This window comes from Seriola aureovittata, chromosome 17, assembly GCF_021018895.1.
Source record: "Seriola aureovittata isolate HTS-2021-v1 ecotype China chromosome 17, ASM2101889v1, whole genome shotgun sequence".
NCBI lineage: Eukaryota > Metazoa > Chordata > Actinopteri > Carangiformes > Carangidae > Seriola > Seriola aureovittata.
The window spans coordinates 14,526,436-14,592,188 of record NC_079380.1 but is presented as its reverse complement, the minus strand read 5'-3'; the positions used below and the strand labels follow the sequence as shown (position 1 = coordinate 14,592,188).

At 44.0% G+C, this 65,753-nt stretch overlaps 2 protein-coding genes and 2 long non-coding RNA genes across 9 annotated transcripts in view; all 4 read right to left on the bottom strand.

Annotated features, from left to right (window-relative positions):
- Window positions 1-5,287: 5,287 nt before the first annotated feature.
- LOC130185462 (uncharacterized) lies at window positions 5,288-7,202 on the bottom strand. 4 transcript variants are annotated; one of them, XR_008830159.1, is made up of 3 exons: window positions 6,441-7,202; window positions 5,838-5,927; window positions 5,288-5,533 (listed from the first exon to the last, which is right to left on the bottom strand). It is a non-coding gene; the product is annotated as an uncharacterized LOC130185462 (long non-coding RNA). The 4 variants fall into 4 exon arrangements; XR_008830157.1 differs by having other exon boundaries at window positions 5,288-6,035; XR_008830158.1 differs by having other exon boundaries at window positions 5,288-5,930.
- A 1,845-nt stretch (window positions 7,203-9,047) lies between these two features.
- LOC130185461 (uncharacterized) lies at window positions 9,048-27,204 on the bottom strand. The gene is made up of 3 exons (XR_008830155.1): window positions 26,857-27,204; window positions 9,369-9,406; window positions 9,048-9,184 (listed from the first exon to the last, which is right to left on the bottom strand). It is a non-coding gene; the product is annotated as an uncharacterized LOC130185461 (long non-coding RNA).
- Window positions 27,205-27,934: 730 nt separating this feature from the next.
- axin2 (axin 2 (conductin, axil)) lies at window positions 27,935-44,670 on the bottom strand. The gene is made up of 11 exons (XM_056402547.1): window positions 44,210-44,670; window positions 41,832-42,758; window positions 39,721-39,852; window positions 37,117-37,219; window positions 35,064-35,204; window positions 34,423-34,955; window positions 34,160-34,336; window positions 33,824-34,039; window positions 33,506-33,664; window positions 32,587-32,754; window positions 27,935-29,613 (listed from the first exon to the last, which is right to left on the bottom strand). The coding sequence occupies exons 2-11, from the start codon at window positions 42,638-42,640 to the stop codon at window positions 29,487-29,489; spliced, it is 2,565 nt and encodes an 854-aa protein (XP_056258522.1). The 5' UTR covers window positions 42,641-42,758; window positions 44,210-44,670; the 3' UTR covers window positions 27,935-29,486.
- An 8,974-nt stretch (window positions 44,671-53,644) lies between these two features.
- The window catches only part of cep112 (centrosomal protein 112), a 99,774-nt gene continuing 87,665 nt past the window's right edge, over window positions 53,645-65,753 (bottom strand). For 2 of the 3 annotated variants that reach the window (XM_056402433.1, XM_056402434.1), the window contains 5 exons: window positions 63,458-63,547; window positions 56,453-56,554; window positions 54,640-54,704; window positions 54,353-54,424; window positions 53,645-54,020 (listed from right to left, as the gene is read on the bottom strand). In XM_056402433.1, the coding sequence (XP_056258408.1) occupies window positions 54,406-54,424; window positions 54,640-54,704; window positions 56,453-56,554; window positions 63,458-63,547 (276 nt within the window). In that variant the 3' untranslated portion in view covers window positions 53,645-54,020; window positions 54,353-54,405. The remainder of the gene's footprint in view (window positions 54,021-54,352; window positions 54,425-54,639; window positions 54,705-56,452; window positions 56,555-63,457; window positions 63,548-65,753) is intronic. The other variant, XM_056402435.1, reaches the window with a different exon arrangement.

Sequence of the window (65,753 nt, the reverse complement as noted above, 5' to 3'; positions counted from 1 at the left end):
TGAACTCATCTGGATGCATTTGCATACATCCTTCAAAACTCTCAGTGTATCCGATCATACATAGTCAGCCCTTGCCACTGATGCAGTCAATCAATAAAACTTTATTTGTATAGATATATATACAGATCAGATTATTGTAATCGAAGGTAGTTTAATAAGTCAGTACAAATCCAATTAAGTATACTGTGCTGTGTCTTCTGTGGAGGCACAGATCTCTGCCCTCTAGTGTTGAGCGTGTGCTACTGCAGGATGTGGCATCAACAGGACAACACAACACCACCAGTGGGTTTCTTTTAAAACCAGCATCTCAGTTTTCACAGCCAGTTAGTATTTCAAACATTTTGAGATGTGATGTGCAATTGAATATAGAGAAAAAAAAAGATTAAATAACGGGTAAAATCTAACATTACTGACTACAGTTTGCTAATAAAATAGTTTGAAGATCAAAACGTGCTTGATGATGATCTCATACACTGAAATACATAAACAGCTTCAGTGAGAAATGAAACTGTCATGAAATTAGGATGAAGAGTCTAAACCTGACTTAATGCGATTATTTTCTGTAAGACATGCTCTGGTTCAGGCTGTGTGTGTGTGTGTGTGTGTGTGTGTGTGTGTGTGTGTGTCTGAACACACACACAACTCATTAAGGAGCCCTTCACAACTACAACTTCTCTTCCAGATTAAAGCAGTAACTTCTGAATCAGCACCATCGCTCTCCAGATGTCTCCCAGCCCGTACCCTCCTCTCCCCTCCTGCCCTTCAATCTCTCCTGTCACCTATGGGCCACCCCCCATCGCCCCCCCCCAACCCAACCCCCCAGCCCCCAGCACCCCATCAGTCTCTGTCTGCAGACCAAACAGCCTCACTCCCCTTCTACTCTCCCCCAACCCCCTCCAGCCATAGCCCTTTGAGCTGTGCCGTCGCAATGCATAAATACATAAATCTGGTGTCAGCGTATGCATGTGTGTGTCAGTGTGTGTGAATGTGTGTGTGTGTGTTTGGATGGGTGGGGGATGTCGACATATAGACGATGGCCCGGCAACCCCACGGGCAGACCCCCTTTCATGTGTCACCAGATCACAGACGCTCAGTGTTTACACACCAGACCCATCCAGACACACAACCAGCCCCCAAGCCCCCCCAATCCCCACCCACCCCCACCCCCCAAGAATCTGCCCCAGTTGTGTCCCCCAGAACCTGTCACCCGGGCAAGGGAAGCTCAGGGACAAAGGCTGGGAGTCAACCTGGAGGTGGTGGTGCCAGACTGACTCTCTGATCTGACCGCCTGCCGCAAACCTGATGGGAGATACAGCCAGAGGTCGGAGGTCAAGGAGGCCATAAAAAAAATAAAAAAAATAAAAAAAGACAGCTGACCCCTTCTAGTTTGGCTAGATCTTAGCCGCCCCACTCCTACATACACTTGATTTAAGGTAGTGTGATTACAGAGATTTGGATGTCAAGTCACTGAGCTCATCATTACATGGTTACTGAGGAGTCACGCCACTGAAAAGCTCCGTTATTCCAGAGCCAGCGTGTGATTTCACGGTTGAGAGAGTCATCTTCCACAAAGTTCATCATATCACGATCGTCAACAAATTTGCAAACTTCTCAAAGCGTCACATAAGAAACTTTTGGTAATGGATGGTTAACGGAGGAATGCGAGCACAATGATGATTTGTGCAATGAGTTAGAGTTTCAAAACGCAGTCAACTTTGACTTTTATCTCTCCATCAGTGCATTCAAAAGTGATGACTGTGAAAAAAAAGAGGTAAAGATCAAAAAAACTCAACTCACAACAGCAATGTATGAAGATAGGATCTCCACAGATTCACTTTTGCTTTCAATAAAACAGTTGAATTCAACTTAAAGTTCTGCGGTAACAACCATGAATTCTTTTCTTCCCTCCTGAAACAGAAAAAAAAAAGGTAAGAGAAAATGAGACTAAAGCAAAAGAGGAGAAAACAACAAAGCTAAAGGAAGCATTTTATCCTGCTGTGTTAAATTGGGTGTGACTATGAACGATTCTGAGGCCCTGAAAAGGATGAGAAAACACACCCACGTGCGTGCATGCACACACGCACATATTGCACACAACAAAAACAAATTAACATCTAAAATGCTCCGGCTTGTTTCAACCGTTCACTTCAAACCATCATCAGGCCTCTAATGGGGGCCAAGTTCAAAGCTCCACTAGACTCCCGCTGCTTTGCTGACATGGAGGAACAACACTTTTGTCTCCCTCTCCCTCCCTGTGTTTATCCTTTGCTTTGCTCTCTTTCAACTCTTTATCTTCTTCGATCTCTCTTTCACTGCTTCCCTCCTTTATATTTCATCCCCCCTTTTCTCCGAGAAGACCCCTCATTTTATTTAACCTCGACCCCTTCTCCTCGGCTTCTTTTTTTTTTTGTTGCCTTTTTCGCCTGCTCTTGCCCTGTCTCCTTCTCTTATTTCTTTTTCAATATTTGATTCCACGGTACATTCGGTTCTCTGCATCCCTCTTGTTCTTGCGTTCTCCCTTTTTGTATCTCAATCCGGCTTTCATCATGTATGCCAGTCTTTCAAATCTGACAGACATTGATCAGTCCGCAGCAGCGGGGATGCTGTCCTGGTGCAAGTATGTTCAGAGAGCTCCATCTAACCCTGGATCCAAACAGAGCCTTGAACAGCGAGCTCTCAAAAGACAACCGCTGGTCCGAGATAGACAGTTGCTCAGCGTTGCCCTGCAGATATTTGCCAGGATCAAAAACCCTTCCCGTCTCCCCCTCTTTCTCTCCTCTCGCCTCTTCTCCTCTTTCTCTCCCTCACCGCCCTTTACTCTTTCGAAGATGGCACTTCCACAAATGTTTAACTCCAGCTATCTGCTCATTAAGAGGTCTTCAAAGCCTTCCATTGATGTAAAAGCATCCATTTGAATTTGTAATCACCCTTTGCTGTACGGCTGCTGCGCTCAGCGTAATTTCCCCCGGATTTTCTGATAGCCGGCTCAAAGAGCTAACAGCCCGTTTTCTACTCTCCGAGTGGTGGGAGAAAGAAAGAAAAGGACTTTATCGAACTTTTGGAGGAAGGGAGGTGCGTATTTGTGAAGGCCTTGGGTTTGTTTATATATGCTGACAAAGAAAGAAAGAATATATAGAAATTCACTCTGCTGACAACTCTCATAAGAAGATAAGAGCGGTGAGAAAAACCCTCTGGAGCTGGATAAGGTTTGTTTGAAGATTAAAGTTCTGTCGTCATCATAGGACAGGCTATTTTCTTGAAAGGCACTTAAATAGCCCAGAAATTGGTTTGTCTATAGGGAGTGCCTTTAACTGATATAGCCTTTAATGGTAGGTATTTTTTAATATTCCACCACACAAACTTAAAGGTGTCTGAGGCTGTGAGAAAACACACTTTGCACACATGATAAATTTTAAAAGAATGCCAAGCAACACATTCGGTAGCGACCTGTATGCATATTTAGCTCAAACATCCTCCGTGAGTTGAGATGATGGAGAGCCAAACTCTGTCACTCCATCACGACACCAAGAAGAAGATGATACTGGGGGGAAAAAAAAGGCAGAAAAAGAAGAAGAAATCTGTCAGATCCTGGAGGCAGAAGAACATACCTTTACATCTGGATTTCCTCACAGGACGGAAGTGTTTGAAATCTAATACATAAACATTATTCCCCCGGCTCGCCAGTTTTCCCTTCACCTGTGCAAAAGCAGGCTCTTCTTCTGAGCCACTTTGGGGAACTTTCACAACACAGTCCTCCTTCAGTAGGTTCAATAAAAGGGCTGACTGGGATTTGGCTCCTGCCATGTTTCATCAAACACGCTTGTCTTCAGCCATCGCAGGTCTGTCTGTCTAACAGCTCCTCATAAATAGCACTTTCCTCAGGTTTCCACTGCTGTCTACTGAAATGTGGATATTAAATGAGCTCTGTACAAGTTAAAAGATTTTAAGTTGAATTCTCAGGTCTCAGAGTTAAAGACATCTGGGAAATATGCTTTACAGCCTGCTAATGCTAATCAGAAAAACTATATTGATCCCCATGGGGAGATTGTGTTACAATTGCTCAACATGCAGTCAGGAAAGAGGTGGTAAATAAGTAAAAAAGCAAAAACTACTATACAATAGCAATGCGCAGAAAAGCAATAAATAAAATGTAGAAATGCAAATATGCAAAAAGCAAAAAATAATGTGCAGTATGAAAAAAAAGTGAAAAATGTTAACATACAAAGTACATTAACAGTAATTTAACAGTAACTGAACTATAATGTGCAACGGTAAACTGAATGAAAAGTGTAATGTGGGCCTTCTGAAGTCTGTTAGTGTGGCCTGCCCCAGCAGACCACAGCATAGAAATTGTTGCTGGCCACCACAGACTCTTAAAACATACCATGGTGCCACAGATGTTGAAGGACCGGAGTCTCCACAGGAAAAAGAGCAGACTCTGGTCTTTCCTATAGAGAGCTGCAGAGTTCCTGGTCCAGTCCAGTTTTGCTGTCCAAGTGGACACCCAGGTGTTTGTACTCCTGCACCATATCTACCTCTCCCCTAACGGAAAGAAAGAGAAGCAGGAGTCCTGGATCGCCTGAAGTCCACTACCAGCTCCTTTGTTTTGCTGATGTTGAGCTGCAGGTGTTTTCGGCTCACACCAGCCAAAACTGTCCCCCACCCTCTGTTACTCTGACACATCCTCCCCCCTGATGCATCTAACAAAGTCAGTGGAGAATTTCTGTAGGTGGCAGCTCTCTGTGTTGCACCTGAAGTCTACCACAACACAGGGACCTCCTCCAGATGTAATCTGATAGCATAATCTGTCTGTACTAAACATCCATCACAATTTATAGGTGACTCTCAACAGATTGTTACGATCTACACGCCAAGGCAAGGGTCACGAGACAAATGAAGGTAGCCGAGCTAGCATTACCGCTGCCGAGCTAATTTGCTGGCATGAATAACGACCAAGAGCTGACTGTGAGGTTGACAACATTGTTTTAGGAGTTGTTGTTTTTAATGTGACAATGAATACATTTCAGTAGGAATTGAAAATGATATTTTGCTTCCATCACAGAAAGTTTATCACAGTAGTTCTAACACACATTTCTGCTCACACATACTAATGCTAATGGTAGAAACAATTAGGATTCTAGGCTCCATGTTAATTTTGATACTAGAACACCAGTACTGTAATGCTTCAAATACAAATACAAACAACTAAGCCAATGCTTTTGCTAACACGAGCATAAATACTGATGTTATTTTGGTTAATCTGTAAGAGAGTGATGAAAAAATACAATTTGTGTATTTTTTTTTGTGTGTATGTGTGTGTGTGTGTGTGTGTGAGTGTGAGTGTAGTGAAGTGAACTGGTGGCAGACATGTCACAAGGACCATTGACTCCAGCCTAATCCCTTCCTGATGGCCTTTTCTTCAGACGCAGATGGAGACTAGGGGCTCTTGACCTTTGACCTGCACCACTAAATCACATCAGTCATTTGCTGTGAGGGCTGCAGGGCCCCAGGACTCCGCCAGGCAGATGGACAGCTGCGCACACACACATGCACACACAAACACAATCAGGGACGCGCGGAAACAAAGGTGCTTTCGTGCACGTATCTGTATACAGCCATGTGTTGACATATATGACAAACAAGGTCTATACACCTTTCTTACACTATCTCACTTTCTTGCACTAGCAAGGACACACAGAACGATGTGAACACACACATCCACACACACCACCACTAAACAATGGTCTTAAATCTGTGTTTAAAGTATTCTCTGTCATCTGAGTCCTTTTTACTCAGCCACATCACACACACTCTCTCTCTCTCCAGCTCTCTCCTACACTTTGTTTTAAACTCCTCTCTTCTCTTCTCTTCTCTCTGTCCTCCCTCTCAAACCCTTCTGGTCTCCCTGTGATGTGGCTTCTCTGTTTCTGCTGAATAAAACACAGAGTAGGAGAGAGTGAAAGAGAGAGAGAGAGAGAGAGAGAGAGAGAGAGAGAGAGATGAAGAGACATGTAGACAGCTAGGAGACAGAAACACTAAGAAAGAAAGAGGTAGAGAGTGAGTGTAATAGACAGGAGAAGAAGGAGAGTCATGACTTCTTCAGTCTCTCTTCTTTATGCGGTAAAATCTGTTTCTACTTTTTCTTTGCCACCCAGGACAACACAGCCCACCCTGCTGTTCTTTGTCACAAAAATATGCCTCAACCATGTCAGATGAGGTCATGCCATTTACAGTAAGCTTCACTCATCAGCAGCATGTTTTTCTGTTGTAAATAAGCTCATCTGACTCTATGTTTTTGCATATTGAACAAATATTTCAGGTGGCTTTTTATGAAGCTGGATAATCAGCTAGATTATCAGTACAAATTTCCTATTTTCTGTGCAGTTTCAGACCCGCTGTCACGTCGTATCTCGAGGAGCTTCACACAGCGACAACCATACCTTTGAAACTCAACTTTGAACAACTGCTTTGCATGAGAAGCAGGCGAGCAGTGTTGAAATGTGGGCTGGGTTCCCTCACACCGACGTGCCGCTTGCCCACGCTGCGCTCCTACGGAGGTCCTCCTCACTTTGTTGTCCTCACAGCAGGCACCTGCATTCCTGGCATAGCTGTCTCCAAAGTTTCAAGAGCGGCTCACTATCTCTCCGTCTACCGGTTTCTGTCTCCCGCTCTCTCTCTCTCTGCTCAGACCTCCATTGCCTTGTTGCCTGGAGACGAAAAGGAGTGAGAATGGGGACAACGGAGAGAGAGGAAGAGGGGGCCTTACCAGAGGGGGGATGAAAGAGAAGCGAGATCAGAGGGGAGGATAGGCCAGGCAGGGGAGTGATGAAGTTTGTTTGGGATACTTTGGATTTTTACGACCATTGTGTGGTGCCAACATCCTCTCTTTGCTCCCTGGCTCCCAGCTTATAGGAAAAAAAGGTTTCTGCAGGTACTAGTTTACATTTCTTCAAACAAAGAAGGAAATACATGTTTAGATTACTGATAATGTTTCACTTGAGTTCTGCAAAAGCGTAGGTGCAGGGATAATGTTGATCGGTCTGATCAGTAAGACGTTGTGTGTTTGTGTGTGGAGCTGAGAATTCAGATCATTCAGAAAATACACACAATGATACACAGGTGCCAGCTACAGCACGCTCCAGCGTCGAACACCATCAATGAACAGAGACCACTTCTAGTTTTATATTTCAGTCTCGTCATAACAAGTGATTGACTGAAAACACCAGTGTACTCTGTCAGAACAGCTTGTCGGATGTTCAAATCAAAGACCTCAAAGAGGTGAGAAAGGAAACTGGGTTTGAACTGCATTATTACGTAATCCTCACGTACCAGGTCGTAGAGCGGAACTGAGCTAATACTCACTAACTAATAGATAGTGTTCAATTCTTGGAAGACGGACCTGCGATACGATTATAAGCTCTGTAAAAAGCTAGTAAATACACCTCAAGTTTATCATATTGTATCATAGTATATTGGTGATGAATCTAGTAGTAGCTATCTGAAAGTTATTACGTAATGGTGAATATTTGGTTTGGTATAAGCCCTTCGGAATGAAAGCAAAATGTTTTTTTCAAAAGACCTTGTAAGTTTGGAAAAAATATTTTCTCTTGCTGTGCCATCACTATCACCACTGCTGTGCAAACACACTGCATCCCAATCTCAGGGTATATTACAAGGCAGTCTGGTCAGAAGTGTAAAAAATAGAAAGGTAAATTATAGTAGATCCCAAGGAAATGAACAGTTCCACAACATATAAGCCTTAGGATAACATCTGATTCTGTGAATGAGTATTTATTCTACTGTAAGATACAAGCAAGCATTCCTGTGAAAAAGGAGATGTACAGTACGGCCAGGTCTTTTGCTGTTAGCATATTTTGTACTCTGAGGCAGCGGACAGAGTCATGATGTAAAACATACGCTCTCCACTGGCACGCAGCAGTGGAAGGGAGTTGTTGTGAAAGCCTGTCATTTTGAAAACAAATCCATAACAAACTTCTAAAACTCATGTTCCATGGTTACAACACGCACACACACAAGTCTGTATACCACTCAGTTCCATCTGAACCCGTGTTTGTGTGTGTGTGTGTGTGTGTGTGTGTGAGGGAGTGAGAGAGAGAGAGATTTTCCTTTTGGAATCTCAACATTCCCATTTCCTCCTTCCTTCTCTTTGTGGAGCCATTCTGCCTTATTTATCTTTCCCTCCTATCCCAAACACGGGGACGCTCCCCGCTGCTCTGATCTCGCCTTCTGCCATGATATGTGCACACACACCGACCCCCATGAACCCTTGTGCTCTTTGGATCACTCTGTTTTTCCCCTCTCTCTCTCTCTCTCTCTCATTAAACCTCAACCCTCCTCTGCATCTTTGTTTTTCCTCCTGCTTTTGTGCTCTGAGAAATGCTTTGGGGCAGTAAGGAGGTTTGGTTAAATGTCCTGTGCCCTCTGTGACGTCATCAGCTGTTGTTCTCTGTCGCAGCGCCTGAGGTTTGCCTTTGAAGCCAAAGGCTGCTCTTGAAGAAGCGTCTGATGGCTTTTGCCCTCTCTTTCATTCGCTCGCTTTCATCCCTCTGTGCTGCAACAGACATCAAGGGAGATTCCTAACAAGCATGTTATTTAGACAGTGATGTCATGGCCGTGGGGACGCTGTGTTATGTCTGAGGCCGAGCAGCACCGGAAGGGAGAAAACACAGGATTTAGACGTGGTTAAATCTGGCTTTGGTATCCAAAATATAATGACAGTAGATGGTTATATCATAGACTGCTCAGTTCAGCTTTTTTTTGCTCAATGCCTTCCCTTCTCTTCAGAGGAGTGTGGTGGAGGAAACCATCTCATCTGACACAGCTATGACACTCTTTAGATAATATCCTTGTTTGGGCTAATGAGGTCATTGTTAAAGCTGCAGATAAAAGCAAAACAGCACGCGCTGCTCTGACTGCCGTACTTTTAAGTAACTCTCAGACATGCTGCGGTCCAGATTGCAGTCCCTGATAGCGGGGCCGGCTGCATCAGCAGTGTGCCCACCCTGAATAAGGCCTCTATTGTCGGCTGCAGGTGTGTGTTTGTGTGTACCAGTGGTGCTTGGCAGAGGGGGAAGGCAGCAAATCGAGTAGGGTAAGCGAACACCTTGAGTCAGCGAGTGCAGGTGAGGGGTCAGTGGGGCAGCGATGGTTGGTTGGAGAAAACCTTCAGAGAACAACGGGAGATGGGGGGGGGAGACAAACAAGCATATAACGTATGATTGGTGTAAAGGTGGTAAAGATTTAACAAGCACAGGGAAGCCAGCGGAGCAGAGCCAGAGGATAATAGCACAGGTTGTGTAGGTTTAGGCCATTGTTTATATCAGTTATTGTAACATTATACTACTCACCAAAGAAATGACCTGACAGATCTGGCAACATGGTGACACTGTGAAAACAAAATGCAATTCACCTGACTTGTTTAGATGAATAGACATGATGTAAACAAAGCAATAAGCAGCCAGATTAATTTCTTTAAATCAAGGTGAACTTCTGAGGAAGCCACGATAATGTGTCAGGGACACTGTGCACAACAAGTATGGTTGGCCAGGATGTAAGACTGCAAAATGATGCAGGAGAAGGGAAGTTTGCTTTTTCCAAAAAGGTTTGGCTGACCTGAGGGTTTGTTGAAAACCTGTTTGACCGTCTGACTGCTCCTGTTTCCTGCTCTGTCAGACTTGTTTTGCTTTTTGTTTTTTTTTTTCTTTTTTTACAAAAAGGCACCACGTTATGAGGTCTTTCAATTAACATGGTGAGTACAATGTAACTCTATTGTTCCATCATAACTAACAGAAATGTTGGCCAAAAATACAAAAATAAAATCCAAGGTGTCATAAACCATAATAACCCTTTGAAGGCAAAGTGCATGCTCTTGTTGAACGGCTAGAACGAGTGATTTCTTTAAAGTCCCGAAAGAGGGCGGACTGAAACCGGAGTTGTGTTCCTCGTTTCTCTCTGTTTGAGGAAACATAATGTATAAATGTCTCCTCAAACACAGAATACAGATAGTGAAGATGGATAACTCTTTCATGTAAAACCGAGACATTATAGCTATTTGTGAAGTCATGCATGAGCAGGTACCCGTGAGATTCCAGGCGTGAAAGCAGGTTGCGGGAAAAGAAAAGATTTGAACAAAAGATAAAGAGGATATGTTTACGATCCTGCAGAGAAACATGAAGAGCAAATATCTCTATGTAAGCTAAACTGTAATGTGTTGAAAAGTGTGCTGCTGAAACTCAGTATGGACTGTCCCAAAGGAGGAGGTGGTGGTGGGACTAATTTGAGAAGATGAGAGGCGACAGTCATCCTATCTGGCCAAACAGGTCTGTTAGTGCTGCAGACACACTACACACACACGCATACACGCGCACGCACGCACACACACACACACACACACACACACACACACACACACACACACACAGGTGATTAAAGTGTTGGGTGACAGAGTGTCGCTTCCTTTGGCATCTCACAGTTGGAGCCGCCATTGGACACTCTCACTGGTTTTGCTGGTCTTTTCAACTCTGTGTTTTCCAGTCTGGTTTACTGGCTGGTTGACTGACAGCCTGACTAAATGTTTGTCTGGCTGCCTGACCGATCAGCCGACTGACTGATAAACTGCCTGGCTTTTCCCTTCCCTCAATCCAGCTGCCTGTTTTTCTGCATCCACTGCTCCGTCGCTCCCGTTTGCTTGGCTGAGCATCTGCCTGGCAGATTACATCCATCTCGCCTCTAGCAACAATTTAGAAAGCTGAGAGCGTTATGTACATTTCCTTAAAGGCTTAGGAATTTGTAGATTTTTTTTTTTTTTTTTTCTAAAAGATGGAGGTTGTGCCAAGGCCCAACTTAAGCCAAGCCCTCGAGCCAGTGTATTCTCACATTTCAGCCATCAGGAATGGGCAAAGGTGAGACAAGAGGTAGATTCACTACAAAGAGTGTGTGTGTGTGTGTGTGTGTGTGTGTGTGTGTGTGTGTGTGTGTGTGTGTGTGTTCAGTTTGTAATCCAACCCTGCCAGATAGCTCCAGGGAGAAGGACATTCTCTGTTGTTGTTTCCCTTCCCTGCATTCCTGCCTCCCCTTGACGTGTGGCACCAGAAAAGGTGAAGGAGGAGGAAGAGAGGAGGAGGAGGAGGAGGAGGAGGAGGGAGGAAGGGATGTAACAGGTTGTTTCATGCCAAACTGATCGCCTCCGTGCTCCCTCCCAGAAACTAATCACCTTCATTCCAGCAGGCACCTGCTCTCATCAAGGCTGAAGAAAACACAGGCACGCGCACACACACACACACACACACACACACACACACACACACACATTTGGTTTGCACTGTCTCCTTTGAGCAACCTTCCAACCACACTGCTCTGCTGTCAGGACTCAGAGCAAACAAGAGTCTGCCCTGCTCTGAGGTGAGAGCAACACTCTATTTTTGAGTACAGTGGATGATGATGAGGCCACACAGAAGCTTTGTGCCAAGCGCTCAGGGCTGGGGAAGCCAAGAATATACTAAATAAAAGCAGAGCGTGACAGCAGGAAAAGAAGGTATGCTCAGGTATTGTTTGGAGTCGAGCCTGCTGTGTGCAGCGGATTCAGAAGTTTGTTACAAAGAGCAAAGTAACTCTGCTCCTCAGGGAGGCTCTACATCAGCCTGCCTGCACATTCTCATATCAGCCACTTAAAGTATGTAAATACACTACATAAAACTGTGTAAATAATATTCAAACTATGTGCTGTGTACAACTGTGCAGATAGCATGGAACTGGTGTGAGCTGATATGTGAATTAATATCAGCGTTGCTGTTCACAGTATCTCCACATATATCACTAAAAAGGGCACTTGGAGAGCACAGACCGCCACCAAGGCCGAAGTCAAACAACATACACCAGACTTCAGAGTCAAATTTATAGTAAATGATTTGGATCCGCCTCAAAATTTAATGGGCTCTCCACTGGCCCACGCCCCATCCCTCCACCAAGCTTGATGCAAATCCCCCCCCCCCCCCGCACAGCAACACATCGCTCTGCTAGTGCGCCGGTGCTCCCAGCTGCCTCTCCAAACTGGCAGCGCACTGATCCGAATATTATATATACTGCCTCATACCACCCCACGTCAAATAACCCAAACTATCCCTTTAAGAATTTCATCCATACTTGACAAATCAGTTGTGCAGGAATTATGTTCAGTGCGAACGTTCACTTCAAGTGCAGGAAGTTCAGCATCTTTTCTGTCAGTTTTTTTACAACCTTTTTGGCTGCTGACCCTTTTTGCCTCTTGTCACTGTTTCCATGTCTGCCAGTTGAACCAAAGAGTGTTTTTTTTCATTTGCATACTGATAAAATAATTCACAAAAAAAAATAAACATGTAAGAGAGGGTTAGGGTTAAAATGTGAGATTATTTTAGGTTTTTTTTCCTGCTTTCCTATCGTCACGTTTGTCTTGCGACCTCTTGTTCGCTTTACGTAACAAAACAGAAAGTTAGGGTGTGAAGGTCAGAAAGGTGAACGGGCACGCATCCGACCTTAACGTGATGGACTGGAGCCCAATCCAACAGTTAATGTTCCCTCTCCTTTGTTTTGTCTCTATAACCACAATGGTTCCTAATCGTAACAATAGAAGAAAAGAGGCAAAAATATGGCACTGGACAATAAAAAACATTGTCCTCAGCTGTAACCTTTCTCTGTCTCTCTAATCAATACCAACCTCGTCAGGCGTTAAATTTTTATCACACCACATAACAGTCTAACAGATTCTCCACACTCTGAGGAAGATGATTTTGTAGGAGAATTGCTGATTCCCTTTTAATTTAACATATTTTTTGCCTACTGCAGTCATATTTAATGTTAATGACTCATCAGAATCAGCCTTAAAAACCCACAATGTGTAATTTGTTGAACGTTTTCTGACGCATGAAAAGCCTAACCCCTGATGCTGGGCTGAATGCTGGATGTGTATGGATGTGAGCGTGGATGGGGAGCAATAGCTTTGTGTTTGCCGTGTTGTTGTTCAAAGTTAGACGAGACCTTAGTATGTGTCCCAAACACACAACCATACATACACACACACACACACACACACACACACACACACACACCATCACAGCTCTCGCCCAGCCTTCCATCTAGGGATTAGGCAAGCTTTGTTAACATGATGTAAAGCGAACTTCAAAACAACCCCCATCTCAGTCCTCTGGTCTTCTCCAACCCCCTACACACACACACACACACACACACACACACACACACACACACACACACCTCGCTCTCTCCCCATCCTTCTTGCTCTGTCTCTCTTACACCACTGCTTTGCTGTCAGGAGAAAAATGTGATGAAAAGCAAAGAGTTGTGCTTTCTCTCTCTCTCTCCCTCACACACACACACACACACACACACACACACACACACACACACACACACAGGCTTAAACACTATCTGGATATTAGCAGACACACTAAACCTTTAGGTGACAGTAATTAAGTCACACACATTAGACAGCTTGAGAGATCCACAGCCTGATGACTATCTGAATCCACTCAACAAGTACAGGAGGATGTAATATGTGTACTTATGTGTATGTGTGTGTGAGGGATGTATACATCTCCTACATTAGCTAATTAAGGCAGAGCGTGTTGCAGGGGGTCAGCAGACCTGTGTGACGCGTCCCTGACATGATTGATTGTGACTGTCAGGGCTCTCAGCTGGGTGTCTCCCTGCGTCGGGCCCCGAATAAAGGATTACACAGGCCCTTGGTAACCTTGGCTGGCTTTGTGTGCCTGGGTCTCGCATCAAAGACCCGGCGGGAGACATTAGCATTTTTAATCAGCGGGCCGGGCCCCGTGCTGGCACAGGATGCCTGATCACTTTCATCAGAACGACACAGAGAGAGGAGACGGGAGGGCTGCACAAATGGAGGCCAGTGAAAGGAAGTACATACACGCAGGCAGCCAGAAACCGGGACACATAAATATATACTTTAACTACATGTCACACGGCACACTTGTTTAAAAATTGTGCACCGGCAGTGGCGTCTTTCTTTCTCATCTCCAGTGCACAATCTCCCTCTCCCCATCCTTTCTGAGAGAGATGAGTAAAGACAAAGCTTCACATCTCTCTATGACTCAGCCCTCTCTCCCCCCTCTCCTCCTTGGAACCATGCTATTAAAGCCTCTTCTAGCAGACGTAAAGACAGGATGAGGCCCATTTTGTTTAAGAAAGTGCTCCATGTTCCAATTAAACTGAGACCTCTGAGTGGCCTTCAAAAAAGTTCCGATAAAAAGACCTGATCTGCGCGCACTTAATTCTTTGACCCACTGTTTTGAAGTGGTGGAGCCGTCTAAAACAAATACATGCCTCTCCATTCTTTCGGCACAATAAGCCTGAAACAGGCTGGACTTAAAGAAAAGCCCAGCAGCAAAGAAAAAAAGTGAGACAACTCGGCAGTGGAGGAGAAAAACACTAAGAGGGAGACGTGGCGCCATATCGCCTTGAGTGGAGGATATATGTTCAAAAACTGAGCGGCACACACAAAAACAACCCTGAAACTTGGTGCCTAACTATATTTGTACATTTGCTCATGACACCAGCACTGGAACCTCTAGGAAATAATGAATAAATGCATGCCTCCCACCTTCTCTCTGGCTGAATGTTGAGAAAGCAGCAACGGGGGCAAACATATGCCATTTGCACCATGTGACAAGCACATTAAATCTTCATCACAGGAAAAAGCCTCTTTATTGGCAGCTGTAGTTTTAACATGATGCCAACAAGCGCCAGAGGACAAAACAATGGAGGAAAATAAGAGAAGAAAAAGAGAAATAAAACATCATCCACAAAAGCGACAATACTGATAATAACGGCAGCAGCTACAAGGAAACAGGAAGTAGAATATGAATGAGAGGAAGAGTAGATCAAATTCAAATCCAGTCAGGTAACATCATCTGTCTATCGGTCTTTGATGTTTCCCTTTTTGCTCTCTGTGGTGCGCTATCATCACAGACTCCTCGCGAGCACATGACGGCTTGGAATAAACCCTAAACTGCAGAACAGTTGCTCCAATGTCTGAGATGCAAATTCATCACAATAGCGAGGATAGTGGCTAAATCTCTGCCCGTGAATAGCCTGGCAAGAGACTTCCAAGACTTAATATCCCTTTAGAAGTCTATTATCTCTCCCTGGCAACTTGCATCTCGACAAAACACACAATCCCGTGCACACAGAGCTTTAAAGTAAACTGCAATCCCTGCATCTGGCACTTTTAAATAAGTAAACCTTATCAACAGCTTGGCGCAATAAGACAAAGACATCTGTTTATGTGCGTCTTTATGAGCATTTTTTATTTTTTTTTGGGGGTGTATCTTCCACACACATACACACACCTCCCCCAGTTTTTCCTTTGAGGATGACGTTTAGATATGGACATCTTTTGATGTGACTCATCAAAGCGGGGATTGGGGTGTGACAGGAGCGTCTCCCGATGTTTCCCTCGCTCTCCCGCTGTCAGCCGAGCGGACACACAGTCAGGAGCCGGGAGGAGACCACTGGAAACTTTTTATTTGATCAACTGATAAGCACATACAGGCCCCTTCACCAGCTTAGTTCAAAACAGAAATCAAGGATATGGACATGGCAGGATGCATATGCAGAGAAAGGTTCCCTGATGGGCTCCACTCTGTACGTGGAATATAAAGGTGCGAGGACATGAAGGTGTGTCAAAGCTGTGTGTATGTAGTGGTCCTTTCACAACATCTGCACTGGTCTGAGCTCTCTCCTGAGAGAAGGTAGAGAGAGATGAAATGAGAACAAACAAGTGCAGGAGAAGAGAGGCAGCTCTCAGCAGTATCCTGCCTGTTGGACTTTAAAGAGCAGGAAAGAGACTGCTCGGCCTTTCTCGCCTCCTAGCTTCAACAGATAAGGAGAGACGCACCAAAAGGAACATGAGAGACAGAAAGAGAGAGAGAAATAAACTGACAAGCCTGTGCAAGACGATAACGGTTATAAAAAAAAAACCCCCGTATCCATTAATCTGTCAAGAATCCATGATGGTAATTACCAGCAGTGTTCGCGCTCAATCGGAGCGACGAATCAAAGATGGTGCTTTGAGATTTTTTTTTTTAAACAAGAATAATTCAAGTGTTACACTTTCCACATCCTCGAGTACGCAAGGCTCCGCTAGGGTCTGTGCGGACATCTGTGTACCCTCCAGTTTAGTCCCTATATTACAGGAGCACCATTGACAGCCAAAGCGAACTAGAAGGTGTACTAAATGATGTGTTCATCGTAACATATCGCACCTTTGGTTGGTGTACGTTTTGCGGGTGATCAACTAAGAATTATTGCATAAATGCAAAGATGGCCGCAAGCATAAAATAGAAATTCGATCCGATGGTCTGAACTATTTTTCCCTCTGTCATTCCAAAAATGCTAACACGAGTGAGAAACACTGGTTCCCTACGTACTCTTTCATTGTGCCTATGTCTCCTCCTCACCGCAATAACAGTAGCCATCTGTGCACAATGCTGGGCTGATTAGCACCTTCCTTTCAAACGTATTATATACAGACGCAGTCACAATCACCGAAATTACTTTCAGGCTTGGTAAATCGCAATGTGTGTGCTAAATCAACCTATTTGCATTTTCTCCTCCTAGTATTTTGCACACTTGGGCAGAAACGGCCCATACTCCATATTCATTAATGCAAACGTACTAAATGGACAGTGTGTGTTGTCTTGCACATTTGAAAGATGCAATCCTCAGTGCGCACCATTAGTAGATCAGCTTGCACATTTGCTTGCGGGTGATATCAAGTTTACACACATTTTTACACATGCAGACCTTTAGTAAATCAGGCCCTTAGACACTTAGAGGTGCTTAGAGCTAAATTTCAACATGCTGATGTTTAGCAGGTATAATATTTACCATGTTCACAATCTTAGTTTACCATATTAGCGTGCTAACTTTTGCTTATTAGCACTGAACACAAAGTATGGCTGGGGCTGGTGGGTTAGGGTTCATCCTCTGGGGAACATGAATGTCTGGGTAATCCATGCGATCGTGGTTGAGGTCTTTCAGTCTGAACCAAAGTGGTAGAATGACTGACAGATCAACAGTACATGACAGGAAAACTACCAGGGTTTAAATGAATATACCTTTCTGTAATTCAATTTGGAAGTTGTTTACTACTCGCCAAGCATTAGATCAACTGTCTTTCTCTGAGGGGAAAAAAGTTGAGCAGAGCGACATCATGTTCAGACCAGTTATCTATTTCGCTACATCAAAGGCAAATCCCTGCTTTTATAAACGGTGCCGCACGCCTTCACCCGCTGCTATGCAGTTAATGTGGCTGCGGTGATGGTTTGTAATGGCAGCAGTGATAGTGTGGCAGGCAGCGCAAGGGCAATTTTAGCTAGTTGAGCTAAAGTGGTGAAATGACTGCAGAGTCTACAGCTGCAGTACAAAGCCTATCAGCGTTTGAATCTTAACAAGAAGGAAAAAAGGCCCCTGTGCATAGCGAGAGAGGGCAGAGCCTGGCTTAGATCTTCAACCTCTGTGCGCACACACACACACACACACTACACGCATGCAAAGTCATGGCTAAGGCAAACACATACACTGACATCAAAACACAAACATTAAAGAGCACACAGACAATCACATCAAGACACACAGCAAGAGCCACAAGAGTGCTGACACACAAACATAGAAAAAGAAAACAAGCTCATACGCACACATCAAGAAATCACAGAAACACACACACACACACACGCGGCATGAGTCCTGTGTCCCTGGCTGGCCAGCTGTGGGAGGTCACACAGACATGACAGTTCTGCTATCAGGCCAGCATTAAGGCCTGCCGCTTTAAACACAGCCTTTTGAAGTCACACCAAAGTCAGACACTAGGATCTCTCATCTCCCATCTCCCTTTTAACACTGCAGTGCCGACATTTCATTCTGCCTCCCCTTTTCATGCTCCCAGCTTTGAATTCTGCCTTTTAAAAGACTAATTTTAACTTCTTCAAGGCTGGAAAAACAGGCAAAGGCGTGTCGTTAAGATTCTTCCGCCTGACGTGCGTCTTTTTCAGCCAAGTAACGAGTGTTCAAAGGTAGCCAGGGTCCACCAAAGTAACGCCGTGTCTCTGATGTTCAATGTCAGCTGGCTGATAAACGGAGCATTGTGCCGTTGACAGATTTTGCACATCAGCTTTTAAGTTGAGGGTATCACATATTTAAATTATGGTGGAAATGATCATGATACCAAAGCATCATGGGAAATTATCCTCACAGAAAGATGTGTTATTTTAATGAAGGATTCCTTCTCTTCATCATTCGCTCCATCATTCTGACATGAGGTTACAATCAGAAAAACCTTCTACGACAAAAACCTTATTGATTTGTTGTTTAACTTCAGTCTTTTTTTACTTTAGGCAAATGAAGGCCCAGCTGCACCTGCATTTACCAGTGACATTTTGAAGCGACATCCGTTCATTTCAATGGAAAGTAAGTCTGTGCGAAGAGTCCAGCTCTTCTGAACGACTGCAATTTGTCATGACCGTGCTGACCTTTAAGGGAGTGGAAAGACAGATGAAACAAAACAGAAGAAGCTATCACATTAGCAGTGTCGCTCCTCCTAATATAACCCTACCAGAGTGGTAACTGCGCTGCTATACAGATACAGTGTGGATTGCATGAGCGAGTAGACAATACAAATTCATCCCTTGTATGAACTGTGCTTTTGCCTTGTTAGTTGCTGAGCTAGCTGTAGCCCCTCGAGTAGTCGCTATGTCACCCAGCTTTCTGCACCACCTATATCGACAGGGTTGGTGAGTGAATCTTACCGCCACTTTCTGGTCTCCGGTCTGATGAATAAATCCTGTAGGAAACAATCACATCTTCATGCTTAAAATAGCCAAAATTGACTGTTGGTAGGAGATGAGAGCACGTCTATGGATGAGAAGCAATCGTAACGCCCGATACAGACTAGTTTGTACGACATGATGTCCAACCACGTCTGAAGGAAAAAGTGTTGTTAACTTTTCCAAACGGCTACACTCTTTGAAGGCGCTCATGTACACATGAAAAGTGTACATGGTCTCAGACTCTCGTCAACAATCTGACACACACTTTAGTTAAAGCATACTGATGCCTTTAAGCTACAGCGTAACTTAAAAAAAAAAAAAAAAAGTTGAAATATGCGCTTGGACCGTTCCTATAAACACAGGGTAGAAGAGGCATATATAATTTATTTACAATTTACAGGAATTAGTTTGACTCAAGCCCCTGGTAGAATAACATCCTTCTTTAACTCAGAAGCCCACTTTGTTGGAAGGCGCCATGTTTCGTCGAAACTCAAAATAAGTGATGACAGCCTGAGTACGAGGTGCTGAAAAGTGGTCATCATAGACGATGGTGAGAACCCCCTTCTGTTTGCTTTTGGGTTGGAACAGCTAACTTGTTTTGGTGTGTATCTACCCACCCCATGCGCAGCACATGCGCGCACACACACACAGCCCTCCTCTGTAGCTGACCCAGGCTAATTTTTCTGTTTACTCCACTCAGTGTTTCGCAGTTGAACAGATCAAACGAGCTGCTAAGCTGTGGGTTTGTTTACTCCGGCTCTGACCCACGCCCAGCCAGGGACGAGCAAGCACCGCAGCTCTTTTTCCACATTTGGCATTTTTTGCTTTTCATCTGGATCACAGCCTTCTCCTCCCTCCCCTGCCTCATTCCAACTTCTGATGACTCCCCCTGCCCTCTTTGCCCCTGAAAACTTTTGTCTACCAGACGCCCAAGGTTTTTGTATGTCTCAGTTTTCTGTACACATCCAAATTTAATCGATTACCCGCTTTCACATCTCCTCTTCTGCACCTGTGGAGCCTTCATCCTCAGTCACACTCCTCATGACTTCTTTCATCACAATTTTTTTCTGACTCACACCCTCTCCTTGATTTTTTTCCCCCCTGCTTTCTCACACGTTCCCTGTTATCCTTTCTAATTCTCTGCTTTGAAACGATCCTCCTCTCTTTGTGCGCTCTCCCAGTCACGCACAAGCATACTCACTCCCTTGCAAGCAAATGCACTCACATGCATGCTCACACGTATGCTGATGCAGGATGTGTGTGATGTGAAGCCAGGTCCGTTCCTTTCCCAGGCAGACCAGCAAGAGCGAGGACCCCCAGCTCGCAGTTCAACTCCCTCCCTGGCTCGTTCTCTCTCTCCTTCCTCCTTTTCTCGTTTCCTTCTGACAAGGTAAAGGCCGAGGACGGAGAGATGACCTCATTCGGGGGGAGTCCAGGAGGACACTGGACTGTAACGTGAAAGCCAAATATCCTGCAATGGTGATTGTGTATGGCCATGTGGTAATCAAGTAATGATTTTGACCATGGTCTGCACCATCCTCCAGCTTTTTAAGGCTTACCATCTGCTGTAGTCTAATCCTTGGATTGGAGGATTAAGACAAGTTTGTTCTTATGGTTTCTACAGATCAAGAGGTTCATCACGGTTCATGAGGAAACTGGCAGAATTGTACCTCTGCAGTCTTACTCTGTGTTTCATATCAAGAATACAGATTCTAGACTTGAGTAGGAGATTTTGACTATTTGAGACTTCAACAATTGTGACCCTTAAGTTTTAGTGTTTAAATTAAGTCATTCACTTGTCCTTTTCATGTCCCTTTTTTATATTTAGATTTACATTTCATAGCCTTTTTCCTTGTGGAGCAAGCTGTCACACTGCTTCTGACAATAGAAACCTTATCTAACGGTCCTCTTACTATTTTTTTCCAGCGCTTTCCAACACCACGTATGGAACATTGGTCATGTGATAGCAGGTGGTGGGACAACTGAGCAAAGTGTGCTGTGTCCGTCGATGTCAGACTGTGAGATGTGGTTGAAAGCTGTGGAAATAATTAAATTCTCCCTCCTCCACATCATCACCGTCAACTTATTCTTCCTTGAATTATTAGCAGGGAAATCACCTTAAATACTGAGCAAAAAAAAAGAACTATCCTGTAGCTAATAATAATAATAATAATAAAATGATGGGCAAAAACACTCATAATTTCTCCAAGTAATTGTTCAAGAGACACTATCTAAAATGATAGATCAAATGAAAAATGCAGCAGAGAGGAAAATAGTCACAATATAATGGTAACCAATAGCAACAACTGGCAAATGCTTTGTTTTACGTGTCTGTAATTCCCTCATAATTTCCCAACAAGGTTCCTGGAGAGAATAATCTGCTTCTAATTATAGGGAGAACTTTTCAGTAACAATTGGAAATTTTAATTTTAATTTTTACATGTTAAGTTGACCTGACATGCACTGAAAAAAAAAAACACTCCCTAGGTTACCCTAGCTATTGATTATTAGAGCAAATGAATTGCAGGAGTACAAAGTGACCACTGTTTAAATTTTCTCTATAATCAGCACCAAAGTATGTAGTTCTTTCCAGCTAACTTCCTAGGAACTTATTAAGAAATTATGAACCCATTAAATAAAATAAGTATTAAGGTATTACTGGGGTAATCTGTCATGATGAAATACTTTCAACGTACTTTTTTGTTATGGGTAATTTTGCCTAAGAATCTATTAAATCAAATCATTGGCCCTCACATTGTGGCCTCTTAGAGTTTTGGGGGTGTGTGCACTTGTAAAACAGCTCATTACCCAGAGGGCTTTGGAGTTATGTGGGTGTTGCTTGTATCTAACAGACTGAAGGCGGGCTGCGGTTTGGTGTTCACGTGGTTCACAGTCTAACTTTACTACAAACTGTAGTGAATTCACACAGCCCAGAGGCATCACGCTAATATGCTCTCACACAGTTAAATGACATCTGAGATATAGAAGATTACAAAGGAAAGTTATTTTGACAGGTTTGTCTTATGAGAATGTGTGTCCCTGAGTTCTGTCTGTGCTTCAGTGAAGGAAAAAGCTCGACTTTTGACTCTGATTTGAAAATAAAGAGCAATGTGTGGCTGATTTGTTGTGATCCTGCTGTGTTTATCTGTTTCTGGTTCACATTGAGGGGGCATGAGAGCATCCATATTGTTTAATAATCAGTGGGATGTTTAGATTGTAGATGCAGGTTGGAGCAAAGAGAAGCCAGACCCGCCATCTCTGCATGCAGCGCCCCAAACAAGAACCACATGTCCGAGTCCTGCTTCTTTAATTCTCTCTTTCGACTTCCCTCTCTCCGCCCCATCCTCATGCTACAGACTCTCCCCAACCCCTCACCCTGGGAAAAAACGTGGAAGCTCAAAGATTCTAAAACACATGTGGTTAGCCATAAAACTTCACATGCACTCTGTGTACCCTAACCCTCCTCCAACCCCCAACCCCACGCTCCCATCCCCTCCAACCACTCAGCCAACCGACACACACACCGACCTACAAGGAGGAGAAGAGTCATACATAAGAGGAGACGTGGAAACAATGGGACGAGAGGAAGCAACATCAGGCAACAATCTGAGCTGTCTGTGGTGGCGAGCAAAAACAAAGAAGTTTAGGGGGTTGGTGGTGGGACAATGGCGACAGTCAGAAAGAAGGTGACTGCAGGCTACCATTCCTGCACGGGCCCAGAACAATGCCTATCCTGTGGCTTGGTGGGGCTGTGCCGTGCACTAGGTGAAATTTAAGACAAACATAAACACCAAAGGAGGACAATGGCGCTTACTCTCTTTACAAAAGATGCTTTTCCTTCAGCTGCGTGGAGGATGCACACTGAACCCCTCTGGCGCGGCCCGGCCAGCTATCATACCTCACGTCCTCACTGCCCTTTTAGCAGCACAGCATCTGATACGGCCGCGCTGCACTGGTGGCAGATTGGGTTTCTAGCCCTCAACGTCAAACCCCTGTCTTCTTCATTTCCCAAAGCATTTGTGAGATATATAATCTCTTCAGATTCTTGCCATGTGATTAGGGAAGGAAATATAATGCCTTTTTTCTGTCAGTACTGTTGGAAAAAAGCCTACTTCGGAAGATTTGTTTCAGCCTTCAAATGTTTTGGTCACATATGTTGGTCATTAAGTTACCAGGCGCTTGTCTCCTAAGAACAGGAGTGATCTTATGTATTGTTGAAGGCGAATCTTCTCTTATGGTATTCTGTATTACCTCACTGAGCTATAATGCAAATCTATGATGCCTATATTCCACTCTTTCAGTAAAACTGGACAGTCTATAAGCTACAATAATAGCCCTGTTAATTTCTTTTTGATGGATAGGTTCGGGTTCTCCTTGGCCAAGCAGCTGTCATCCAAACATGTCAGCAAATTTGACATTGGTAGAGACCAAAGGCGTGGGAGCTTGTCATTGGTTAGAGTGGAGCATCAGGCAGTATAAAGTCATGTGATTGGTCACATGGTAGGGGGATCAGCTACCGCAGTGGCGCCTGGCGAGGATCCAGACGAGGCCCCCTGGTTGACCACAGTCCCATGGCTGTCTGGGTCGATGCCTGTGTGGAACAACTCGCATGGCTGATCCAGGTTCCAAATGAAGGGGTGCAGGACCCAAAATTGGGGGTCTCACCCTCTCATATCCGTCTATGGTGAAATGATTTGAGTGTATTTAAATGAGGCTGAGGTTCGTGGTGACGATAACCGTGAGTAGAGTTTTTTTCCCAGGGCCTCCACGCTCAGCCGTGCTCTGGTTTGATGTTTTAGACTTAGACGTTGTGTTTTAAACCATATTGCCATGTCTTTTTTTGTGTGTTTGTGATAAAATCCTTATCAATATTTCAGACTGTTTTTACCTACTGAAAAAAAAAAAAGAATCACGATTGCTTTGTAATGGATTTTCTTTGAAGCAGGTCAAGGTCAGTGTCTTTTGTACCATAACAACACATTTTGGAAAATGACTTCACACGGACGTCAAAGCCTTGCCTCCACCAATCAAAGTGCATCTGTGTGATCCTGGTTCCACTTCCTGTTTAGGTTCCTGTGTGCCGTTGTTCACAGTCACAGCCTTTGATCTCGCTTCATGTGGGCGGGACAGGTAGCAGACTTTGGATATCACCGCGGGAAACAATAGCAGGCAGAAACATCGACATGGGGGGGTGGGGGGATGAGGTGGCAGATTGGCACAAAGTTGTGCCAATTCATTACAGTCCACAGCTGACTTCTTAAGTGGGGAACAGTCAGTGGCTCATACAACTGTCAGTGCTCACTGTATAAGACAAGTACCTCCATAGAATATAGGGATGTGACATAAAGCTACAAAACACTGTGTCCTGACATAGCCTGAAAATCAGGCTGTAAGTGTGACAGTCAATTCTTGGCAATAATCTCAACTCAAGGTCAATCTCACATTTTATGTTTTTTTTTTTTTTTAATCAGCAAATGGACTTCAGTTGTGGTGAAATTCATTCATTTCCAATGAGCGATGTGAGAAACTGCTGCATGGCCCCAGACCTCCAAGAGCCTCAAAAGCCCCAGGTTTGCTGTGTGTCGATCCGTAATTAGATTACATGCAAATTTGTTGAGAATTAGCACCACTCAGATACAATATCACCTGGGGTCTGCATAATTATGAAATCTTGTAGAGGGACACCATAGTGTATTATTTAAATAATCCTGTGTTTTATAAAATTACCTCAAACTAACTGACAAAAAAATAACATGGAACCTGGTAGTTATCTTTACTCCAGTATAGGAGTACTGGTTGGTTTGAGGATCTCTGTGAATAATATAAGATACTGTGCTGTGTGCACTCTACTCGATGGGAACTTGGAGGCAACTGGGGCTAAATATCACATTTTTAGTCCATGACCCCCAAAACAGCTCAATCTGACCATGCATCACGTGACAGACTAAGTATTTGATTTCAGGCATATGATAACAGGTGGCTGTGAGTAAATTGAGGACGCTGATAAAGACTGTGAGATGTCGTTAAAGCTCTGGAAAAGGCTCGTAAATTGATCTTGAGCAAAGCAGCTTTTTGTTAGACCAATTTTGCCAAAAAAATTGGGTGGTGATTCAGAGGTCTGGAACCAGGCCAGCACTGACTTGATGTTTTTCCCAACATATACTGCTCCTGCTTAGTGTATCGTTAGCAGAGTCAGTAATGATCTCAAACAGAGAGGCTTCAGAACAAAACTACAGAACCGGCTATGTTCTTAAATCTTATCACAAAATTGAAGTCATACAAATTTACACAGGTACACTCCTCTTTGTCAAAGCACTTTGTAGCCACCTTCAAATGCCCCTAATTCTTCACAACCACCTACTTTTAAAAAGCACCTACATGTTTGAATAGCAGTCTAGAGTCCACCGAAACCTGGTGCACTCTTCAAAAAGATGACCCCATCTAAAATAGCCCTCTATACAAAGATCGGTTCACAAGGCTCTCTGACAGTGAAGCGCCGCTGAGTGGGAGCCTCTTAGTTCTAAAGAGTCCAAAGGGTGGCCTTCAAGTGTATGCACTGACCTTTGCTGATGAAAGGACTGAAAATGGTATTTTAACAATATCATGATGCCCTTTCAATATGAAAGGCAGCATTAGAAACACTCTGAGCCAATGAAACTTAAAAAGGAGAGAGGGTGGCAGAGCGTGGTGAGCAAAATGTGTGTTAAGATATCAGTGGGCATGTGTGTGAAGCTATAAGCTATTACATATTTAAATTAAATTATGTAAGGTAGCTATGATCCTGGATAGCTTTCTTTACATCTTATGCAACCGCAGGTCTGAGATGATACTGCACAGAGGAAAAGCTTGACAAAACCTGGACAGAATTAATTTTGTGAGCTGGTGATATTCTACTGTTTTCTACTGTCGATAAAGCAAATGAAAAGACCGAAACAAAAAAGCAGCTGGTCCCGTTTACAAGTATTGTCGGTGTAGCCAAACGTGATATAGCTTATTTTTCCGTCATAGACCTCCATTGTTAAAAAAACATTATTGAGCCGTACCATTGCTAGTCACAAGGACGCCAAATGTGTGTTGATCCACAGCTGAAAATAGTCCCCAACAAATGCACTAATTACCCGTTTGTGTAAAATTTGCTACAAACTACACTGGCCAGGTGTTTTAAGAAATTACTGAGCATTTTGTAAACATGCAACTATGTATTTGTGACCTATTTTAAGAGATTTACAGTACATGCTCAGTTTGGGGCTGACAACAAACAGGGTGGAGAAGTTGGAAAGTACTGGGAGACGGATTAAAGCTCTGTTGATTTTGGGCTTCTCATGGAATTTGTTGTGAACAAAAAGTCTAAAAGGTCTAGACTTTATCCTTGAAAGGCTAGATGTTTGATTTTCTGGCCCAGACTGTAAATGATCCATAGCCCAACTCATATGGACCTTCCCCTCATCTAGAAATGACTGCATGTTTTGGTAGTTTGTTGCCTCTGGTCTATAACTTTGGAAGATGACCATTTGATTTATTTAACTTGAACGTTTGAAGCCTTTAGGCTAATTAACTTTACCTTTTGAATACAAACAGTATTCGCAGAGAAGGAGAGCTATGGCTTTTCTCCCTGATCGCTTACACTGAAAGCACATTAAGAGGGAGGTCTGTTAATGACCAGTATCAACAGGAGGAATGATTACAGCAAGAAAAAACAGTTTCATACTCTATTTACATGGGGACCTGACTATTGTTTTTAGACTCGATCTTGAAAAATTGTGAACCTATCCTTTAAAGAACTGAATTGCATCTTAAAGCATTTAACTTCTCAGGCTCCTTGACGGTTTATACCTGTAACTAAAGCGGGGCGATATGGCCTAAAGATAAAATCTCAGATTTCTTTTACACCACACCCGATTTACGATGTAACTAATTTCTTTAATCTATCAATCAATAAACTTATTTTTAAAGCACTGTTCAAAATGCAGTTATTCATTGTCATTCAGACACTTACTGATGGCGTTGTGCAGTTTGTGTCCAAAGCACTGGAGGTAGGTCCATGTCTGTCGTCATGCAGGCGTGTAGGTCTTCCCTGAGGTTCCACGAGCTCACTGCGTTCCACTAACGTTACCTGCTTTTTAGCAGGTGTTTTAGCGCTGCCGCTGTCGTGTGCAACTCGCAGTGCTGTACGCTTCTCCCACGCAGCTGCGTGCCTCTGTTAGAAATGCTGGAATAAATTAGTCGTGCTGCTGCTTTTAGTTGCCACAGACTTTCGGCAAACTTTACAACGGACAGTGGTTTGCTCGAGATCGGACACATAAAAAAACTGAACTACTTGGAGGAGACACTGCCTTTTTTTGGGAACGATCCCTCCTCACTTATATTTGCGTATGCTGCTATGTTGATATTCCACTTGCTTTTGAGAGAGCTCTCGCGTTATTATAAACTACGGAAGTTCAGGGAAGCGGGTGGCGGTTCCGTACCATAATTAACCCAAATTTAGTTGAAATTCGATTTTAATTTTTAAACATCGTCCTAAAACATGAATTCGAATTAATCGATAAAATCGTTTTATCACCCAAGTATACCTGTAACTTTCATTCATGCAGTAGTCTGCTATTATCTATTCAATGGGAACATAATTGGGTCTGAGCAAAAGACATCACACACAGATCATAAATTGCCACAGGAGGCCAAACGGTTTACCATGTACATAGGAGGGTGAAATGTACTTATGGCACTTATTTGCCAAATGTCTCATTAACACATTTTTAGATACTCTCCTTCTCTCCTCCTTACACTAAAACAGAGGCTCCGGTGGCCAAATTAATGCTGCATGTTTTAATTTACTCCCTGTTGGAAATTAAGAGCTGATAATGGATGCAAATCTGGCAGAGATTTCTCACTGGATCCAACGAGTTGCACTCTCCACAGCAGGGTGTGTAGTAGTGAAGTTTGTTACAGGCGGGCGTACGTGCGCGCACACACACACGCACACACACACATACACACATACACACATTCCAATTAGAGCTCAGAAAGCCCATAGAACACCCAATCACAAGCCACACATTGAAAAACATAGGAAGCCATTTGCTAATTTGAAAAATAGAACATTTTAATAAAGGCTACATCTCTTCATAATTACAATAATTAAAGTACCGAGGCATCTTTTCAACTGAGCTCTATAGAACGCATAATTTACAGTTTACAAGTGGAGCCAAGGAAGCCATGAAAAATATTATAAAACATAAACATGATGAAACGGATACTAAAAGGCATAAAAATATCTTTTCAACATAAGGCCCCTTGAAAAACCAAGGGAGTAATAGGACCCTGAAAACTGGGTAAAACACGGCAAGAATCCATGTAGGCACAGCTTCTGTACTCAATTAAAACACTATGGACATAGTGTATATCACCACCATCGTTATCATCTGCAACTCATAGTGCAGGCTTCAAATACACACCAAGTAATCCAAATCAAAAGCATCTCAGTCACACATACACATAAGTAAGCACGTTGGGGAGCACATCATAGAGCTTTTTGTTGGTAAATATTACTATTGGTGTAAACACATTTTGGGGACTCGAGGACCTGTTGTGGGCAGTTTCCTCTTAGTAAATACGTAGGCTATTTGTGCGATGCCTGCGCCACTGAAACAAAGGCACTAAGACGCAACGGATCAAGGCTAGCTGGGAAGAGACCCAGAGTTGGGAATTAAACATTAATAGCATTTTCATAGTACACTCAGGGCCCTTCAGAGTGGATGGGGGACACAGCCACAAATAGCACTGTAGTAAATATATTATCAAACTTTAAGTGACAGAGAGCCATTCTCAAAGCTTCAGCAGTAAGCTCTCCAGCCAAGAGATCAGAGATGTCCCACTCAATCTCCAGGAACAGGAGTGGAGTTTTTGAAGAGGTATTTTTGAAGTTTACAGTTCAATATGAGGGGCCGAAAATGAATAAAACCATTTCCTTTGCTTGAGAACTGATGCTCAAGAGGGAGGGAAAAAAAAAAAAAAAACACGGTTGTGGAAATTGGAGAAGTCTCTCCAACTCCAAGCAGCTTGTCCATGGAAGAATAATAAGGGTGGGGCAGGGATATCTCCAATAAATAGCAATAGAAATCTTTACACAACAATACGAGCATCACAATACAATGCAATGTACATGTATATGTGCATATACATATTAGCGATGTGCTAGCCCATGGGCAGACGCTGGCACAGGCAGGGTCAGGTAGGGTGTCAGTCTCAAATTTAAACCCACTGCCCCATTTCTTTGACGAGTGGTCATTCACCTAGAGTCTCTAGAGTTTTCTCTTCTGGAATCATGGAGATGTATCAGTTCAGCAACACAGTCCATTGTTTTCTTCACTTCAAGGCGGGCTGTTCACATGATAGTCCTGCATTAGCGCCAACTTGTCCTCCTCCTTTTTTCTTCTTCTCCATATTTCATCCAGTCCGTTTCCACCGACCTCAACAACATCCCTTCAGCAACATCTCCAGACCTACAGTCTTAGCTTAAAAAGACACACGCTTTGTGTGTTTGTGTGTTGTGTGAGCATATGAAGGAGTACATCCATAGAGGTGTGACGCGTGTGTAGGAGTTTCTTCCACGACATGTGCAGCATGGTCTCACTCCATCCTCTCCACCTTGCCCAGGATCTTGCCCTCGTAGGTGGGCAGCAAGGAGCCGTCGTCTGACACTTCCTCAAACACCGCACCGCACTCAAACTCATCACTGGCTTTCTTGAAATAGTACCTGCAACAGAGAGACATGACAGAGTTAATATCGAAAGCCCGACTTTTTCATACGCAACAAGCATCATTCAAACTATGTACAGACGACCTTTTTAACATCAAGCTTCATTTCCGCCAACCACAAAAAGCTACTCAGCCTATAGACCGACTTGTCAGGGTGGGGTGGAATCTGCTGCTGAAACGTCTTGATCTAAAAAGAGAGGCTGGCTCTCTTCATCCCTCCCTCCACTCTTCCTCTCTTTTACCTCTCCCTTTCCCTTTTCCTCCATCATGTTGTTGTGAGTTTTGCCCCAGCTAACCGGGGCCAATTAGGCCTGCGTGCAAATGAAGGGGTACTTTGACAAAGACTGAAATTTTGGGTGCCTGCAAGTCTGCCTGTCATTACCCCCCCACTCCACACCCACTCATGCACACGTTAGAAGACACATACACACGGGCTTTCACTCGCTTCTCATCCCTATTTTATTATTACAGGGACAAAGGAAAGAACAGAGGCAACGTAGAGGAGGAGGAGACAGAGCAAGCAGAACACTGTGTCCTTCCTTACCCCTGTTGATAGCATGAGCTCTCGCTGAGAGCTATAGGAAGGGCAGCCGACTGACAACTTTCTGTGTGTGTGTGTGTGTGTGTGTGTATATGTGTGTGTGTGTGTTGAAGAAGAAACAGAAAAGAATCTAAGGAGGGGCTTCTCGTCAGCCATGACTTCACTGGGCCATTAATGATGCAACCCCCCCTATCCTCATTTTAGAGGAAGAGAAACCAGCAGGGGTGGGTTTGTTAAGGGGGTCTCAGAATTCACTCATTAACTATGTAATGGAAAAATGCCTCGATTTGCTCCATGTGTGGGGTGACTGGAATGTTTGTGTGTGTTTGTGAGCATTTTGTCTTTAACGAGACGGGAGGCTGACAAAGCCGAACATGCAATACATATAAAACGAGAGCTATAGTCTTAAAAACATCATTGCAAAAGGTGCCTGTGACTGCATGAGCTCCAGTCAGCATGAGGGTGGTCACTAATAAAAAGCAGCTCTATTTGAAATACAGGAAGGCTTCAACTAAACGGAATACAAGAGGTCTCTGAGGAAAATAAATAGAGTAAATAAGACTAAGTAGATAAATAAGGCGACATGAAAGAGCACAAGACACGCCTGATAATTGTATCCTCCTTTCCTATCTGGAGGAAGAAAAAAAAAAAAAGAAAAAGTTGAGCCGTCCTACTCTTAAAGAAAAAAAAAAAAAAAAATCTTCAAAGAGCCATGATCTTTTTTGCTGAGAGAGACAGACAGAGACAGAGAGAGCCTGAATTTCCACTGGAACATGTTTTATGTGGCTAGATCTGTTTTTTCCCCCCTTCTCCCCTTCTCTCTCTCCGTTTGCTCTGACATCTGGCACCAATATCGTCTGGCAGGACCCAGCAGTACTGTTCTTTGTTGAACCGCTGCCATGTTGAAATGACCCAACTCCACACATTCTCTGGCTGCTATTAAAGCGCCGCGCAGCTCTCTTTCCAAAAAATGTGGATGGTATGACACAGGAACTGAGACAGCGAGCCAGAGAGAAAAGAAGGGGGGGGGGGCAAACAGACAGATGTGAATAACTTGCAGAGCTAAGTGCTCGTCACATTTGTTGATCCAAAAATGCTGCACACATCTGGACAGGAAGAAGTTTCTAGGGGTTCCTTGACTTTTTTTTTTCTTCGCCTAGAAATCATAGTTTGATACCTGTAATTATTAACACACTACTCAACCCATGCTTATCCTGGAGACCATGGCAGTCTAAACAATAAGTGTTTGATCTTTTCCCTTTAATGCCCACTGGAAAGAAGCAATCAAAGTCAAATCTCTCTCTGCAAACACACATTGAAGCGGTGCGGCTTCAGTCAGGGCCCTGTAGTACGGCAAACAAGCGGATCTGGCATTTAACAATCTGCCTTTCAAAAATATCCATAAAATGATTACAACATGTGTAAACATTGTGCGTGTTCAACGCAAGCACATTCATGCGTGCACACATGTATACACATACACACACACACACGCACACACACAGCAGAAAAAAGAGCCCCTGATAGCATCAGTGAAGAATTTGCACGCTGGCCATTTGTGTGAGTCTTTGTTGGTTGAAATGAAAGGGGCCGGGGCTTCAAAGCCATGTGTATTAAGTGTGCCTTAGCATGGAAATCAATACCAGATGGGACCCAAATCGCTGCAGTTCAAACTCTCCCACTAACCCCCCCACCACCCACCCTCCCTCCCTCTTGTCCTTTCCTTTTCGTTGCACCCCCCTCAACACACACACAAAAACCATGAAGGCCTTAAACTGTCTGCATATACACGCTGAAACAAATACTGATGTATGAAGCACAGTCAAAGAAAAGATAAAATATAATATAATATCTAAGGTCTTCAAGGTCACACTAACCAGAATTCAAAGATATAGATTTATCACTAGACAGTGCAGCCTGAAGCCTTTAGCAATTGAGGTAGCAAACATCAGACACTGTCGCTTCAGGCTGTGGTTTTCTTTAGTCTTCTGGATTGCTCAAAATGTCTTAAAATGTCACCACATTACAATGAGGTGACACTAATGATCACAGATTGCAAAGTCAGCCATACTGCTCCCATGCCACTGAAGATACTGGGAATTACTCCTCTACCAGTTCCTCTACTTCTTACTTGTGTAATTGCCATTTTGGAAAACAATAAGTGCAATATAAAGCTAGCCCTTTCTAAACTTTCAGCTTTAGACTGTGACCTGTACGCAGGCTCTAAGTCAGTCTGGGTTGCTACTTCTAAAGCCAACACTCAACTTCAATAAATTCAATTCTCACGGCCAATGAGCTGATATCATTTTACTGCCGGCAATCACAATATCCCTGAAGGACATATAGGAAAAATTCACATGGCGTCACTGAAATCGCTTTTGTAAAACTTTAAATCGATACCACTTGGGATTCAAATTTCCCTCTACACACCTGTAGTTGCCCTTCTTGCGGAGCTGCTCCTTGAAGTGGCCCAGGGTGAGACTGTGGCTCTTCATGGTCCTCCGGTAGGGGATCTCCTCACCACAGAAGAAATACGTCACCACCGTCTCTCCGCTGCACACCCCATGGCTTCCTAAACCCTTCTTACACTCCTTCATCCTGAAAGTAGACAAAGAGAGACAGAGAGGGCATGTAAGAAGGAGTGGACACCCTCATGACACTTAACAAGATAATGATAAAAAGAGAAATCAGAAACAGAAGACAGTGCTAGACTAGAAGCACAGTAACAGCAGCCTGACTGAATAATAACACTAGTGAGTGAGTGACCCAGTGCCATCAGCAAGAGTGTGCTTGTGTGTTGTGTGCGCATGGAGAAGGGGCACAGTATTAACAATTCCCCTTCAGCTATGTCCAAGGCTTTGTAGGCCCACTTCAGAGAAGCTCTCTTTGCTAGGCTCTGCTCGCCCCAGCTGACTGCCAGCTCACTGAAGGACAGCCAATAAAAATGATACATATATATGAAAGGGATGTCTCAGTCAGGTGGTGCAGTGACTACACACTCCCCACACACAGCACAAATACACAAGATTCATGCAAACACTGAGGCAGAGCCAAGCTGGTGTGTACAAAGCTTAAAATAAGCTTTGCAAGGGAGGGAGGGAGGGAAGGAGGGAGGGGTCACCTTCTCTTTTGAGTGACTGTGTGTGGGCGTGTACACGTTACATGTGGGTTTGCACATGACTATTCGTCTGTCTCCCTACATATGCAGTGAGCAGTGCAGGTGACAAGAAGGAAGAGTTAAAAGGGTAGAAGTATACTGCAAGGTGGAGGCTATGGCTGAGAGGAGGAGGAAGAAGAGGAGCAGAGAGGAGGAGAGGAGAGGGAGGGCAGGACGCTAGAGGCATCGTACTCTTCTGAGTGGAGACCGGGGCTGGTCGTGAGGAGGCCAGCGGGGCTGGTCGTGAGGAGGCCAGCAGGGCTGGGATTGACTAGAGACAGAGGGACGGACCCCCCACCCTGGACAGGCACTAGGTGGCTCTTCTCTCGCTGGAGACTGGACATCGCATGCCTGGGTAGAGATGCAACAGAGACTTTAATGCTATGATCAATAATAATAATAACTGATAGTTCCTTTAGTGACAATGCAAGACATCAAATCTGAGATGGCTAGAAATCATAAGTAAGCAAGATGTCAGACCACAGCCAAAAGCAACTACTCCCTATGTACCTTTGCTTGGTGGTCTTGGTGGAGACCTCCTCCAGTCTACGGCAGGCCTCCTCCAGCTGGGCCAAAGTGTTGGGAGGGGGCAGGGGAGGCATGGCAGGGTCTTGGATGAATGGTTGGGCTGGCTGGTGGCTACGTAGGTGGCCACAGCTTCCTCCACCACCCCATGTGTGCGTCTGGGTGGAGGAGCCTCCAAAGGATTTCTTGGTGCTCTGCGTACTGCAAGGGGGCAAAAGGATATATGCATCAACAAAATGCAACAGTGAGATATAAATTGGCACATTTTAGACTTAAACTCATGCAAACACCTAAGCTCTCAAGGTTCTAGCCACTGCTCACCTGTGAGACTTGTGCCTGCCCCGCTGTTTACTTTCCAGGATCCACTGCAACACATTTTGGGTGGGGTCTGTTGTGTCGCTGGGCAGCTGTAACGGCCCACAGTCCTCCATACACCTCTCCGCTACTCCATCCTCAGCCCCTGAACGACACACACGCCTGGATAGAGAACTGGAACGCCTGGGAGGAAGAAATCAGAAAGAGTTAGCATTGTTTATTTTTATACAATCAACATGAAAAATGGGAAATAAAGGGGTGGAACTGACCCCACACTGTTGTCTGTTGAAATAGCCCCGCACGTCTCTCTACCAAGGCTGCGGCTGCGCTGGTAAGGCTGGCAGGGCTGGCAGTCCCCACTGCTGGAGCACAGGCCGTGCACCCTGAGGGCTGCCTCCCTTTCAATCTGCTCTTTAGTCTTGGGACTGGCATGATGGTGGATGTAGTGGTGGTGGATGTGTTTCGTGCTCTGCCTGCTTACAAGGGTCCTGCCGGGGCCCAAGGCCAGAGTGAATGCCCCTTGGTCAGGACTAGAGACAGAAGAAGTGGAGGGCCCAGTCCTCACCAGGGCCTTGATTCCAAAGCCTGCCCGGGTGAAGGGCCTGTGCTCCGGGGAGCTGGAGCGAGGTGAATGTCGGATGACAGCAGGGGACTGGCAGCCTGGGGTCTTCAGGACACGAGAGAGGTGTTCGTCCAGGATGGCCTGGGGGTCCTCGTCAGAAGAGCCAGAGAGGAGGGTCAAAGGGTGGGGGGAGAGCTGGGGAGCACTTCCCATGATATCAGTATCTTCTCTTTCTTCCTCCTTGTAAAAACAAACAAGGCATAGAGAGTCATCATCTGACAAAAAAAACAAAACAAACAACAACAATTAACTCTTCACTTTTCCAGTAAGAACCAATCTCTCACAAACCTCCTGAATCTGCTGCAGCCTTTCTTCCAGAGAGTTAATGGTGTCCCGCTCTCTCTTCAGGCTCTCCAGGCGAGAGATGAGCTGGGCTGCAAATTCTGCCGGCTCCATTGGGACCACCTCCTTGGGAGGACAACGAGTACGCTTTGGGGAGAAAAACATACATTAGCTCTTCCATCATCCCTGTCATCCCTCCATGACGAAGCCCCAGCCCTCCCAAACTTCTACAAAGTCTCTCTCGCCTCATCTATCTACATTTATGCATTGTTCTCCACCAGCGCCTGCCCCACCACTGGTGGTACTGATCAGGGCACTATCATAGGCACCCAGGGCTATGGGGTTGTTTAAAAGGGTGGCAGGCCTGGTGTATGGTCACGCTGGGCTAGGCCTCGGCTGGTTCCCTCTGTCATCGTCAGCAGGCCTCTTTTAAGTCAGCTCACTTCAAAGACTTCCTCGTCAAATATCAAACACTCAGTGGGGGGAGAATAGGGTGGTGGAGGGAGGGATGGAGGGATAGATAGATGGGAAGCAGTGGCTTTACATCTAGGAATAAAAGCCACATATCGACAGGGGGTGGAAGAGAACTACAGGGAGGAGAGGATGAGGGATTAAAAAAATGGGAGAAGTTGAGATGCAGAGATGTGTGCTCACAGGAGGGGAGAGAAAGAGAAAATGAAGAGAGGGATGGATTGGAGGAGAGAGATAAAGGTGCCAAAAAGGATGTGAGATCAGAAAGGTTGAGGTAATTTATTCCCCCCCTTGTCACACACTGGGCACCTTTGAGGTACAGTATAGTGACAGTATGAGAATTTGTGTGTGTGTGTGTGTGCTCACATCTTAAATTATTTGCATTTTTGCACTAGGGCTTTCTTGATTTTTCTTCCTCTTTTTTGTTTCTCCCATCCCTTTGTAGTAGGGATGAAGGGGAGAAAAGACTGAGAAAAAGAGGAGCCGTCTGATGGAGCCTGAGGCTGGTGCACCATGGGAATGGCAGCCATCGCCAAAAATCAGACAGGAAACAAAAACAAGAATAAAAGCGAAAATAAAGCAAAAAGGGGACAGTGGGAAAAAGAGTGGCAAAAACCAATCTGTAAATCTTTTCCTAAGACAAGTAACACTTGCTGCATGTCTTAGAATTCTGAAAAAAAAGGGGGTTACATCAAGTTCATTTGACAAGCTACTTCTTCTACAAATACTTGTGTAAAATGTCCCCGTCTCTGTTCCAGACCTTTTACTAGCCTTCTCTCAACCTGAAGTTAGCGTCTATTAAGCCTTAAGCTACCAACTCCCCTCTGACCCACTGAGACCTCACATGACACGCTCAAACTCTTCCCTTAGATCCCTCACTTTTAGGGGAGGGGGCTGGCTGAGTGTGTGTTTGTGTGCGTGACTGTGTGTGTGTGTATGTATATGCAGGGGGGTGCATTGGAAAAAAAAGGGGGCCAGCTCTGTTGGAAGTTGTCACTTCCCTGTGCGTTTGCTCCATTCATCTTTGGATCAAAGCGCTGCGTGTGCGCATATGTGCGTGTGAATGTGTCTGAGTATCTTTGTGTTTTTGTTGGGGAACTTGGCTGATTTCAGGGCCCTCGGGATAAAGCGGCAGAGATCTTCCTCATCTCTCCCTATTCTCCATATTTACAGCATCAGTAGGGGAGAAAAAGCCCTGGTGTGTTCCGAGCGCTGTGGCGATAAACAGCTTAGAGACCTCCCCGTTTCCCGCAGACTTCAAGGAACCCTAATGGGGGTGTAGGTGACACCAAAGGTAGCGAGGGGGCTCGTGTTTGTATGTGTGTATGAGTGCGTGTGCATGTGTGTGTGTGTGTGTGTGTGTGTGTGTGTGTGTGTGTGTGTGTGTGGGAGGCTGGGTCTTTGACGCTACTCTTCAGATCTTTGCTGGTGTTGTTGAATTGAGAATGCCGAATACAGTTTGTGCGGAACTATTCATAGAACCAAGAGAGACCCGGAACAGAGGGTGGTATGGAAATTAGACTGTGGGACCCAGGTTCAAAAAGACTTCTGAGCGTGTGTGGTTTTGTGTGTGTGTTTGTGTACTTACAGGGAAAGCAGGCAGAGACACTTGGCTGTTCATCCTCATGTTGCGTTGCATCTCTCTCTGTAGCTGTTTCTTGGAGCCCAGTTTATACGGAGGGATGCTATCTCTGGGGGTGTACAGACAGATCACAAAGGTCAATTACCCAATCAAATACATCATTAAAGACCAACCAGTCATTCAGGAAGAAGCTTGTTAGCCAATTGGGTAGATCAAACACAGTTCAAGCAAGAAGAAATCTAATTTATTAATTCTCTTATCCATTTTGTTTTTCATCTTTCAGGCTTAATCTAAGAACAAAGAAGATACTCAGAGGTAAATCATGCCAGCATTTCCGGCCTTGTATGTGTGTCAGAGCAGATCGGGTTACATGGTTCTGAGTGAGGTGGTAGGAGGTTTTGTTTGCCCTAGAAATGACACTCATTTTCAGCTCTGGCTTCAGCACAGCACAGGGCACCCTGCTGGCCAGTTCCTTTCAACCCCACACACACACACACACACACACACACACACACACACACACACACACACACAATGCAATCACAGTGCACTCTGCTCTACTGGCCACAAGTAGTGTCAGCATTAGCATTCCCCTACCGACTGTTATGTCGAGCTGAGGACACTGTTAGCATTAGCTACTCATTATACTTATTCAAAGAGTTACTGCAGGACAGGACCCAGGGGTGCAGCTAACCTGGTTAAATCTATCTGAGGGACTGAATGGCTGACTGGCTTAAAAATGAAATCAAACAACAAACAGCAAAGCTCAAGCTTCAAACTGAAGCACTTGACAGTGTAAAACAGTGTCTTTTCTCCCATGCTAAACAGCAGCTTCCTGGTGACCTAGCCTAACTGAGGAGCACTTTTCCACTTTTGCTTTGAAATGCCACAGTCATGCGCATAAGCAACCCCCCCACCCCTCCACCCCCTCCAATCTTCATTTGGCAAGCGCTGCCGCAGCCAGCCTCTGATCTCCGCACATCAAAAGGCTGGTTTGTAAGATAAGGTAATGTTTGAAGTCTGCGCAGCTGCATTCCCCAGCGTCCAAGCAAATCCATAAATAAGATATAAGCAAAAATCCCCCCTCCACCACTGTCTTTCTCTTCCCACCCAAATGCCTCCTCCCCCGTTGCTTTTTCCCTTTTCTATTCTTTTCTTTATCTGAGTGTGTGTGTATCTGTAAATGAGATTCAAATGTTTATGGGTCCGTTTAACTGACCTAAAGAGAGATATTCTGATCAAGGCCAGAGCAGGCAGGAAATAATGTGGGGGGGGTGGTGGGTTGTGTCGTTGTGGCCAGAGCTTTGTCATTGCACTGGGTCAAAGTACAGCAGAATAGGACTATATTGGCCTCGGCCGCTTTGAAGCTGGGCTGTCTAGAGATATGCCTGAGCACAGGGCTCCCTGTTGTAAAACACTCTTTATAGCTGCCATATTCAGTTGTAGCCCAGCCCACTGGTTGCATTAAACATCAGTATCTCCCTCTTTAAGTACTTTTGGCTCGTCATCTTCAGCTTGCCCTTTCAATGACATCATCCATGTAGGCCTTGACGCCTCCCATGTGAGATGAGGTAAAGAAGAACTTGTACCAAGATTTATCTGCTCTTTGTCCTGAACCAGCTGACCTGAGCATTCCTGGCCTTGAGCTATGGACCATGCAATGACTTCATAGTACCTTGTCACTTGAGAGACATGCGATTATGCCAAGTTATCCTTTAGCGGAAGGAGGACCCAGGCATGTACACAGAAAAGCACAAACTACAGGTGGATAGCGGCATTAAGCACTGTTTTTGTGCTGAAACAATTCGTCAATCCGTAGGCACTTAATTGACAATAATTTTGATAGCTGACCTCTCATCATTTAGCAAGCAAATTACCAAGCATTTGCATTGCTGCTTTTCTCTGTTCCATTGTAAACTGAATATCTTTGGGTTTTGGATTCTTGCTCAGACAAAACAAGTTTGCATGGGCTCTCTGAAGTTGTTTATTGTTGTTATTAATCAGTCAATCAAAGAAAGTAACGAGAAAGGCATTCAGAGAGTGCAGACCTCTGCCAAGGCTAATGTCAAAAAACTTACACCAAACTTCGGAGGAAAAATTCAAATTGATAGTAAATGATCTGGATCTGTCCCAAAATTGGAATAACTTTTTCCCTGGCCCATGCAACATACCTCCACCAAGTTCAGCACAAATCAGTTGAGAACATTTTGAGTGATCTTGCTGATAAATAAGACATGGTTGAATTAATCTACTACATGTAAAGCCTCCCTGACCATTAGCATGTATCAACTTGAAAAGTCTCTTTGCATTTACAGTAAAATGTTATTTTAGACACACAAGGATAAGGATACAAGGATGGGGCTTAGCATTAACTCATGTCATATCATGGTTGCTCCAGTGCCTCAAAGTGTTTTCAAGGGGCTACAATTCACTACTATAGAAAAATCATTCTTCCCATGTCTCCCAACAACCAGCTGGAGCAAGGTGTCACACATCTTAGTTTTTTGATTTCCATAGGACCTCATTTCAAATCCCAGAAACACTGTCCTGTGCTGGCATTCTTTCTCTCTCTCACACACACACTCACACGTTTAGTTAATATCCACTTACACACTGCTGTCAGTCACGGACATGGCGTCGTCGGTCAAAGCGTCACTAGACACCTCGCTGTCATTGGTGCTGCTGACGGGGGCAAAAGAGCCCATATGGCAGGGGTTGAGCGAGTCTCCTCTCTTGTATGATCTGGGGAGGTTACACAGGCACAGAACAGATTAATACTAATGCAACACTATGAAACAGCATCCAACAGGTGGGTGACATCCAGTTTCTACTTCCTGTGGAGTGAGATGTGTGTATTTCATTTATGTTGAGGATCTAAGATGAAGACAAGTTGTATAATGACACAAAGGGGAGAGATGATTGAATGAGGGCGTGTGCATGAGTGTGTGTGACCTTTCCTGCTACTAGTAACAACTACACCCTGTAATGAATGAATATGACTGGCTAATCTTGGGTCAGGAAACTTCCTCCCCTAAAATACAAGTTCTGGGAAAACTTTGGTTTTCTCCTTATGCCCCATTTATGTCTTTTTAAATAGCCCACAATTTCTCTCTTTCCATTTCTCTCATTCACACTCACTCTTTCCTCAGCATACATCTCCCGCTGTGTATGCATTCTTGCCATGGTACAGGAGGGGGAGAGAAGGGGGGAGTGAGCAAAAAGAAAAAAAAAAAAGTATAGAGCGGAAGCATGAGAGTGTGTCAGAGAAGGAAAGAAAGGGGAGAGGAAAAAAGGGGGGGTCTTCATCAGGAGGGAGAGACCCAGCATGACTAAAGCAGTAGGCCCCCAGCTCCAGGCTGACCTTCAGAGGGGCTTGCAAAGAGTCAGGTATTTAACACAGCTGGCCTTGCATTCTTCCCTCCCTGCCTCTCTCTCACCCCCTCATTTATACTTTCTCCTCCCTCCCTTTCTTTCATGAGGTGAGCCCGAACCCCCCCACCACCACCACCGTCCTTCCTTTCCGCTCTCTTTCCCCTCACTTTCGCTCCAAAAGCATGCCTCGTAGTCCCCATCCCTGAGTTTTCAAAAGGAAGAAAAGATAAAAGTGGAGAAGGCGGGGGAAAGCAGCAAAGGAGGGAATCAGAGGAGAATTGATGCAAACAAGAAAAGAGGGAAGAAGAGAGTGAGAGGGTTGGGATGGGGAGGAGGTTGTGGGGGGGGGTGTTGATTTTGTACTGTAGCTGCTGCCATTCAGGGTTTGTTTTTTTTTTTTTAAAGAAAACCTGAGATGAGAAGAGGTGAGGAGAGGGAAGCGGAAAGGGGAGAAATGAGTTCCACATGTTTTAAATCTGTAAGGTGACAATGGGAGGGGAGAGAAAAGGCACCATGGCTCCATGTCAAAAGCGGACTCTTCTACCAGTTTGGCCAACAAGCATCACACTAAAAGAAAGGTCTGGGATCCACCTGCATCCATACCAACACACACAAACTGTAAATCCATGTTGTCCAAAGGAGGTAGCCATCAGTTGTCTTGGCCTGTCATGCCTATTATACAAGTTAAGATCTTAGTGAAGCCTGTGATTCAGTGCTGCATTAGCAACAGTACATAGTCTCTGTAATGCCGTCTTTATCATATTCTAACAGGGTATTTATGATTACTTCTATTTTATAGGCTTATAAAGCCCTCCAGAACAGCTCATATTTATTTGGGATGCATTATCAATCTGAACTTTGATTTTAGTCTAACTGAGATGGGAAGCTATAGAACATCTAGTCCAAAACGCCATCTATAGATCTGCTATAGATGTATATCTCTGCCAAAGGCTTGAGGACAGTGCGGTGGTACAGGAGGAGGCATAACATAGCAATGTCATTATCTATTATTTGCTGGCTGGGGCCAGAGCCAGCCGTGCTCTGTGAACTTTTCCCGTGGAAGACGATCCCTCATTCTGCGGAACTATTTCAAAGCCCCGGAAATCCAGGCCAGCGCCAACAGCGCGCTGCTGCTGCTGGAGATGGTGAGAGGAGCCAGAGACAGCGAAGGAGTGAAAGACAGAGAGTTTTCTACAAACTTAACAGGAACCCTGGAGTTAAGTGGATAAAATCTGTTTTCCACTTTTACGCATTAGATTTTTTATATAGCCTACTGTATAGATTATATATGTACAGTGTGAATTCTGATTGTAAAGCTAAATACGGTTTAAAAGGTGTTGCAGCCATACCTGTATCGACTCTCCATCACCTCCACCGCCCTCATGGACACGGGGGCCCTATTCGCCTTCGCTGACAGTCCAACCAGCGCTTTGGCTTTGAAATCACAACTCCACTCCTCCTCTTCATTGAGGGTGGGCAGGTATCCACATACAACTTTCAGGTCGCCCAACCCGTTCGAGTTGACGTGATTCGGGTTTTCTCCCCCAGTCCTCACGTACTCCAGGTAAATGTCAGAGGTCAGAAACATCTGGTACGCGTTCTCCTCCATGTTGGTTTGGATCTCGGTCTGCGCCTGGTCGAACATCGCAGAGTCTATGTGTTGCTTCTTGATATTATCCCGTATGAAGGTTTTAGTTGCAGGCTTGAGCTGCTTGGCGACAATGCTGTTGTTTTCAATGTAGCGCTTGTAAATTGCTTTGGCGACTCTCTGCGTTTTGGTATCCTTGAGGTCCATTTGCCTGAAGCCATTGCAGGCGAACCAAAAGTCTAAAGTGTCGACACATTTCTCTCGCTCCAGGAATGTCCTAAAAAGAAGAGCACCGTCCTGGTCCCCGAGGAGAGAGTGCAAAGACTTTGTCCACCGGGAAAGCGGTGAATCCGGGGAGGCACTCCCCTCTGGCTCCCCCAGACCATCCTCGTTCCTCCTGGCCGAGGAACCCGCAGAGCCGAGCAGAACCGATTTGGGGGGTTCCAAAGGTTTCATCATTGCGAGTTTGCCGGGGTAGCAGGGCGCCTCGCCCTCCTCCCCGGGCACCGGGGGTCGAGGAGCATCTTCTCGGAAACTACTGGCGATATGGTCCATAAGCGCCCGGCTCATGGCTCTGAAGGCAGCAGGAGAGAGCCCGTGTGTTCTTCGACTCCTCTGAGCTTCTACTGTAATCTCCTCACTCTCTTATGTCAGCGGGGGAGCTTCTCTCTGGCTGCCCGTCTTCTCTCTGAAACACAAAGTATTGATCTAATCAAAACCAGATCCGCCCCAACTTCAAAGGGGCAGAGACGCAGTGAGAGTCTTTTCAGTCCCTCACTGACTTTTACAGAAAAAGACAGGCTAGTTCACAGAAAAAAAAATCTGAGAAAACGCTGCAGCAGCATTACATAAACAGCAGTCCTTCACATCTCAACCTGGAATGTAATTTCTACCGAGGCGCTATTTGCTGGGACGCAAATTAACAAGAATTTAACAGTGATTTCGCACATGCACTGCCGAGCAGAGAGCCACCTGGACGATACCTTCAATGAATGTGACAATAGTCTTCTCTTGCGATAACACGAAAAATAGTAATCACATGTATGTCAAGCGGAGTTGTGAACTGAACACCATTAATAAGTCATTTATCCTTCAGAATGCCAGCGCATTACGCACGGACACGGCTTTATTAACGCTTCCGGATCCATCGCGGCTGATGTCAGGGTTAGAGCCTGGCTTGCCTGCTGCAGAATGCAAACACATGTCTTTCTTTTTTTCTCCCCATGTCCGAGCACTCACTCCTGCGTTTCTACATCTCATCACAAGCGACTAAACACCAAATTGAGCCTGCCCATGAGTACCTGTAGGACACCGATGTGGGACAAACTCGAAGAGATCGAAAAACGTGACCAAAATAGTTAATGGAGTTAACTGCCTGCTGCTGCTGTGTATGCGCTTGGTGTACTACTCATGGGGCTTTAACATGCTCAAATGTTTCAAACATCCAGTTATCTGATGTTCCATTAACGGGGAGATTATGACCAGTTTGTTGCAGATGATCGCTGCTTCCCCGCAAAGCATCAATGTTATAATGTATCAGCGGCTGATGTGCAACATAGCAGATGTCACTTCGTATCACTGACACTCGGTTACACTGCTCCACTGTTAAACTTGTCAGACATAGTAGAAAACAGGGATAGTAGAAACAGCTCCGGACACAGCAACAGCTCAAAATCTTCTCACACCAACACCCGGGGCTACTTCTCGAAAAAGTAACTATTCAAAATTACATTGCATGACACCGTGTACATTACAACCCCTCTCAAGTTAAAACTGTCAAATATTCTGGAATATTTTAAAGTTTCTTTTTTAATGTTACATTTAAGGCGAAAAAAAAGATACAACAACACTTTAACGTCCAATCCCATGTACACACCAAAGTCTCAGATCTTGTGGGGGAGGAATTCCACAAAAAGAAACACTTCTTCGAAAACTTCTACTTTAAGTATGAAATAAAACGATGTGGAAAAGAAAAATGAAGTGAATGATACAGAAACGATTCGACGCGTTTTTCGGTCTTTAAACGCAGCAAAAGCGGTTCATTTTCCCCAGAACATTACTTCAAAGGCGAGTCAACAGCACATCAAAGGGAACTCCAATGGGGGCCAGTTTGAGGAGGCACACACTCTTGTAACTTACCATCGATCCACGAGTTCTCTCCTCAAATTAAACTCCTGATGTGTTTTTTTTTGTTTTATCCACAAAGAAAAGCGCGTATAATCCACAGTACTCGTCTCCACAACGCGTCCACATACAGTCCGTTCAGGTTTGAGTCGTTTACGGAGAGAAAAATGCACTCGAGAGGAAAAAAATAGCGCTTTTCTCCCTCCTCCCTTTCTCCTCCCTATGGTTTCAGGCTGCCATGCCGCACGGTAGGTCTCTCCTGTAGGCGACTCCAACACCAACTGAACGGAGAAGCTGGAGCAGCGCACTTCAAAGTGAGGAACCGACTGCCGGGTCCCGACAGCTGCATAAAAAACAATTGCAGCCTGGCGCCTCCGAAAAAAAAAGAAAAATAAGTGGCGGAGATTCCCGGATACGCTGCAGTCACTCTAGGTGAAATATATTTTAAAGGTTGTTCCGTTCATTTCCTGACCTGCGAGCTTTTTTTGCTACGTATTAACCAAATCTTTTCCCAGCTCACGAAGTTGCAGCTACATCGTGAGGACCTTATCAAAGACAAGCAATCTTGAGCCAACTCCCTGAGGCTTTGGAGCGTCAGAAGTAACTGATCTGCCGCCCTAATAGCATTATCGCTACAATCCCTCTGTTGCTACATAAACTTTAAAGACGCAGGGATCTTTTCTTTTCACGACCCGCATAGTTTTTGAGATTAACCCCCCAGTCCCGAGGATGCACAATGCATGCACCGGTGTGTATCAAATGGCATGTTTATATCGTCATATGCATTTTTGGTCACATTACAAGAAGACAATAAAGCGAAACTATGATTTTAATCTCATAAATGCACTCTTTGGAAAGGATAGAGCCACAGATCAGTGTCCCTGCTGCAGGATTCAAAGCCTTATTGAAGGGAACTTCTGCATGATAAAAAGTTTTCAGGCTTGAAAACATGCTTCTTAAATAATGGATAGTCCATATATCCATCCCCAATCCTCATTTAGATACAACATGTTGCAATAGGAAATCAAATCATAGTGGTGTTATCACTCCACAGCTCCTACCAGTGGCAACGAGGGCACATGCATACACACCAGATTAAAACATATGCTCACTGAGGATAAATTCCATGAAGGATGTTATCATATCATTTAAGTGACAGAAGAATTACTCCCCTCTGCATCTTTTTCTGTACAGCTCTGAGCTCTTTGAATACTCCTTAACTGCAGCATGAGATAACACGAAAAGGAGTGAAAAGCCCATAAACAGCTCAGACACTCAATATACATCCATTCACTGGTCAGACTGAGAGGAGCTGTTTGGACACAGACAGCAGTGGACATTTTGGACACTACATTTCCTTCATACTGGACTGGCTACAGTCAGTGATGCTACTAGTGTTTATAGAACAGAGTCGATAGTGTTTTGGATAGGTCTTTAGTGTTCAAATGAGCCACCACAGGGGACTCTTTGTACAAGATGACTGGCTATATTCTTGAAAGCGAGACAGTGGGTGTCTGTGTGTCCTTGTTGTCTCAGTGGACATGAATTCAAAAAGTACAGTACAAAGACGGCAAACACTTTGATCAGCCTGTTTGCTAAAGGTGCTGTGAAACTTTCTCCCTTGATGTCTCGCTTCCCATCAAGGTTAATAAAAGAGGAAATTGCTCTTGAAGAGGCCATGATGACTAAGGGATTACTCATCATTCAAAGGCCACTTTATCGCCTTCACATCCTGCACAAAAACATCCCACATCAAATTTACTGTCCCAGCAAAAGATGAGCAGCATTGATTCCCAGTCAGGGTCAGCTGTACCGCAGGAGGTTACTTGGGGGTATGTGGAAAGATTGTGAAGTAGCTCAGCTAAATTAGAAACATAGAAATTACAATTTGAATAAAAAGTAAATGTCCATTTAGGTGAGATAGCTGCAACACCTGAACGTCATGGTTGAGGGTGTGTGATAACTAGTTAGCAAGCGACCTCAGAAGTTGAAACAGTCAGCAAAAAGTAATGGATAAACGGCTGAAACAATAGTGTCAGTGAAGGAGTACTACACAGGTCTGTGTGGGCATGTCTGACAAAAAAGGTTGGGAACCACTGATGTACACTATATCTGACATCTGGAACCATGCCAGATGTGAGACACTAATGACTCAAGAGTTAAAACAAGTCTGCATGAACCCAATTTCTTAACTCATAAAAGCTCATCTACACAGTCTAAGTCTTTCTGTAGGCACACAGGTCATCTGGATAATATACTGAGAGGTGCCCAGACAATGTCAGCCTTTGTTAACTTTGGAGGGCCCAAGCTGAACTCTGACAGTAAACACACCAGGGTGGAAGCCATCACCATGGCGATGGTGTGGACCCCCTGCCAGTACCAGAGGCCAGTTGGGCCGTCATGTCCTGCCTTGTCAACCCCCTCTATGGTTCATGGGAGGTCCCCATAGGTCGGGTCTTCCCTGCTGCCCCTCAGGAGCTGACCCCAGGTCCGTGACTGGCCTGAGACCAGGGGTGTCCTTGGCTTCTGGCCCTATAAAAAGATCCTTGAAAGAGGGCTTCAGGGGGGAGAGGTTATGGGATGTAACTATCTCTGTGTTTGGGAGGATATTATTACAGGGACAGGTCAAATTCAGTCTGACTACAAAGAGCACTATAAATACTGAAGTAAGGGCACGCATAAATCACCTGCGGGTCAATCAACTTTTTTAATGTTGACTGCTTCTTTTTTTTTTTCTTTTTTTTTTGGATGCACAAGATACACCGAGCTATTTATTTTTTATGGTATCTGATGTCATATTTGATGAAAACACCTCCCATTTAAAACCTTAAGAGGACTAGAGAGGTTTTTACAACTTGGTTATATGGTCTCCTGAGCAACCTTGGCCTGTCGTAAAGGCAACTGGCCACCTCAGTTGCAGTCATAAACACTCAGAGGGTGTGTGTGTGTATGTGTGTGTGTGTGTGTTTTTGTGTGTCTACCGGTGCTGTCCTCTCCATGCTGCAGCTCTGTGATCACTAACTGCTCTCAATTACAGTATTGTGTGCTGTTCCTTTCGGCTTGGGGTTAAACTCTTTGCAGACCCCTTTGAAGTACTCATCCCTTTATCTCAAGCCAGAGCCAAGAATTTGGGGGAGGACAATGGAAAATGAAACCAAGAGGGAAGCTTATGGCAATTATCAACCAGGGCCATGAGGAGGAAGTCAGCTCACACAGACAGAGAGAGAGAGCGCGCAGATAAAGAGAGCAGGAGACAGCCAATGTAGGACAGGGGGTTACTGTTTCAAGTTTGTTTGGTGTGTACACACCCCGGGCAACAACCGACTGCCAAGAGAGGAAATGGAGGCTACCTCTTCAAAGTAGGTGACAACAGGGGGACAATGGCCTCTGAAGGGAGCAAGGAGCTGGTGAGAGGAGCAGTGTGTGTTGGTGGGGGTGCAAGGGGGTCAACACACAGCACAAGCGAGGACCAATGAGTGGAAGAAGGGGATGGAGGAGGAGGATGGAGGAGAACGGAGGGAGAAGTGCTGTTGTCAGCAGAATCAAATGGCACGCAGAGAGCTGGGGAAGATACAATTAAAGTGTGGAGTTAAGACAGGCTTTGAAGTTGGACATGGTGCATAATACCCTTAAAAGTTAAGGAAGGGCAACAATTTGCCAGTTTGTTATGGGGCTGTTTTGAAAGAGGAAGGGGAGAAAAAAAAAAGAGTGCGAGTGGTGGGGGGTTTGTTTTTGAAAGGGTTCAGTTTGAGGGGAATGAAGTTGGATTTCAAGCGCCAATTGGCCCCAGAAGGATGTTTTTTTTTTTTTTGCAAAACAGAGAATGTAAAGTGTGAGTGGGAGTCGGCGCCTACCTGTGCATTTTGATGATGGGGATGACTGTGTGAAAGACGGAAGAAGGGAAAGAGAGATGCGTCAGAGAGAGCGGAACAGGGAGCGAGACAGGTGAAAGAGAAAAGAGTACGAAGAAAGAATGAGACATGAAATAGGAAGGGAATTGGTAGCGAAGGAAGGCAGAGAGGAAATAAAAGAGAGGCAAAAAGAGAGAGGGAGGTTGTTGAAGGTTATTTATTGGTTTTTTTTCCCTCGTTTTAATCCCATTTTGCGCTTGACTTTTAAGTCTACCAATGTATAGAAACAATGTCGGATGCACTGTCTAATCCCGTTTGGGCCATGAAGCTCACTCCACACTGACAGTAATGACTTTCATTTCCTCTGCCGCTCGCACCGAAGCACCATGCAGACACTTCACAGGCCGGACGCCACTGTTCTGCCATGCTTGACAGGACCGCTATCCGTTTCTGAGTCAGTTTTAACCTGAACTCTAGGCTCGCTCACTCATCCTTAATCCATCACTTTAACACCATCTTCCTCCTTCCTGACTCAGGAGTGCAGGGTTCCCAGACTGGTAAAGTGATTAACTTGCTCTTCTTTTCAACAGTTGCCAGATTTGATCTCTTTCCCCGTTTCCTGTACCTCCATTAGAGGGGTGTGACGTATCAACGGGTTGAGCACCGTGGCAACAGAGGCATGCTACGGCTCAAACATTGTCTCGCTTGACAAGAAGATTTCCAATATTGTTTATCACATCCAGACAAGCACCACGTCCACCATGTCTGAAAATGCTGTTTACATGGCACATGTTGGGCATTGAACATCTTCCAATCTCGCTTTTCAGTTGCACAAGTGTGAGTGGCCATTTGAGCAAGCAGCTTTACACCATCTTTAGAGTAAATAGGAAAACTAAAACATGACTGTTTTAGGCAGAAAGAAATTTAACTAAGATGATTTAATATTTGCCACCCCATTTGCATGTGTGGCAATGTGGAGGAGGTTTGGAAACAGCATGTAGACCATTGTGTTAAAATGTGTAGAAAATGTAACTGAAAAGTTAAATCTATATATAAATTGTGAAATTTCTTTACTTTTAAAAGAATTTCACCAGCTTTTTAAATTGTCAGATTTTTTGGTGCATGTGGTCTGGTTGCAAAGTGAATTTTAGAGATGGTAAGAAGGCATAAATAGTCAATTCAAAGAGGCGAGTGGACATCAATAGATGCAACTTTGCTGTGTGGCGCAACAAGACCAACTCAGGGTTGAATAATTGAGCAAAAAAAATTGTGCTTATTCCAAATGACTCCACTTCATGAAGTTAAGGGGAGAAATCAGAACTTTTTTCCAAAGTAACGCATTTTTAAATGATCCACTTTAGAGAGTTGGTATTTGAAAGTTCTCTGACTGAAAACAGTGGCACAGACAGAAAGCCACGAAGAAGAGAAAAGGACGCATTTTCAACTTTACCTGCATTAGTGGAGATGTGGCCATTTTCTGCTCACCCATTATCACTTTAGGTGCAAGGATATGTGTAAAATAACGAAGAGGCTGTGAGAGATAAAAAAAGAAAGTGCGAGACAGAGATACCAAATACCCAGACGGAGACATAGGGCAACCTCCCACACTGTCTTGACTGCATGGTCTTCTGTCCCTCTTCTCAACCCACACTATCAGCCCAGACGGCAGATTCATGCCACAATCACACAAAGTCAACCTGCTGTGCCTTCTTCACTCAGGCTGTATAGCCTCTAACCTACTTGTTCTCAAATCACACAGCTGCATATCCTTTTCATAGCTCTTGTTGCGTTTGAGTGACAGGGCTGGGAAAAAAGGAAAAAATCACTGCCATAAATACCGTATCAACAAAGAGAGAATGATACAAGCGAGGAGAGAGACAAAGACAGAGGAGGCAGAAAACATGACGGAAGACAGAATAAATAGCCTAAGTGAAATGCGTTGAGTGTGTTATGTGTGTGTGTGTGTGAGAGAAGTGTTGGCGATAAACAGGTTTATTTATGCAAGCAGCGTACAGCAGCCAAACACAGGCCTCCTAGGGTCTGACTCAGAATACAGCTCTATAAAAAGATCCAGTGACACACGGCTCACGCACACGCAAACACACATGTACAATGACTGTGTCAATCACATGCTGATGTACAGTCAATCCCAGAGGCCTGTCATAAGTGCTCAGAGTGAGGCGCATGCGCACACACTCAGCGCACGTCATGTAAATCTTGTAAGAGGCACAGAAGAGAGGCAGTGAAGGACCTCGAATCACCCTATTGTGCAATTCATTAGAAATGACTCTTGGTCTTTGAATTCTTGCCCTCTAAAACTGTCACTGATGTCTCGCAGGAATAAAACACTCAAAGACTGGTGCTGTACAATGCCTTGAGGAAAAAAAGAGAAACCCGGTTCCCAGATGCTCTACAGTTTCAGATTCAGTGTCATGCAGCAGTTTTTGTCGCGTGTGCATTGGATTTTAAATGGACCTTTGTGCACTTATGGAAACTACTCATTAGACAATGCATGCAATTAAACATTAAAAACTCCTGCTGAAGCAAATGCATGAAAATCACCCAAGTTTCACATGAACAAGTGTCACACATCAGCCCCAAGCACTAGTGTGAAGTAAGAATATGGTGGATTTGAGGAAACCTTGGGAGCTGCCCCTTTACTGTTGTCACACAACAGTCCACTGTCTGATGTGGAGATAACTGAGAGGAAGTGAAGGCTTTGATCCTTAATGGGGCCATGTCGGCCGTGTGGAAATGACATTCATGGCTTGTATTTACACAAGCACAATTATGGAGGTTATTTTGGTAGTAGACAATCAATTAGAGTGAAACTATGTCAGAGTAAAAACACAGATTAAAGCAGAGGTTATGGTTGGAGCCTGCCTGGGTGTGAATGAGTAAAACACAGACCTTCAATGCAGGATTAACCTTTAGTTCTACAGTATCAGCAGCTCCGTGTAAAGCTAGTCTTAAGGACTTGGCTTTAAACAAAGTGTTTGTCGGATCATCTAACAGTGTCTGAAACCTCCTTCCCTGAAGGCTGAAGTGTTCACAGCTGTTTCAAACGGCCATTCTTGAAGGTGAGGCAAAAAGTCTGCTGTCACAGAGAGAAGGTTGGATGCAATGAATTGTACAAATGTGAATAACCGCACATTTCAAGGGGCCTGTCTTTCAAGGCATTCACGGTGTTGCACAGGTTTGTTACATGACATCTGACAGTGTCATATGTATGTGTGAAGAATTAAAAAAAACAGAGCTTGAGAGAAGCTCCCATCATGTCCAGTTTCCCACCTTCACACACCTGGTCAATCACTGTATTGTCTGTTACAGAAAATTACAAAAACTGTCGACCATGTAAATCACAACCTTACGCAGCGATTGGCCAGTGTGGAGGTGTGGAAGTAGGCTGGGTTTCAACTCCTTCCTCTGCCTTTTCATTCTTCACACACCTACTTGCCTAAGGGACTGTCAAAGAGTATATCCACATTTAACCCAGAGATCCACCGATGTTTAGTAGAGTAAAAGGTAGAGGTATTCTAAAAAAACAGAAAGGACAGAGGCATATCAGTAAGGCCAATATCAAGAGCAGGAATAGGTGTCAGGAAACAATAGCCGATCAATACCAGGTGTACCAGCTGATTGCTAGTGTAGGCCTAAACTGTAAGACACAACATCAACACATATCAATGTCCAAAGCTTTGGGCACTGAACCACTTTAGACCACAGCTGAGGGATGGTTTATATCTCTGTGATTTTTGTATAGTGTCCTTACATTACTGTCTTTTTCATGGACAGCTTACTTCCAGACATAACTTGAATCCTGCTCAATATGAGACATCTGCTGTTTCCTGACACGTCTACCTGCTCTTGTAGATGGATTTAAAGTATAACTCAACAATGAACTAGTTCAGTATAAATAAACTAGTGTAAATTAACTGAAACAGTAAAAATACCTGTCCTTTTTTTTTTTCTTTTGTTTTTGGAGTAACACTACTTTTAACTCTCACAGACCTGTTGGAGACGATCAGGGAGGCATTGGGATGCAGTTGGGAGGAGGCTGTGATGGCTTTTTGCCCCACCTTCATGTGCGCCATCCAGAACAGGTTTAAAGACTTTTGTTGTACATTCTAATTAGTTTGAAGCATACTGAAGCCATTGATGACACAAGAATGTAATCACACACGCAGTGCATGCAAAAAAAAAAAATCCACACATGATACTATGTTGCAATTGTTATGCATCCTCTGTGCACTTCTGCCAGAAACAACAGACTTTACAAAGGCTTCGTGCTGAAAGACTAAATTCCTGTTTCTCAGATGTCGGTCTGACAGTCCTCTCTCCTTTCGTTCCTCTTTTTTGTTTCTTCTCCTTCACTCACTCTCTCTCTTTCTATGCCTGTGCAGCAGAATCAGCACATCAAATAAATACAGAGAGGGGTATAGTGTTTCGTTTGGAGACAGCAAAACAGGTCACGGACAATGGGAACACATGGAAGTGCGTGAACTGCGGGTGTAAAAAAGCAATTCCAGTGCAAATAAGTGTGGGGACGTCTTTGAAATCAAATCTGATTTTGGAATTTAATAACAGCCCCAAACTGTTTACTAGGAAAAAACTGGAGTCTTTTGAAATGATCAGTATTCAAGCCCATGCATTCCTCACCTACCAGAGACACACAAATACCAGTGGATGGGGGCTCATTATGTAGCCCATTCTCGGTCCACCAAATGTTATTATCATCAAAAAAACTCCACAGACTGGAGACACTGGAGGAACCTCAGCAGTACACTCACTTGTCGGTTTATTAGTATTATTACACCTAGCTTAAACTAATGCAGTCTAATGTATTAACACTGCAACACATCCCCATTCATGAGTGTTTCAATGTTCAGTTTTGTTGAAACAGTGTTGATTCAAATGTATGATTATTTAGGAGGCTGCAGTTTGTGGTGCCGGTGCCGAATGGGGCGGACAAAATAATAGGAACATAATGCAACGATGTTCAACAGCACCACCAAAATAATCACACAACTGAATCAAGACCTCTTTAACACAGTTTCAAAAAAAAAAAACAACTGAACATTATAACCCGCATGAGAGGAGGATTTGTTGCAGGACTGTCGTATTAAGGCTGCATTGATTTTACCTAGGTGTTCCTAATAAACTGCCATCTGAGTGTACAGCGGCCATTTCATGAACTCCAGGGTCTGATTGATTCAGTTTGGGTTTGAGTGGAGCCGTTGGTAAAACACAAAGCAGTGGCAGAGGCAGAAACAGCAGGCCCAAGGACTGTAGTGTTTGGCCGGAGGTTCAAACAATCTACTCGCAGTGCTCTTTATCTGAACCAACCACAAACCCCCAACTACTATTTACAGTTCAAATGGGGGCTTGAGCAGAAAGGCGATGCTAAATAGTAATGGGGGAGAGGGGAATTCAAGGTCTTTGACTTTAGTGTTGAGTTACACAGCTAATCTTGGTTAACATACATGTTGTGGTCATAACAAAACAAAGGGAACAGCATGACTTCCCCTAATTAAGGGATTAATTATAAGATATTTGAGGAAGGTGAAAACATGCTCAAAATGATGGCGTGACAACAGAAAATTATGCAAAGTCTTTTATTAAAATAAGGCATTTTAGTGTGGATTTGGCAATTGGTATTGAATTTCTATCAAATATCGATAACAACATCAAGTTAATAATATCAAAAACTATAAAACCGAACGACGTCACCAGCTGAGAACATAAAAATATTACTTTTCCAGCAAGACAAAGCAAAACAAAATTGTGATAATGAATAAATAGTTCATATGTTGAAAACCATGGGAGGTAACAGCACACCACACTTAAAGATGATTGGTCCAGTGGCATGACGGATGTGTAAAATACTTGTAACAGTCAACAATGCTCACATCTGATTGGACGTCTTATCCTTCATGTCCTGGCGGAGGGTCAAGCCGTGGGCCTCCCGGGGTTACCTGTATAGACAAAGTTGTGTTATTCCAGTGTTTAAACCATTAAACCAACATAATAACACTTGTGCGGCAATTCTAAAGAAAGCCATCATGAAAACATGACTTAAATTTAAACCAACTCTTCCGGATTGACTGCTCCTTTGAGATTCTCAGCATCTCTGTCACTTTAAGTTGCGAGGTAGAGTACAGTGAAATAACTGGTTATTTACTGTGATGTGTGTGACTGGCAGTCCTGAGAGATGTTTGCAGAGATGTGAGCGGCAGCATCGTTTGACTAAGCCTCTTATCACTGCATATGTATAGATGCTTTTCATAAAGACATAAATGGCTCTTACAGTATGATGGATGGGAGGCAAATCAAAGCCGTCAGGACTGGAAGCTGTCATAGTCAGACTTCATCGATGTATCTGCACCATAAAAAGTGCTTAACACACAGTATACTGTAAGCCTATTAGTAATGCTGGCTGCTCAAACTCATGTACTCACACTGTCAGAGGTACATTGACATGGAATTGAGGTATACACATACAGTATACGGGCTGTACAGAAGTACAAACTCCATGAACTATGTACAGACACGTATGCACACAGTTTTCCATACAATCTAAACAATCATGCTAACCTCCTGCTGCGACAGGCATCCAGGTCTTCCTGTAGCAAAGACGCTCTCTTCTGAAGGAAGTTAACCTGCAACACAGACACACAATGCAAAATTTGGCACATCGTAATCTTCAAAATGAACTCACTTGTGTAATCAGTTTGAGGGATGTAGGAAACACAGAACTGGGAAGTGGAGAAGGAATGATGGCTTTAGGTCAATTGTGCTTTTGGGTGGAGGGGGTTACCTAAGTAGAGGAAGGTGGAAGAAAGACTTGGTTGTTGGGTCCAGGGGTCAGGACAAGGGTTGGGGGTCAGGAGATTAGGGCAGAGGGGTTAAGGCACATAGGGACAGAGGGGAGATTATGAGCCAGGTTAGTTGAGGTTAGGACGCAGTGAGAGGAGGGCGCACCATTCTTTTGTTTGGCTACAAAGCATGAGTTTATTTATGAAGTGTCTTTGGCCGAAGTGAAAACAAACCCCATCTACATTTACACGGCATCTAGAGCCTGGCAGAATAATCACGGCTCCAAAAGAATCTGTATTGTTCTGGGACTACCGTACTGGAGCCGAGGGTACATTCCTTTCTGTGGGGGAGACCTCAGGAAAGTTCTAGCATTTCATTTGGCACTTCGCAGTGGTGAAGTATATGCAAAACCCCACCGAAATGTGGTCGGATGCCTCCAGAGACACAAAAACTCTCCCACCTTTTTTGCCCTATGTAAAAATAATGCATTTGAATGTGCAAAACCCAAGACTTCGTCAAGGAGAGGAGAGACCGCTCTGGTCACGAATCATGTCTTATAAACATATTCAATCACAGAGCTGTGGTCTGTGCACTGAAACGGGATCTTGGTGGACCTATTTGAACAAGGCAAGGGTTTATGATGAGCCCATTTTACAAACTCTTGTACTGCTAGATCTTATCATCGGTACAGAAATCTCTCTTTTGTTTACAGTATAAATGCTGAGAAAATGAAAGCCCTTCATTTCAATTCAGTGTCAAATGAAGTAGGAGACACGACGTATAGGAGTAAAATGGTAATAAGGATGTGGCTACGCTCGGGATGACTGTGTGATCTGATGGAGAGAGATGAACTCCTTTTACACAGCCAGTTCAAGGCGAGAATGTTGAGTCTTTATTCCACCTCACTGTTCTGTATAAAAAAGGTACAAACATGGAATGGCTCACATTCCACACCCCCAGACAAGAGGGTGCTATCTGAAATCACACATAAGAGCAGAAATATGCCGTCTTCGTTGGTTTAAGTGTTAACCAGCAAAGGCGGCATAATGCAGGGTCTTCTTGACGGCAGCACGGCAGGATGTCTGTTTAAAAGGGGCTAAGGAGAGATTAAGGTTTAAAACGAGAATTGGCAGGGGAGTGAACGCAATGTCTTTGATCAAGTGCTACACCAAAACCAATACCAAAGATGTATTTTAGATGTTATTTAGTATCATCCAAACAAATAACCCTGACATGGATATTCATACAGAGTATTTGGTTGATGTCTCTGCCAGTTTGGTTGATTAATAACAGAGGAAAGTGAAAGACAATTTAAAAAAAAGAGTGAAGACAGCAGAATACCAAAACTGAAACAAATCTGTTTGATCTACACTATCAAGTGTCACGGGCTTTTGTAATTACATGTGTGTTTTAAATTCATTTTCAATTTCTGCTCCACTGCGAATCCAGGCTTTGTTACAAAGCAGCCGCCCTAGAGTGGACGAGGATTCAGTGTCTTGCTCATCAACACTTCTGTAGTACAAGTGCAACGTGTCAGAGCCCTATAACCTGGTAGTTTGTAATGTTTGGACAGCAAGCAGTTAGTTCTCACCTGAGCCTTCAGAGAGGTGATGGTGTCCTCCAGTTCCTGCCGGAGTTCAGCCGGCATCAAACCTTTGATCTTTACCTCGTACTCCTGACGCACCACAGTCACCTGAGGACAACAAAACAGTCAGTTATCTTAACCAAATAAAATTCATAAATTCAGATTAAACATCAAATGTATACATGTATACAAACACCTGCACAGACAGTAATATGTGAAAGTGTGAACGTCATCTGTATTTATAACATTTGTGGGTCTCTTTGGATTAAAAATACATTTTACTTTTGCTGATGACTCAAATCAATTGTTCAACAGAATGTGAAAGGATCATTTTCAAGTAAATGAATAATATTAACCAAGTAATTATTGTTATATCAGTAATCTGTTGATATCATTGCTGAATAACCGTTTCTGCTTCCCATTCACATTCGCACTTGCATGTATACACTTCCAGACATGGTCACCAAATGAACAGCTCCCTTGGAGTAGGCACACACACTCACACACAGACAGTGGGTATCCCCTCTATTCATGGCTCAGAGTATTCCCTCGCTCTTCACAGCTCCTTCACATCTCCACAGGGGGTCTGCAGTCCAGCGTGACTCGCTCCGCACAACACCCCCTACTGGCTGCAAATGACTACAGCCAGATCTGACACAATGCATTTATGGGCTCGACACAGCTGGGTTTAGAAGAGGACTGGGCCATGGTGGAGGGCAGAACACATCAAACACAGCAGCAGCTCAATAGCGAGCTAGCTTGCTAGCTCCACTGGGGAGGACTGGAGGAAGTCTGTCTGGGGCTAAATTACACTCCACTAAACCAGAGTCTGATTATAGAAGTTGAAAAGGGTTTGGTTAGCGCAGTCCCCCCCTTTTCACCCACAAACACACATGAATGGATGCACACACACGCACGCACGCACGCACGCACGCACGCACACACGCACACACACACACACACACACACACACACACACACACACACACACACACAAACACAGAGCTTTTACAGTATTGTAAAAGCATTTACAGCGTTTTGAAAAGAGTTACTGAATCAATTAATTCTGAGCTTGATGAATAGTTTAACAGACCTCGAGGAATCAACGGGGGCTGTGAAAAGCAACAGTTTTCACCCACATATTTCAAGGTGTAACCAGGGGAGAGTCTGAGCATTTTAACCGACCATAATGTCTTTGACAGAGCCAAAGTCCGACTAACATTAAGAACATCCCCACGCTCCCCACCTCTCGTCAGTCCGGTCTTTCAAGTGAAAGGACCGTGAATGGGGTGAGGGGGAGGGAAAAAGATAGGTTTTCCTAAAATAATTTTCCTGTTGTGGATTTAACTGATTGTTCTGGCTTTGGCTAATTAATCTTCCCGGGCACAATGAAAGGGATTGGGAAGCACTTCAAAGCAACCCCCAGTATAAATGATCCCAACATGAAGCAGCTCACTTTGTCTCGGCACAGTGTGCAGTAGATTAGTCTGCCACAACTTTGCCAATTTTTCAGGCTCCTTCTGCCCTACTCGTTTTAAAGTGTCAGGCTAATAACATTGGGCCGAGAGTCCATCAGTTTACAGAAATATGTTTTTTTTTTTCGCAGAGTGAGAATGAAGTCGCGGATAATTTGAGAGTGACTTTTTCAAACAAGTGGCAAAAAAAGGGTTTTCAAAAGCTTTAATTTGAATGTCCAGGAGTTAAAAAAAATGAGCTGAAGCTACGGGACTGCAGATTTTCGAAATGTCTATCTCTATCTATAGCTGCTTCTGTAGTCATAACAAAATGGCTAGCCAAGACAAAACACACTCCACTACCTCAGACCAAAGCAATAAACAATGGTTGAATAAACACATCCCTTACCAACCACTCTGAATATAAGTCTTAGATTCTTCAAAAGCCAAGCTCCTTAGTTTTGCATTCTTGGTTCATGTATGGTGCAGTCACCGCAGCAATGAGAGATCCGCTCTGTCTAAATTACAAGCTCCTTTGTGGCAATGCTGTCTCCATTTTTCTTCCCATACATTAGAATGGGCAAGGCTACAACGGCGTACTCACCGGGACTCGAGGAGAGCAACGGGGACGAGTGGATACTGTACATACAATCGTAAAGCTGATCAAAGTGGACAAGCCATGAATATTTGCTTTAATAACAACATCCGAGGGAAGCCCGAGCTAGAAATAATATATTATGTGATACAGTAAGATGGTGTATCTGGCATCTGTCCTAACAACTTCATGGACAACTGCACTGAATGGCTGGTCTGGCTGCTGCTGTAAGACTGACAGGGAGGTAGAATAAAATGTTTTACAGTTGAATATCATAAAATTAGCATTAGCATCATATATACACATACCGCATATACATAAGCATAAATATATACTGTATATCTATGTTAACTTGATACAAATTCTGCTCTCGCTGCAAAGTAGTAGACCAAAGCGTTTGCAATCACATCTTTCCACAGCATGTCTAACTAAAGCTTAGCCATAGTTTACTATGCAATGTGTGTGGGTGGAAGAAGCAGCATTTCTTTGTAAGAACACCTCTGTTGTGGAGACGTATCCGAGCCTAACAGACACAGAAAAAAGCAGACAAGGACAGGTAAAGAACCAATTCAAATTTCTGACTTCACCGTTTCTCTCAGTGGTGTTGAAATTCAAAACACGAGCAACTCTCAAACTCCCCAAAGATGTCTGACTCGTTCCCTGAGAGACATTGTTCCTTCAGCTTTGCATCCTCTTGCCGCCTCCAAGGTCCCTCCTCTCACATCTCTATTTTTCTCCATGCAAACACACATTTTTCTTTTCTTTCAACATCTTTTTACAGCAAAGGCATGTTTGTTTTTCTGACAGGTGGCAGGAGGCATATGATGGAACCTGAAAAAAAAAAAAAAAAAAGCCTCCTCACTATTAGCACAGATGTTGGGTGCCTTTGAACAATACTATTGATCAAACCTTCCATGAGGTTTTGGTCATTGACGGACTCCAGATGAGAATGAGCGGGAAAGAAAAGAGAGAAGGGGAAACACAGGGAAGAAAAGTGTGCCACTATTTCCCAAAGCAATGAAAAGGGACTTTGACTTTCTGGAGAAAAATCAGGTTTCATCTCCACAGCTCTTTTTAAAATGAGATTTTGTTTGTTCCTGATGAAGCGTGATTCTCTAGTTTTGAAGACTGCGAGGAGCGGCAGTCGTTTTCCCCTCCCAGTCATCTTAAAATGACAACATTTCATCTATATATAGTCTTTAGATTGTGGTTTTGACTTTCCCTTGCGTTTGGTACTGTCACATGGCGTGGTTTTTGACAGCTGCCAGCAGAAAGGAACAAGCCCTCAACACTTTCAACGTTCAAATGAAGTTTGTCACATCGTTGGGAAGCTTGATGTATGCTAATGAAGTTGGGGTGTGTGTGTACAGGCTTGCGTGGGACGGGTTGTGGGGTTGGGGGATGAGTAGATGCTGGAAAGACATTTTTGATATACCCCCTTGTTCCAAAGTGACAAAAACCTTGTCAGGAACAAGGGGGTACATCAAAAATGACGCCACTCACAAAGTTTGCACCTCCACATCCACTGACTTGGCACTCAGAGAGTTCACCAAGGAGCAATTTGAATTCAAAAACGCTTTGCTGCGAGAGGGAAAAAAGAAACCGCTTCAAAAAAAGGAAAGAAAAAAAAAGGAAAAAAGGCAGGAGGAGATTAGAAGCGGCTACAGATCTTAGTGAAGTTGTTAGAACTATGGGATGGATTGGAAGCTGCTGATGTAATGCGCCTCAACAAAAACAGCACACAGGAAAATGACTGAGCCTACAGAACTTAAATTCAACTCCTCTGCATTTTTATGTCTGCATCAATACTGAAAACAGCAACAGAAATTATTTATTTTTTATTTTACCAAACTCCCGCGTTATAGGAGGATACATCTTTGAAACGTGTACAGTTCACCATGCCCACTGTATCATTATGTATTTATACAAAGAGCTGTACTCTTCCACATTCTGCTCCTCTCTTCAAGGAGAACTGAACCACACACACAGCGAGCTGCTGATCCGCCATTTTAGAGTGGGGGAGCCTGTGAGGGCCCTGCTAGTGTAAGGCAAGCAACATCTGTGAAGTCTGGGCAGAAATGCTGTTTTAGCATGTGAGGGATCGGATTACAAAGACACGTCTTGGCAGATAAACTTGGGCCGTATCAGTGTGAGGAGACTGAGAGTGGAGGCCCTTAAGTTCATTATCATAAACAATGCACACATGCACCGGTGTGCACACAGCAATGCAGATGCACATGTGATGTAGGCTTACACTTGTGCAAACAGTCACACACAAACCAATCCAAAACATACATCAAAAGGGCCGTTTCCTGATTGATACCATGAACACTCTAACACACACCTGACCTTGGGTGGGAGCGGGCTACGAGACAGGAGTAAATATATGATTCAGACAGTCTCTCCCTACACAGGGAGAAGAAATGAGAACCATTCACACACAGATGTTTAGCTCTGAGGAGGACAGTGTAAACCTGCTGCTCTCATTTAAGGGAGAGGGAGAATGTGAAAGGGAGTAATGACAGGAGGAGGACAATGTTGGGGACATTAAAACAGCTGACAACATCAGAAGATAAAAAAACACCATAACATTGAGAAACAACACTTATCTTTCACTAAAAGCAGAAATTTCTGCTGGCCAAGAAAAAGAGCATCAATTGGACTTCATTGCATCTTTACACTGAGGACTGATTGTTCAAGACTAAAGAGCATTAAGTAGACATGTGTTGTTTTCTATGATGTTTAAAGAGATGAACTATCTCGTTTCCATGTTGTTTTCTAGTAGGTTTGATGATTACCATTGTGTTTTTATGATGTACATTTATATGTGCAATGGTAATTTGGAAATGGCTAGACACAAGTAACGCCCAGAACCTGTCCGTCCTTTGAGAGACAGCTATTAACTAGGTGCAGGCAATTTAACCGTGCACACTGCCACCGCCTCGTCTTACTCTGATGGAGTTACGCTTTGTGTCGAAACGTTGCTGCACCTCATTAAAAAGCTCTTAACTTTAACCATGTGCTTCAGATCTCATCACTCCTGATCCTGTCTCAGTTGTCGTGTCTGTTCAGGCACCGGTTTTAGCTTCAAGTTGGCCGACGAGCCGAGATTCCTTCATTCTTATTCCACTATGGCTCACTTCCTGCTTGTGTCTTCACCGCCAGCTTTGTCACAGCAAAAACAATCTGTGATAAATTAGTGAAATGTGTTTGTGTCGGAGAATCAAGAACTACCTAAAATTGGTACCAAATGCTTCGTTAGATTCTTAGTCTTATTTACCAATTTTTTGCTTCAACATAGTGCCTGGTTTCAATCATAGTGTTGCTGATTTTATTCCAGAGAGCTGCATCTTTGGTATCTGTGCAAAAATTCATCTTCCATAAAAGACTAAGCTTTATACACCACAAGCACTGGTGGGTTTTGAGTGTTGTAATGTGCTTAATAAAACATTATGTTTGCAGTCTTGCTGTGTTTAAACAGAATATCATAAGACTTAAAAACATGTAATTACAATATGTGTTAACATATAGCAGCCAACATGAGTCACTGAGTCAACATCATCTAGTGGTAAGTATAAGTATACGTCATGGCTTCACGGTCTATTAACATCTTTCACTACTAACACAGTATCTGAAAGTCATGTGCAAGATGTTGAAAATGTTCTTGATAAATACTGACTTTTCTTACTTTGGGTTTCTTGCCTAAACACTACAGTTATAACATATGCAAACAATCTGCCGTAGTGGTTGTTAAGGAACTTTGACTTTTAAGTAGAGACAAAAAGATTTCCTCTTCACCTTGAGAACGAAATACTAGTGAGCAGACACATTTCTTTCAACACTCCTTGCAATTGCAGCTCAATACGCTGCTGTGCGAAAGTGTTTTTCAAATCAAACGATTTTGCCCATCTCTGGAAAACTGTTTCACCAATAAATCAATTCATTAAGCCTTCAACCGACAACAAACCAACAACCAACAACTGAAATAAATGCAAAGCCAAAAAAACAGCAATTCAAATCCTCATCCAGACAAAATGCTCTGACGTTATAGCAGTCAGGTTCAGGGGTCAGCTCTTCCTAAGTCACAGGAAACAATGTGCAGTGCCTCTGCGACTGGGTCAGCGACCAACAGCTCCTAAAAACCACTGACCCCTTCCTACAGATTTATGAAGGCCAGACACTGAGGTGTGTGACGAGTGTGTGAAGTGTGTACAAGGGTCAGTAGGCGGATCAGAGGGGACACAAGAGAATGAATGCCTTTGGTGTACATACCAGGGGTACAAAGAAGAGCCTCCTGTGTGAGTGCAGTCATTAGTGCTTTCTTCTCTGTGTGTGTCAAGGTCAAAACAGAGGCTGATTACAGGGCATTCTGGAGAGCCACGGGGAGTGTGTGTGCATACAGGGGCTTCCCTCTGAACACAGGCGGTGGTGGCATTCCTGGCCCTAGGCGCTGGCTCTTGAAGCCAAATCTCAAGGAATTTGGGAAATGTGCAAGGGGGCATATATCTGGCTCTGAACAGGAGAATGAGAGATGGAAGAGTGATGAGGGGAGGGCAGGGAAGGAGAGGAAGGAGGTCTTTTGTGGCCCCCTGCAGGGTCTAGTAAGGATGGCAACCGAGGGGTGAGGGGCTAAGGGGCATCAGGTGATGGGGGGGAGCAGAGATGTGTGTTGAAAGGGGTTAGTTAAGAGTTTCAAGAACCCCAAAAAAAAGGGTGGTATAATTATAGATGTTATAATCATATAAATGTTATGTGCTGGCAAGAAGCAAAAAGAAGTGTGATGAAAAGGCTGAGGGCAGTGGGTTGAAAAAACTTCACATTGGGCAGAACGCGTGATGCAATGCTAATGGTGAGGAGCAAACGAGCATGAGTGAGAGACAGGCTGCCTCTCTTGTACATGCCTGACAAGCATGAAAAAGAGATAGTGAGAGATAGAGAGAAAAAAAAAGAGTGATGTATTACCTTCTCTTCAGTCTCGAGCTCTTTGCTAAGCAGCTTCTTCTCTGAGCAGTGCAGCTGCCTCTGTAGACTTTCCACCTTTCCCTGCAGAGCCTGGGGGAAGGGAGAGACAGTCAGTGTTGTCGGCTGACTGACGGAAAAAGAAAAGCAACGAGATCTGTGTGGTGTAATGTGTAACTGACATAAATTGTTACACGCTAATCTATAGTTTCATTTGTGCTGGAAAGGCATAGGCTGACTCTGAATGAGACTGAAACAAAGAGTGTAAGTGAGACAACAAAAGAGATGAGAAAATATTCAAGACAGGGAAAGGTAGACAGATGAGAGGACAGAGGGATAGTGAGGAGAGATGCAGCCTGTGATTAGTTCTCACATGTTAAAAGGCTAATAATGAAGTCACGACAGTAATTACTGGGAAGCTTCCCTCATTAAGCCCAAACTCATTTTTGGACAAGGACACACAAAAAAGAGTGACTTCAGGGAATTAGCAAACTTTCTAGCCTTTTGTAAAGCAGCATTCCTTTAAGGATCATTATTTCTTTGATGGCAATAAGAGAGATATACCGTATCATTTGGTGGATAAGGACCCCTGTAATATGTGGTGCACTACCTGAGTTGATCAAATTTCCCCCCAGGGTGCCAATAAAGAATTTAATCTGTTTTGCTTTCTTAGATGCAGGCAAGAAAGAAGAAAAGATTGAAAGTAAAAGGAAAAAAAAAAAAAAAAGAAAGAAATGTACTGTATGTGTATGTGGACATTTTTTCCTTTTCTGCCTGTAAGTGATAGCAGTGGAAAGAAAGGCGCAGTTCCTGCATGTGACACAGAACCAGATGTTTTGCATGCACATGTGGACACTTCATTTCTGATTAGTCTGCATGAAAAGCAGAGTGATATGTGCACACTTGCACACGCACACCTTATCGAAAAAGCGCAGACAGGTTTTTACACTTCCACACACACAAACTAATAACAAGTGTGGGGGGGCACTGGTTAGCATCAATCTCCTCAGTGTCTCTCCCCAATGGAGTTGACTGAGCAGGCCAGGTGTTGCCTTGTCGATTCTCAGAGCTGAGGGAACCTCAGTCAAGGTGATAGGCATGACCACCTGATCTACGACCCACTCCACCAACATAAATCTCTCACACACACACACACACACACACACACACACACACACACACACACACACACACACACACACACACACACACACACACACACACACACACACACACACACACACACACACACACACACACACACACAGTGTTAGGCTTCAGGGCCAGGATGAACTTCAGGGGAACAACTCTCTGAGAGCTTCTGACTAAAAAGGAAGGAAAGGGCAACACAAATCTTTGTTGTCAGTGAGATTGTTAGATAGAGGAGATTGTGAGATATATAATGGGAAACTCACACCATGTTTTTTTTCTCTTTCTTTTTGACATGTAATCATTTTCTTTAAATAACTTCAAACATCTATGTTCTATCACAGTATGAACCGGCACCAGAACTCCACTGGTGCAGGTAAACTCACTTTTGCTTTGCAGTGCCTCATTTAGGCTTCTGACTGATGGATTTCTCAATCAACACACATTACTAGACTCATGATTTTGGAGCATGGTGAGGTCAGATTCAGCTCTGCAGCATGAAAGGCAGCTGGTCTCCAGCGTGCTGATCCTATTAATCAGGCTATTTCTTAGGCAGTCACGATCCCATTACAGTCCACATCTCCATCCAGTGCAATCTCTTGCCTTCGATTTCATCATTTCATTTTGTTTATTGGTGAATCAAAGGCTCAACGACATTAGAAAAGCCCTTTTAGCGGAGCTGACACCATTTTCAGATTGTAGTGGTCAAGGCATGTGAGTTTCAGTTTATCCCCCCTTTTTCTTTTGGAGTTTTTCTTGGTCTGAATCAAAGGTCTAACAACAGACAGTGTCACAGAATGTGTTGTTCAGACTGTGAAGGCTTCTGAGACAAGTTTCCGGTGTTGGGTAATATAAATAAAAATAATTTAGCATTGGATTTTTAGCAAACACAAACATTATACTACTGTAAGTGTATTTCTTGTTGTATGTCAGTGGATTATCTAGTAGGTATCTCTAGTTCTCACTCTTACCCTAACCTCACCTACATCTATTCTTTTAAGCAGCAGCACAGCTAACGAAGAAGACGCCAGACCCCGACAAACCAACTCCGACTTGCCAAAGCCACTTCTGATTCACTGCACTGTGACACAGCATTTCTGGACCAGGTCTTCTGAGAAGTAAGGCTGACTAGCGGGGCCTCACTGATGAC

Bases quoted from the DNA above. Each gene is read 5' to 3' on its own strand.
- axin2 (XM_056402547.1), bottom strand. From the start codon at position 42,640: ATGAGCCGGGCGCTTATGGACCATATCGCCAGTAGTTTCCGAGAAGAT. The intron at 39,853-41,831 runs GTATGGCTGCAA...TAACCTCCCCAG, and splicing joins GTGATGGAGAGTCGATACAG to ATCATACAAGAGAGGAGACT. The intron at 34,040-34,159 runs GTGAGCAGTGGC...GCCCCCTTGCAG, and splicing joins GGCAGGCACAAGTCTCACAG to TACGCAGAGCACCAAGAAAT.